Source organism: Gossypium hirsutum, chromosome A06 (assembly GCF_007990345.1).
Source record: "Gossypium hirsutum isolate 1008001.06 chromosome A06, Gossypium_hirsutum_v2.1, whole genome shotgun sequence".
In the NCBI taxonomy this organism is placed as follows: Eukaryota; Viridiplantae; Streptophyta; class Magnoliopsida; order Malvales; family Malvaceae; genus Gossypium; species Gossypium hirsutum.
In genome coordinates this window covers 63642046-63714134 of record NC_053429.1, presented here as the reverse complement: position 1 = coordinate 63714134, position 72089 = coordinate 63642046, and the positions used below count along the sequence as shown (strand labels likewise).

Genomic DNA, 72089 nt, shown 5'->3' with positions numbered 1-72089 from the left:
CCCTGTAGGGTGGCATTACCAAGATACCTTTTGGAGTAAAATTACCATTTTGCCCTTGTGACGAAGTGACTAACTTGGACTATGTGGTTGACAAATTTGATTGTGAATATATACTGGTATATGAATGACTTGACTGAGATTGTTTGATTCAAATATGGGCATGACATGCTACATACATGACATGTTGCATGGGTTGGGATTTTGTACGAAGGAAGATCTGATTTGTTAGGATCGCATGGTTGCTTGACAACTGTGGATCCACCGAAGGCTTAAGAGCCGTATATTCGTACTGATTTGATAAAGTCGCACGAGTCGCCCAAGACGACTGTGGACCAATCAATGGCTGAGTGCCGATCATATTTACTCGAGGCTGTGTACCGACTATATTACCGTTGCTGATGGCTATGTGCCTAACATGATACAGCTACCGATGGCTTAAAGCCTTCTGATTATGGCTTTGTGTTAACCTACATATGTCTCTATGCTAACCTGATTATGGCTGTTTGCCAAACGTATTTGCCTAAGATTATGTGCGAATATATGGTTATTGACGACTCTGTATCGATCACATTTACCTAGGGCTGTGTGCCAGTTATGTTACTCTAGTTGTTGGCTATGTGCCTAACATAATGCAGTTATCAATGGCTTTGTACCACGCATTCTGTTAAGTGGCTTTGCCACATTACCTGTTTCTGGTGGCTATGCCACAAATATCTGTTCTGGTGGCTCTGCCACAATATCTGTATCTGGTGACTCTGTCACAATATTTGATAACTGAGCAGCAATGCTGCAACTGTGGAGTGTAGGACTGGGTGGGTTGAGCAATTCCCCACATGGAGTGTAGGGCTGGTACGGGTTGAGTGTAGTGGTTGGTTATAGGCTAGATTGGGTTGGGATTGCATTCACATTCTGATTTTTGATTCTGTTACCTGATACTATTTCTGATTTTTTATTCTGTTACCTGATACTGATTCTGATTTTGATTCTGTTACCTGATATTTATTCTGATTCTGATTCTGTCACCTAATTCTGATTTTGATTTTGATTCTAGTTCTGATAATGTTTCTTATTCTGTAATGGGTTAAAGCCCATCTGGTACTGTCTGTTAAAATGGGCTAAGGCCCAATTGATACTGAAACTGTAAGTGGGGCTGGGCCCAACTTTTAATTCTTTTATATGACTGACTGTTCCTTTTATATAGTAGGGGATTTCACACTGAGTTTTCGTAAACTCCCCCCGTTTATTAACCTTTCAGGTAATTTCCAGCCTTAGACGGATCGGGGCTGCGAGGGGCTCGGAGGAAGCCACACACACTGTTTATGTTATAGTTTTGATTATTGCTTTTAAATGTTTTTATGTGGGTTGTAATAAAGCCGCTGTAATTTTCCGGATTTCAAATTTGGAATTTTATTTATTGTTCTTATAATTGCTAGTAATAGAACACGGTTTTCCAAAGCAACTACTGTTGTTCAAAACATCACGTAACCGCAATTGTTTTTAAATTAAGCTTCCGCAACTGCCACGATTTTTTACAAAGTTGTTAAGAATGTTATTCAGCTGAGGTTTTCTAGCAAGGTTTAAAAAGGGTACAAGTTTTTAATTATTAAGAAGGATTTTTAATGGAAACATGGTTTCCGAAAAACACTTCAATGTGACACGCCAGATTCGAGCCAAACTTCTAGGCTGGGTTTGGGGTGTTACATTTAGTGGTATCAGAGCCTGGGTTGCAACAACTCGGCTGTGGATTGGGTTTTCAAAGGTTGAATTTCAGAAAATTATTTTCAACCACGTGGTCAGTTTGAAGTATTTCTTTTAAAAAAGTGTGGCACACTGAGTCTCTGGCGCTGAATCCGTAAGTCTTCTGAATACTTTTGTATGTTTAGAAATTGAAATACTGTGGATTTTTTTAGATATTGGTCTGAATTTAAATTTGGTATTTTTTTTTATGTCGATGTGATGTTTGGATATAGAAACTGTATATATGTGTGATAAATATGTGGCTGCTTCTATGAATAAGTGTTGTATGTATGAGATGTTTCAAGTTCTAGTTGAAGTGTGATAGTGATAGCAGGATTAGAGTGCGCAGCGGTAGCGTAGTGGGGTAGATGTTACACGACTACCCTGTTAGATGGAAATTTCGGGGATAAAATTTCTTTAAGGGAGGTAGAGTTGTAACACCCTGAATTTGGGCCTAGAAGTTTTGGGCCTTGAGCATGGGAGCGGTTGAAGGCAGCTTATAATATTCTGTTGTGCGTGAAAATTTCGTTAATGAAGGCTTGTTTTAGTGGTTAAGTGTGCTGAGAAGTGTTGGAGAAGTCCTGGGTTCAAACCTGGACTCTAGCAAAAATTTTGGTTTAAGGTGAATCAACCCTGGGTGTAGTAGGTAGGCCTTAAGAATATTGTTGGAGAAATTGTGACACAAAAAGCCTTGTGGCTTAGTGGCAAATAGCGTGTGGAGCATTTAAGGGGAGGCATGGGTTCGAATCCCATGGCAAGCAAAGAGCATTTATTTTGCTAACAGGGGGCGGCAAGAGTTGGTGTTAAATTTAAACTCTGATGATGGAGGGATCCCACATCGGGAAGCTAACATAAGAGTGGATGCGAAGCTGGCTTTAAATATAGAGAACCATGAGGAAAGTAAAGGTACATTTCTTGGTTGATCCCTTTCGCTTTGTGGCGTGCTCGTTTGGGTTGGGCGTCGGCTAAGAGTGCTCGGAGCGTGGATTAACTCCAGTCTCCAATCAGGTGTGTATTTCTCACTACTCTAGCTGTAGGATGGCTACTTCGGGCCGCGATGGGCCGAAAAGGGCCATGTGGGCCCATGGGCCTATGAGCCCAATTGGATAAGTTGTTTGATTGTGTAGTAAATATTGGACTAGGCTAGGTGAATCTCATATCTATGGCTAGATTTGGGCTAAAAGGGCCACACGAGCGTGTCGGCCCATTTGGGCTGAGAATAGGCTTTTGGGCCATTCGTATTGTTATCCCTGTTTAGAATACTTTAGTTTACCAAATTACCAAAATGCCCCTGGTTTGTAAAATCACTAAAATACCCTTGGTTTATAAAATCACCAAAATACCCCTAGTTTGTAAAATTACCAAAATACCCTTGGTTTACAAAATTACCAAAATACTCCTGGTTTGTAAAATTACTAAAATACCTTTTGTTTATAAAATTACCAAAATACCCCTAGTTTGTAAAATTATGAAAATACCCCTAGTTTGTAAAATTACCAAAATACCCCTGATTTGTGAAATTACCAAAATACCCCTGATTTATGAAATTACTGAAATACCCTCGACCTGTAAAATTATTGAAATACCCTCGACTTGTAAAATTACCAAAGTACCCTTGATTGATAGAATTACTGTTTTACCCTCGATTTATAAAATTATCGAAATATCTCTGTATGGTAGAATTACCGAAATACCCCTATAGGGTAGAATTACCGAAATACCCCTGTAGGGTAGAATTACCGGAATACCCTTGTAGGGTAGAATTACCGGAATACCCCTGTAGGGTAGAATTACCGGAATACCCCTGTAGGGTAGAATTATCGCAATACCCCTGTAGGGTAGAATTACCGAAATACCCCTGTAGGGTAGAATTATCGGAATACCCCTGTAGGGTAGAATTACCGCAATACCCCTGTAGGGTAGAATTATCGAAATACCCCTGTAGGGTAGAATTATTGAAATACCCCTGTAGGGTAGAATTACCGAAATACCCCTGTAGGGTGGAATTACCGAAATACCCCTATAGGGAAAAATTATCGCAATACCCCTGTAGGGTAGAATTACCGAAATACCCCTATAGGGTAGAATTACTAAAATACCCCTGTAGGGTGGAATTACTGAGATACCTTGTGGGGTAAAATTACCATTTTGCCCCTAAAGTGTTAAATGACTGTTTTGCCCTTGTGGCCAAGTGAGTAACTTGGACTGTGTGGTTGACGAATTTGATTGTGAATATATGTTGGTATATGAATGACTTGACTAAGATTGTTTGATTCAAATATGGGCATGACATGCTGCATACATGACATGTTGCATGGGTTGGGATTTTGTACGGAGGAAGATCTGATCTGTTAGGATCGCATGGTTGCTTGATGACTGTGGATCCACCGAAGGCTTAAGAGCCGTATATTCGTACTGATTTGATAAGGTCGCACGGGTCGCCCAAGACGACTGCGAACCGATCAATGGCTGAGTGCCGGTCATATTTACCCGAGGCTGTGTACCGACTATATTACCGTTGTTGATGGCTATGTGCCTAACATGATACAGCTACCGATGGCTTAAAGCCTTCTGATTATGGCTTTGTGTCAACCTACATATGGCTCTGTGCCAACCTGATTATGGTTGTGTGCCAAACGTATTTGCCTAAGGCTTTGTGCAAATATATGGTTATTGACGACTCCGTGTCGATCACATTTACCTAGGGTTGTGTGCCGGTTATGTTACTCTAGTTGATGGCTATGTGCCTAACATAATGCAGTTATCGATGGCTTTGTGCCACGCATTCTGTTAAGTGGCTTTGCCACATTACCTGTTTCTGGTGGCTATGCCACAAATATCTATTCTGGTGGCTCTGCCACAATATCTGTATCTGGTGACTCTGTCACAATATCTGATAATTGAGCAACAATGCTGCAACTGTGGAGTGTAGGGTTGGGTGGGTTGAGCTATTCCCCACATGGAGTGTAGGGCTGGTACGGGTGGAGTGTAGCGGTTGGTTATAGGCTGGATTGGGTTGGGATTGCATTCACATTCTGATTTTTGATTCTGTTACCTGATACTATTTCTGATTTTTTATTCTGTTACCTGATACTGATTCTGATTTTGATTCTGTTACCTGATATTTATTCTGATTCTGATTCTGTCACCTAATTCTGATTCTGATTTTGATTCTAGTTCTGATAATGTTTCTTATTCTGTAATGGGTTAAAGCCCATCTGGTACTGTCTGTTAAAATGGGCTAAGGCCCAATTGATACTGAAACTGTAAGTAGGGCTGGGGCCAACTTTTAATTCTTTTATATGACTGACTGTTCCTTTTATATAGTAGGGGATTTCACACTGAGTTTTCGTAAACTCACCCCGTTTATTAACCTTTCAGGTAATTTCCAGCCTTAGACGGATCGGGGCTGCGAGGGGCTCGGAGGAAGCCACACACACTGTTTATGTTATAGTTTTGATTATTGCTTTTAAATGTTTTTATGTGGGTTGTAGTAAAGCCGTTGTAATTTTCTGGATTTCAAATTTGGAATTTTATTTATTGTTCTTATAATTGCTAGTATTAGAACACGGTTTTCCAAAGCAACTACTGTTGTTCAAAACATCACGTAACCGTAATTATTTTTAAATTAAGCTTCCGCAACTGCCAGGATTTTTTACAAAGTTGTTAAGAATGTTATTCAACTGAGGTTTTCTAACAAGGTTTAAAAAGGGTACAAGTTTTTAATTATTAAGAAGGGTTTTTAATGGAAACATGGTTTCCGAAAAACACTTCAATGTGACACGCCAGATTCAAGCCAAATTTCCAGGCTGGGTTTGGGGTGTTACAAAGAAAATCAAAAACTCTTTTATTTTTAAAACCCATTCCACAGCCGAGTTGTTGCAACCAGGCTTTGATACCATTAAATGTAACACCCCAAACCCGGCCCAGTTTTACAATCAAATCTGGCGTGTCACATTGAAGCGTTCCTAGAAAAAAACATGTTTTCTCTCAAATCTTTCTTAGTGTTTAAAGGATATCTTCATTGTACATTAAAGTGAATGAAAGTTGTGCAACAGGTAGGATGCCAGAAAAGAGGAGGTGAGTCTATTAGACTACTTAAGTACCTAGCTCTCCACGGCTCCAATCCTAGACATGCACACAACCATTGCCACACTTTAACTGAGTGATTGTTCATGGAAAACCGATTCGTTTAAAACCATTTTAAAAGTCATTAATTTTGAAAACATTTTCATTGCGGAAGCTTTGCCATGTTATCGCGATATTTTGAAATCAAGTAACCTTTTTAAAATGTGCCCTAAAGCTATTCAATTTCATACGATTAAATCAATATCATATCTAAGCGAACAAAACATACTAAAACAATTAAAAATAATTAAAGCGGCCTTATTACAACTTAAAACCCAAAACTATTAAAGTAAATAAAAACTGATCAAATTACAAGAAGAAAAACATGTGGCCACTCCGAATCCCTTCCAGCTCCAAGTCCACTATGGTTGGGGGTTACCTGCATGTATTGAAACAAGGGGTGAGTTTGGAAAACTCAGTGTGTAAAATAACCCAACCATAGTCCAGATCAGTTCAAACCACAAAAACAGATTAAGTTGGGCCTTAGCCCTATATTCATCCGCATACACCCCCGTACCAACTTTACACCATGTGGGGAGACTATTAGACCCACACATCCGCTACACCCCACAAATTTTCAGCGTGGCTGCCAGAATAGATATTGTGACAGAGTCACCAGATATAGATATTGTGCCAGAGCCACCAGAATAGATATTTGTGGCGGAGCCACCAGAAACAGATATTTGTGGCATAACCACCAGAACGCTTCCTCCATCAATATAACCTATATCCCATACAACGATATGCATGTCATGGCATACATCAAACGGAATCAGAATATCATGTATTTCAGTCAAAATTAACCCTAGGGGTATAATGGTAATTTTCATACTTAGGGGTATTTTAGTAAATTTACTATTTTAAGGTTTTCATGCATATTACAGCCATTAATGAATTAACAGAAACACTTACCGAGCGTTTTTACCGAATTGGGCCCGTTGGCCCATTAAGCCCAAATATATCGAAGTGCACGAAATTGCGCACTCTACAATCTTACCGCTTGAGATTACTAGGATTAACAAACAAACCATCTCACGAGTGCTCGCACGCTTGCAAGTCCACAAAATGCTGGCTCTTCGGTATTTCGGCTTTTCGGCTTTTGCCGATCTAGTCTATAAGTGGGTGTCGTTTACACACCTGATCTGTAACGATACGTTGGCGAGATCCACACATGAGTTGCCTACAATCGAGTTACTAAAACGTCAGTCTACATATAAAAAACAAACTACGTACTAGTCCCTTTACCATATTCGGCCAACATTGCCTTAGACCCTAAAGTTCTTACCCTTCAAGCCCTTCGTTGTACACCCCATTGTCTATGCTAGCGTATACAAAACCAAAAGAAAGAGGCAAAAATGCCCTTAGTCCCAACGTTAGCCACCCTTAAGGGGTTTCGGCTTTTACCTTAAATCATGAGTAACTAAAGAAGGATTCAAACGCTTACCTATATCGTTATGACACTACTCCCGATCTATTGTAGATCCAACCACCATACAAGAAGGGAAAATTATACTCAAGGATTCGACTTTCGAAGTACCTCGGTGCAGAAAAGTTTCAGTTTTGAAAGAAAGAATGAGAGGTTCGGCTTCAATAGAGTTTCGGCTAACCGATAAGCGTTTATGAGGGAAAAGAAGAAGAGAAATATGAAGGATTTAGGTTCAGCTAAGGGGTAATCGGCAATAGGTACTTGGTTTTGAGAGGAAACAGGGATAAAGAAGATGAGAGTCGACAAGAAAAGAAAAGAGAAAAGAAGAGGGGAGGAGATGAGAGAATTTGGTTTTTGAAGAAGAGAATTTGGGACAGGTGTAGGGTGCAGGTTTCGGCTTCTAGCAAAAGAAAGAAAAAGAGAAAACCCTAGGTACCCCACCCTATTTCAGCAGAATAGCAGAATGACCAACCTAGTCCCGAAAATGCAAAAAGAATTCGGTAGCCACAAGTCCAAATGCCGAAATTCCCAACACTAAATGACCTAGCCGAATTTGCCTGAACTAAAGACCCTTGGCCGGCCAACTCTTGCTCCTCAAGAGTCTAACATTCGGCCAACACCAAGTTCCTTGATCAGCTCCTAAATTTCCTCCCTTATCTCTCCCTTACCCAATCCCCTGAACAGCTCAAACTCTTCCTAACAGAGTTCTACCTATGTTCCAATACCTACATTTCCTGTTCACAAAAATAAATACCCTATTTAGCTTACCTTGGACTTGAACCTTGGCTCCCCCTAAACATCCACATCCCACTCCCCAAACACCTATGTCGCGTCACATGCCACTTTACCACAGATCTTCGTGTGTCTTATTTTACCACCTTTATTTTAAAAGCCCATAACGGCAGAACCCTCTCTCTCTAAAATTGAAAATTCAGAAATTGCCTCGGGTTAAATTACTCTTGGGCCTTCTAAAGGCCCACTGACATGCTCAGACCTACATCAAATAGTCAAAACATAGAAATTCTAAAATTCATTGAAAATCACAGAAATCTCGAAAATCCTAAAAATTAGGGCGTTACATGCAATTTAGCCCTAATTACTCAAAATCATCAAAAATTCCAATACTAAACATATTAATCCAAAACATATCATTCATAATTCATCATCTAACATCACAAAACTCAATTATTCATCAATGGCATCACTCAAAATATTCATCAAAATTAGAAATTCAAGCATGGGCTGTAACGCCCCCACGCCCGAGACCATCACCGGAGTCGAGCTTGAGGGGTTACCGAACATAATTTATCAATTTAAGAACTTCAAATCATTTGTTTCTACATTCACAGCTTTCTAGCTACTCGTGTCACAGTTACAAGAAAAATCATATCTCGAGTTACGAAACTCGAAATCAAGATCCGTAAATTTTACCTGAATCTAGACTCATATATCTATTTACTAATTTTTTTTCTAGAATTTTTTTATTGGGCCAATTAGTACAGTTTATTAATTAAAGTATCCCCTGTTTCAGGGTTCGACTGCTCTGACCTCTGTGTATTGCGAATTAGATATATCTCTATAAAAAATTTAAATGACTATGAGGTTTGTTTCTATTAAAACTAGACTCAATAAGGAATCTTTACATATAAATAACAACTTCTAATTATTTTATTAAAATTTATTATGAATTTTTAAAGTCAGAACAGGGGATCTAGAAATCACTCTGGCCCTGTTTCGTAAAAGTTTAAATATCTCATAAAATATAATTTATATTCCTATTTTGTTCAATCCATATGAAAATAGACTCATTAAGCTTAAATTTCATAACTTACTCATCATTTAGTTCTATTTATACTATTTTTAGTGATTTTTCAAATTCATGTCATTGCTGCAGCAATATTCTGTTTTAAGGCAAGTTTCATCTTTCCATAAATTTTTATGAACTAGATAACCAGTTAAACTTCCATGATATCAAACATGACCTAAATTAGCCATCACCATGACTTATCAATATCAAACATTTTCTCAACCAAACATGGCCATATCATAAAATTATTTACACAAAATAGGTATATTGCTATACATGCCATACTTAAGTAGTTGTACAAGCCATTTACTAAGATAAAAGTCCTTTGGATAGTGTGATCGAACTTTCGACCTGTCCCGATTCCTGAGCCGGCTTGTTCAAAACTACAGTGAATAAAAAGGAAGGAGTAAGCATAAATGCTTAGTAAGTTCATATGTAAATAATAAGTAACATAACAATACAAATATACCAAGCAACTTTAGCATGGTACCACCAAAACATATATCACGTCTTTAAACATCATTCATCATCTTACCACCTTATCGTTGTTGTATCTATTTTCAACCCGAGGGTTAAGAACATACCTGTCCAAAGTGTCCATTTCACAACACTTACCCAAAACGTCACTTATATCTTAAGTGCTCTTCCATTAAACTAGAAATTTCACCCGTTGAACACATCGGAATATAACTCGGATACATGGATAATTTGCACATAAGTGCCACATATGTAATCAAGAAATCATGTAACCCGCCCCTAAGTGAACTCGGAATCAACTCAACGAGCTCGGGCGTTCTCATCCATAAATGAACTCGGACTCAACTCAACGAGTTCGGATGCCTAGTTACATCTCACGAACTCGGACTCAACTCAACGAGTTCGGACATTTGCATCCATAAGTGAACTCAGACTCAACTCAACGAGTTCGGATGCTCAACCATCCTAGTGACATGTCACTTGTATCCTAATCTATTCCTAAGGTTCAAACGGGATTTTTTCCTCGATCTCACATCGCCGTCTTCCATGGAATATCGGAACCGATACTCGGTAGCAATTCATATTTATCAAGTAGTAAACATAATTTGCATATTACTCAACATTAACCACAAAGCATAATATTTCACGATTAAAAATCAGCATATCATATAATTAATATTAATAACTTAAAAATAACATTTATGCTACATTATTTACACATGAACTTACCTTGGTACCAAAATATAAAGATTTTACAATTTAGTCCACAATATTTTCTTTTCCTCGACACGACTTGAATCTCGTTTTTCTTGATCTATAATACCAAATTAATCTTATTTAATACATACATTTATCAAAACAGCATTTAATACGAACTTTAAAAAAATTACACTTTTGCCCCTAAACTTTTGCATAATTACACTTTTGCCCCTAGGCTCGGGAATTAAACTTTATTCCTTATTCTTATGTTTTATAACATGCTGATCACTTTTCCCTTCTATGGCAACATCAAATTCTCTCTCTAACATATACTTGTGACTATTAGGTATTTTTGCCGATTAAGCCCTTTTACTCGTTTTCACTAAAAACCGAGTAGCACAAGTTGTCTAACATAATTTAAAACCCCATATTCTATCATAAAACATCAAAATACACAAATTTCACCTATGGGTATTTTTCCAAATATAAACCCTAGGTTGAATTATTGCTAGCATAAGCTTAATAAGCTTCCGGGATTCCAAAAACGTAAAGAACATTAAAAACGGGGCTTGGAATCAGTTACTATGGAGCTTGGAAGCTTGGAACAAACCCTAGCTATGGAGAGCCCTTGAAATTTCGGCCTAATGAAGAAGATGGACAAAAATTGGCTTTTAATTTTGTTTTTAATTCATTTTAATAACTAAATGACCAAAATACCCTTACTACTAAACTTTCCAAAAATTCCTTCCATGTCCTAATTTTGTCCATGAACTTAAAATTGGTCAAATTGCTATATAAGACCTCCTCATTAATATTCCAAAACAATTTCATACTAAAAACTTCTAGAATGCAAGTTTTGCAACTTATTCGATTTAGTCCCTACTTTCAATTTAAGCACTTTAGGCATAGAATTTCATCACGAAATTTTCACACAATCATGCAATCATATCATAAACATCAAAATCATTGTAAAATAATTATTTCTATCTCAGATTTGTGGTCACGAAACCACTATTCCGATTAAGCCCTAATTCAGGATATTACATGGGCTTTGTACATTACACTGCAACGACCTCAAAAACGTAAAAATTATTAAAAACCGAGCTAGTTACATACCATAATCAAGCTAGTCTTTGGCTGAACCCTTAAAAGCTTTATTTTTCTTTCTTTATTTTTGTTATTCGGTCAAACCAAGAAGATGAACACTTAGGTTTTGATTTTATGTTTTATATTATTATAACTTATTAATTATTTTACATATATAACCTTTATATTAAAATTTTAAACTATTATAATTCATGGTTATAACCGTCCACCTTATGCTATCATGGTAATATTGCATTATAAATACCTCCATTTTTAAAGACAACAATAATTCGACCCTTACAAATTAAACCACCAAATTTTCATTTTACGCAATTAAGCCCTTTTATTAAATCGGGCACTCAAACAATAAAATTTTCGAATGAAATTTTCACACATAATAAACACAGAAAATAATTTTTAAATATTTTTCTAACTTGGATTCATGGTCCGAAAACCACCATTCCGAATAGGGTCTAAATCAGGCTATTACAACTCTCCTCTTAGGGATTTTCATCCCTGAAAATCTTACCAGTGAAGATTCAGATAAGTTCTTTCATTGCATCTTCTGGCTCCCATGTTGCCTCTTCAACTCCATGTTTATGCCACAGTACTTTCACGAACGAAATTTTCTTATTTCGCAATTCATTAACTTTGCGAGCCAGAATACAAATCAGTTCTTCCTCATATGTCATATCAGACTTCATCTCAATCTCTAACGGATTAATCACATGTGAGGGATCAGATCGAAATCTACGAAGCATCGACACATGGAATAATTTATGAATCTTTTCTAAATTAGGTGGTAACAACAGTCTATACGTAATCGGCCCGATACGTTCAATAATCTCATACAGTCCAATAAATCTTGAACCCTATTTGCCTTGTACTCTTTAGTGTTGTGGCATGTATATGTGGCTATATAGGTTGTGATACGCACTCGCCTCGGTTAAGAATTGAATCATAAAGTTTGCCTGATCGTTAATGTGACACCCCTAATTTGACCCTAGTCGAAAAGTGGTTTCGGGACCACAAAATCGAGTCATAAAAATAATTAGCCGTCATATTTTATGACTATTATATGTGAATACGAATGTGTGAAAGTTTTAAGCTTTGATTTAGTAAATTGCATGTGAATTTAGTCAATAGGGCTTATGTGTGACACTTTTGAAATGTGATAGGTCAAAACATAAGGATCTATTAGTGCATGAAATAAAAAGGGTGGACTTGCATGTCAATTTCCCCCCCTAATTAGTAGTGGCCAGCCATGAGCATGAGAGTGGACAAAATGTTATGGGGTGAAACATGTTGGAAACATGTTGTGTTAGTGTGTTATGGGAGAAAGAATATAATAAAAGTTAATGAAATAAATGAAAAAACATGTTTGAGGTGAAAATAACAAGGCCATTTTCTTCTTCTTCTTGCCGTGAGTTGAGAAAGAAAATAGAAACCTTTGAGCTTAGGGCATTCGGCAAAAGAAGGCTTCAAATAAGGTAAGGTTCATGTTATTTTCTTTGAAAAGTTGTGAATTTTGGTTGGTTTTGAAGCTTGCAACAAGACCCATGTGAAAATTTTTGTGTTCATGAAGCATGTAGCAATCGGTCATGAGCTTAATGGGGTATATTTTGTATGTTTGATGATTTTGGGAGGATAATTGATTCTAGTTGAGTATGAACAAACTAAATGTGCTTGATGGCTCAAATGAGCTTGGAAAGTTGGCCAATGTTGTTTAAGTTCATGAATTAGGGCATAATTTCATTCGGCCATGGAAATTGAGCATGGAAAAAAAAATCTGGTGTGGGATATATGAAGCTGAAAATTTAGTTTGAAGTGTGGTAATTGTGTTAAAGATGAACATTAAACCTTAAAGCATGATTTAGTTTAACCAAGGGAGAACTTGTATATTTGTAGGAGGGCATGTTTGAACGTGTATTGATAATTGATTTTGAAGGTTCGGCTTTATGCCTTGATAGTTGGTTTGAAGTATATGATGCCTTGGTATAAATATATGTGCATTCGGTTACCTTCATAACATGCATTTAAAGTGTCCTTTGGATGCAATTGCTTATGCACTTGAGGGGATATGAGTTAATTTTCTTTATGGCAAATTTGGATAAGAAGCTAACTAATAATATGCTAAGGTAGTCATGTGGATAATCGACTTTGTGAATATTATTAAAGGTGTAATTAGTTATATGCATAGGTCATCGGAAAAATTGACCACATAACTAGTATATGTATATAAGGCGACATGGTGATACCTAGGTAAATGTATTTGGGATGGTTTTTATGAAATACCGAATGTGTGCAGATGTATCGAGGTGTTGCCTTATGTATGAGTTTCATTGAGAAGATTTACCTTGTTGTTTTTAATGATATAACAAGGTGATTAAAATAGTTTAAATTTTGTTAATTAAGCTCAAGAGCATAGAGGGGCAATTTTGGATAAAGAGAAAGTAAACGAATAGCCGTGGATATCTAGTCGTCGACCACTTCCGAGGTAAGTTTTAAGTGATTAAACGTTGAGTAAATTCAATCATAATAGGACATAATGAGTTGATTTAATAAGATATGATGTGGCCATGATATGTCTTAAACTCAAATGGTAAGTTCATATGTGTTTGGACTTGGAAATTTAAGAGCAAATTGTAATAATTTGCTTTGGACAGCAGCAGTAACGTGATTTTAGAAAATCACTATAAATTGTTGGTGTGGAATTATAGGCTGAATAAAATATGTAATCAAAGCTTATTTAGTCTAGTTTCTTATAAAAGAGACCGTGGAAGCAAAGAAATTTCCTATAAAGATATATTTAAAGTTGTGTGGGACAGTGTCAGAATGACTCCGAAATCCCCTGTTCTGTTTTTAGAAAATAATTATAAATTGTACAAAAATGGTTATAAGATAAAATTTATATTCTTAGACTCCTTAATGAGTCTAGTTTCAAATGAAATCAAATACAACACATTTTGAATCCTGTAAAATGAGAAATTTGATTCGTAGTGAGGAGTGGTCCGATTAGTCAAACAGTGAAACAGGGGAAACTTTAAGAAAAATCTGGTATTTATTGGCCAAACCTAAAATTCTGGAAATTTTATGGATGGAAGATATATGAGTCTATATTCAGGAAAAATTAACGGCAAGTGATTTGGAGTTTTTTAGCTCCGGTTATAAATAATTTAGTGACCATTGCTCAGGAAAACAGCTCGTAGTGAATATGTGATTTTGTTGTAAACATGGATAAAACTTGTTTTAGTTGCTCATAAGCTATTGATTAAACCCATACTTGAATTCTAAATCGTGATATTGTAAGCTTATGAGTATTCGAACATGAAATGATAGTATGGCGTAAAATTAAATTATTCATTGGAAAGTGATGGATGTAGATTCGGCCAAGACCAAGTCTGTACATGATAGTATATGTGGTATGTGAAGTATATTTGAATAAATGTGAAAGTGTATATATGTGATAAGGCCGAATGGCCAATGTGATGAATGTGAAAGTGTATATATATGTGATAAGGCCTAATGGCCAATGTGATGAATGTGAAAGTGTATATATGTGATAAGGCCTAATGGCCGATGTGATGAATGTGAAAATGTATATATATGTGATAAGGCCTAATGGCCGATGTGATGAATGTGAAAGTGAATATATGTGATAAGGCCGAATGGCCAATGTGATGAATGTGAAAGTGTATATATATGTGATAAGGCCTAATGGCCGATGTGATGAATGTGAAAGTGTATATATGTGATAAGGCCTAATAGCCGATGTGATGAATGTGAAAGTGTATATATGTGATAAGGCCTAATGGCCGATGTGATGAATGTGAAAGTGTATATATGTGACAGGGCCGAGTGGCCAACGTGATGGATGTGAAAGTGTATAAATGTGATAAGTCCCGAAGGGCAATTGTGTCAGTACTATATCCGGGTTAAAACCCCGCAGGCTTTATGCGAGAATATTATCCTAATTAATGTCCGTAGGCTTCGTGCTCGTACTATATCTGAGCTTTAAAGACCCGACGGCTAAATGCTAGGATTCAAGTAAGACTTTGATATTGAGTATCTGCATTAAGTTACCATCAAATAAGTATTATGTATTCAAGATGTTCAGGTACGTATTACTTACTCATCGGTGGAGTGATTTCGAGGTGAATTATCAGTATCAAAGAGGTAGGTAAATGTGATTAATATTATAACTCCAAATGTGAGAATGATCTAATTGGTAATGGTATGTTTGTATAATAAAGTATGCGATGAAATATTCTTATGTATTAGTGCATATTCTGCCCAAAAGCCTTATGATCTGAGTATGGGTTGGGTTGAGCTAGATGTGCCAGTACAAGGTAAGGATTATGATTTGTAAGCTTACATATATGTGATAAGGAATATGTTGGTTCTTTATGTGCCTATGGTAATTTAGTACTTGTCATGTTGAAATACTTAAAAGTATGGATGTGATTATGAACAAGTGGAAAGGATTATTGAAAGTTGAAAATCGATGAAGAATGTGCTTTGGAAATATTTGACCATCTAGGTCATTATTATTCGAAAGTATATATGTGGCAGCTAAGTGTTGCGTTTAATGATATTATAGATCGAGCTGAAGCTCTAGATTAACTTCATCGAACAGTTGAAATGAATGACCAATAATAGTGATTGAGAACACTTTGTCTTGCTTAAAACTTACTAAGCATTAAATGCTTACTCCGTTCTTTGAATCTCTGTTTTATAGATTTTGGTTCGTCAGCTATCGGACTCGGGATTATTGAAGTCGAAGTCGCCCACACTATCAAAGCCCTTTTGGTACACTTTTGGTTGAACTCTGAAAATGGCATGTATGGGACTACCCTTTTGTTGTTGGTCATGTACCCTTCGGTTTTGTGTAAATTTGGATAGCCATGCGAAAATGGCTTAAATATACTTTGATCATAGCATTATAATCGTTTTGTATGTTGTCCGTCGAGAGGTATGGAAATGTTGGTAACGGTTAGCCATGGGAAGGGTTATTCTTGATCACTTTTGGAATATGTATGACAAACTCCAGTTGATCCATGGAGGATCATGAAATAGGTAAAGTTTACCTTAAAAAAAACAGATGCTGACAGCAGCAGTGATGTGGATGTGAAAAATCACTAAAAATAGTAGGAATGGAATTAAATAGTGAATAAATTATGTAAACGAACCTTGATGAATCTATTTTCATAGGAAAGTAACGAAACGATCATATGGACAGTATGTTAAGAGATATTCAGGTTCTTGTGAGACAGGGCCAGAACGGTTTCTGGATTCCCTGTTCCGACTTTGGAAATTCATTATAAATTAACCAGAGATAATTAGAAGTCATGCCATATATGCATAGATTCCTTTTTGAGTCTAGTTTCTATGGAAACAAACTACATCAGTATTGAATCCCTGTACAGGGAGATATCCAAGTCGTAATGCACAAAGGTCAGTGTAGTTGATCCCTGTAACAGGGGAGACTTTAACTAATAAACTGTACTAATTGGCCCGACCAAAAATTCTAGAAAAAAATATGTAGATGGAAATATGAGTCTAGTTTCAGGGAAAATCATGAAACTGATTTTCGAGTTGTGAAACTCAAGATATGATTTTTAAGGTGACAGCAATACAGTTAGCCTACTGTCTGGAAATTTTTAAAATGGACTGCGATAGTAAGCGAATTTAGTCTGTGAACCCCTCGTGTCCGACTCCGGCAACGGTCTCGGGTACGGGGTGTTACAGTTAAATTGAGTAAGCTTAAAATGGTTTGCAAATAGGCTTGAAATTGAAGAAGAAAGGTTCAAATGGAAATGGGCCAAAGTTGGCTAGGTAAACAGGAGTGTGGTTCGACTAAGGTTCAAGAATGAACTAACAAGATAATTGTATGCTAACCCAAAACTTATAAGAACACTTAGGAAAGAAAAGAATGGCAATGGAAATATAGGTGAATAGGATAATAATCGAGACCCTCTATCTATGCGAGATAGGAACCTTCGGTATAGTGAACACCACACATTGGAACAAAATGATAAGTTCGGAAACAAAGACAGATTGACGCTACAAGGGTTGCTTGATAAGTCAGGTCAGTTTTTGGAGAATGATGAGAGTTGAACACACTCACAATATAGCTTAAAGTTAATAAAATGTTCATTAACCTTTTACAAGAGAAAAATATCTCATATTTATAGCCTAAACAATGGGTAGCTGAATGGCTATATGGGATGCTGAATGGACGGCTAAATTAAGCTAGAAAGAGACTAGAAGTTTCCTTGTAGCTTCTTGGACATCCCTAGAATCTTCCTAGCTTAAAAAACATGAATGAACACCTTCTAGATGTTGATTGTTCAGCTGAACATTGATGGAGTTGTTGGGGAAGCTGAATAGTGTTGTCCATGTTCGGCCAAGGTGATTAAAATCAATTGAATGCTCCTTAAATGTGCTGCTTGGTTGAGCTAAAAGGACTTAGTTTTAATGAAAATTTTTGGGCACTCTAGCAGCCCTTTAAGTGTAAAAATATGGAACCGATCAGCCACAAGTGTGAATAGAACTTTTCAGAAAATGTGAACACAATAGATGCTGCTTGGGGGAGTTGGTCGGCCATCCTTGAGGAGAGAAAACAACACCATCTTTGGCCCTTGGTCTCCACGAAAGGGTGCATTTGTTGGCTGCCAAATCCATGCATGTTCCTAGACACATTAAATGGCAGCAAATTAATTGAATTAAAACACCATTAATTCGGCTAAGACAAATTAATTATGTAGCAGTTAATAAATTTTTCCTAAACTAGACATATTAAAATTATATCCTAAACTAGACACATTAAAACATATACTAATATAAGACATATTTAATACATTAAATTAAAATGTCTAGATTTAAGACACATTAAATTAATTAATTATTTTGAGCTGAAATTTAACTAATTAACTAACACAACTAATTAAGTTTATTCCAGCAACATAAATGCATTAAGTAAGTAAATTGAAACCAGCTCAATAAGCTAGCTTTGTGTCGAATTGAGCTCCTTTGAGCTGAAACGAACTAAGTCAGCTTGTAGAACGTTGCAAAATGAGCTTGTTGAGTTGGTCACTTGTTGATCAAACACTCATTCTTTCCAAGCTCAATCTATATAGCTTGAAATAGTCTCTTGGAACCTCTTTACTCGGCCTCGAGTGATTGGTCCCAACGGCAGCTCCAAGGGTTTGACAACTAGCTCCTTTGTCAAGCTCGCATCATTCAATGTTCTACAAGCTGGCTTAGTTTGTTTCAGCCCAAAGGAGCTCAATCCAACACAAAGTTAGCTTATTGAGCTGGTTTCAATTTATTTACTTAATGCATTTATGTTGCTGGAATGAACTTAATTAGTTATGTTAGTTGATTAGTTAAATTTCATCTCAAAATAATTAATTAATTTAATGTGTCTTAAATCTGGACATTTTAATTCAATGTATTAAATATGTCTTATATTAGTATATGTTTTAATGTGTCTAGTTTAGGACATAATTTTAATGTGTCTAGTTTAGAAAAAATTTATTAGCTGCTGCTAATTAATTTGTCTTAGCTGAATTAATGGTGTTTTAATTCAATTAATTTGTTGCCATTTAATGTGTCTAGGAACATGCATGGGATGGCATGGATTTGGTAGCCAACAAATGCACCCTTTCGTGGAAACCAAGGGCCAAAGATGGTGTTGTTTTCTCTCCTCAAGGATGGCCGACCAACTCCCCCAAGCAGCATCTATTGTGTTCACATTTGCTGAAAAGTTCTATTCACACTTGTGGCTGATCGTTCCATGTTTTCACACATAAAGGGCTGCTGGAGTGCCCAAAAATATTCATTAAAGCCAAGTCATTTTAACTCAACCAAGCAGCACATATAAAGAGCATTCAAGTAGATTTTAATCATATTAGCCGAACATGGACAACACTATTTAGCTTCCCTAACAAATCCATCAATGTTTAGCTGAACAATCAACATCTAGAAGGTGTCCATTCATGTTTTCCAAGCTAGGAAGATTCTAGGGACGTCAAAGAAGCTACAAGGAAACTTCCAGCCTCTTTCTAGCTTAATTTAGCCATTCATTCAGCATCCCATATAGCCATTCAGCTACCCATTGCTATAAATATGAGATATTTTTCTCTTGTAAAAGGTTCATGAACATTTTATAAACTTTAAGCTATATTGTGAGTGTGTTCAACTCTCATCATTCTCCAAAGACTGACCTGACTTATCAAGCAACCCTTGTGGCGTCAATCCGTCTTTGTTTCCGAACTTATCACTTTGTTCCAAAGTGTGGCATTCACTATACTGAAGGTTCCTATCTTGCATAGATAGAGGGTCTCGTCATTATCCTATTCACTTATCTTTCCATTGCCATTCTTTCCTTTCCTAAGTGTTCTTATAAGTTTTGGGTTAACATACAATTATTGTGTTAGTTCATTCTTAAACCTAAATCGAACCACATTCCTGTTTACCTAGCCAACTTTGGCTCATTTCCATTTGAACCTTTCTTCTTCAATTTTAAGCCTATTTGCAAACCGTTTTAAGCTTACTCAATTTAACGATCGGGCAAACTTTACAACTCAATTCTTAACCGAGGCAGGTGCGTATCATTTTAGTATCAGAGCTGGTTAAATTGAGGTAAGAATCAAAATTTTTTGATATTCCCGGGATTGTATTTTAGCCAAAAAAAATTTTTAAAAAAAGGAAAAGAATATATATTGAAGTGTTAAAATTCAAAAATAGTTAAAAAAAAGAATTACGAAATATTAAAAAAAAGATGAAGTTCAGTTACATCGATTTCTTTCTATCCGAAATCTTTTCAATCCTCCCTCATACCAAACGACCACACTTAAAACCGTCATTTTTGTTTGTTAGCCTACCCATTGTCCCAACATCAATCACTCACCCAACCCAACATCACTTTTGCAAACCGACTCACAACAGGATTCTGATTCGTCTAAGTAGTCATTGGAGAACTTTGAGAGGCGAACTTGAGCAGAAAAAAGGCAAGAGTGTGGTGAGACTATCCGAGAGAACAAAAGCCGAATTGTGTGAACTTTCTTTATGAGAGAAGTGTAAAGATTTTTTGAGTGATTAAAATTCCATGTCTAGAAGTCTGGAAAGGAATCAAATGGACAGATGTGGTTTGCAACCCATTCGCAACGTTGCGGGTGAAGGAGCGCCTGACTTAACTTTACAAGCCCTCATGCATGAAATAGAGAGGCTTTTTAGCGAAAGCTCAAGCCCATCGAGGATTGACTATTCTGAGTCGAGGCATGGGAACAATGTGCAAGAACCCTCGAGGTTGCAAGGCGACGACGTGGGCGACCTAATCAAAATCAGATGGAGCCTTATGAGTCAAGTGATCAAGAGAGCGACCACTCATCTGCTCAGAGTGTACGGAATCAAGGTCAACAAAACCAGGGTCATTCGAGAAAGAGATCGACCCGATGACAACCTCAAGAACATTAAAATGTCTATACCGCCATTCCAATGCAAAAATGATCCGGAAGCATATATGGAGTGGGAAAAAAATAGAGCTTGTTTTTTAGTGTCATAACTACTTGGAGAGTAAGAAAGTCAAGTTAGCTACAATAGAGTTTTCTGATTATGCAATCGTATGGTGGGATCAGCTCGTGACTAGTCGAAAGAGGAACAAGGAAAGGCCTATCTCGACTTGGGCCGAAATGAAGGTTGTTATGCGGAAACGCTTTGTTCCCTTATACTATCACTGAGATTTGTACCAACAGCTGTAAAATCTCACTCAAGGCAACTGAAGTGTCGAAGATTATTACAAAGAAATAGAGGTTGCTATGGTACGATCCGACATGGAGGAAGATCTTGAAGTGACGATGGCGAGATTTCTAGCGGGCTTGAATCGATACATCGCCAATATAGTGGAACTTTAGCACTATGTTGAATTGATGGACATGGTCCATATGGTAATAAAAGTCGAGAAATAATTCAAGTGGAAGGGAGCCAATTGAGCCTACCCATTCTCTTCTGCTAACAAGTGGAGTCAAAGGCCGAGCAAAACTCCCATTCCTTCCAAGGAACTTGTCATAGCCATTAAATCCAATCAACCAAGTGGTGAGGCAAGTAAGAACAAGAACGAACTTGCTTCCAATTGTTCTTGAGATATTAAGTGTTTCAAGTGTCAAGGGAGGGAACACATTGCTAGTCAATGTCCCAATTGCCGAGTGATGGTGGTTCGACCAAATGGTGAAATTGAGTCCGAAGATGAAAAGGAGAAAGGACCTAAAACCCCTACCGACAAAGAACTTGAGATGCCTATCGAAGGAGAGATAATCGTTGTAAAACAAAGTTTAAACATCCAAGGAGTTAAAGATAAACAACAATGAGAAAATATTTTTCACACTCGCTGCTATGTTTAAGGCAAAATGTGCAGCTTGATAATCGACAGAGGGAGTTGCACCAACGTTGTGAGTACCATGCTCATTGAAAGACTCGGCTTAGCCACAATGAAGCATCCAAATCCTTACAAATTGTAGTGGTTAAATAACGGTGGTGAACTCAAAGTAACCAAGCAAACGAAGGTGGCATTTCCGATAGGCAAGTACCAAGATGAGGTGATGTGCGATGTTGTGCCGATGCACGCGGGACACCTTCTGTTGGGTCATCCTTGGCAATTCGATCGACGAGTTGTCCATGATGTTTACATGAATAGATACTCATTCAAGCATCTTGGAAGGAACATCACTTTAGCCCCTCTTACACCGAAGCAAGTCTATGAAGACTAGCTCAAGATGAAGCAATCTATAGAAAAGTCAAAAGAAAAAGAGCAAGAAAAAATGAAAGAAAAAGAGCAAGAAAAGAAAGTGGAAAGAAAAAGGGGGAAATGTGAGAAAAGTGATTTAAAAATGCGAGTAATGAAAGAAAAAGAGAACGAGAGTGAGAATGAAAAAATGAGTGTCTTTGAGAAGAAGCGAGAAATCCGAAAGTTATTTTTGGCGAGACAACCCATTCTTGTACTTATGTACAAAGAATGCCTTTTGGATACTAACGAAATTGAAGACTCTTTGCCATCTCCCATTGTATCTTTGTTACAGGAATTTGAAGATATATTTCCGGAGGAAGTGTCGAGCGGTTTGCCTCCCATACGAGGCATCGAGTACCAAATTGACTTTGTACCTGGTGCAACTATTCCAAATCGACCGGCCTATCAGAGTAACCCCGAAGAAACAAAAGAGTTGCAAAAATAACTATCCGAGTTAATGAAAAAAGGCTATATCTGAGAAAGTCTACGTCTTTGTGTGGTTCCTATCTTACTAGTACCTAAAAAGGATGGTTCATGGCGAATGTGCATTGACTGTCGCGCCATCAATAAGATCACCATCAAATATAGACATCTCATTCCCCACCTCGATAACATGCTCGACGAACTCAACGGAGCCCAAATCTTTTCAAAGATTGACTTAAAGAGTGGCTACCACCAAATTCGTATGCAGGAGGGAGATGAATGAATACTGCATTCAAGACTAAGTATGGTTTGTACGAATGGTGGGTAATGCCATTCGGTCTTACGAATGCACCTAGCACTTTTATGCATTTAATGAATCATGTATTGTGTGCTTTATTAGAAAATTTTGTGTAGTCTACTTTGATGATATTTTTATCTATAGCAAGTCATTAGAAGATCACATCCAGCATTTGTGAGTTGTGCTAAAAGTTTTGCGAGAAGAGGTACTTTACGCTAACTTTAAAAAATGTTCTTTTTGTACTGATAAGGTTGTGTTTCTAGGTTTTGTAGTAAGTGCCCGTGGTTTAGAAGTTGACCAAGAGAAGGTCAAAGTGATCAATGATTGGATGCGCCCAACGAACATCAGTCAAGTGCGAAGTTTTCATAGGTTGGCAAGTTTTTATTGAAGGTTTGTGCCTAATTTTAGTACTTTAGCCGCCCCTTTGACAGGTATTATCAGGAAAAACTGACCCTTTAATTGGACTAATGATCAAGAAAATGTATTTAATAAGATCAAGGAATGTCTAATTAATGCTCCGTTATTGTCTTTACCTAACTTTAACAAGACGTTCGAGGTTGAACGGGATGCCTCAGGAATTAGCATTGGAGCTGTTTTGACGTAAGATGGACAGCCTGTAGCATATTTTAGTGAGAAACTCAACGGGGCCACGTTGAATTATCCAACATACGACAAGGAAATGTATGCCTTGATTCGGGCCTTAGAAACTTGGCAACATTATCTCTGGCCGAAGGAATTTGTCATTCATACGGATCATAAGTGTAACACCCCAAACCCGGCCTAGATGTTATGGCCGAACCTGGCGTGTCACATCGGAGTGTTTTTCAAAGATTGCTCTTATTGACGAAAAACCCGTTTGGAAATTTAAAACCTCTTTGTTAGAACTCGAATCATTCTAAAATCTGTTATTCATTTTAAATTATCATCACCTTTAAAACATTGTTTGTTGCGGAAGCATTTCATAATGTTGCAAAAACATAGTGTTTTGAAAACATTTTTTGTTTTGGAAAACTGCATTCTACTCTAAGCAGATATAAAACATAATAATCAAAGTCCCAAATTAAAAGCTAGAAAATTTAGAGACACCTTATTACAAAATTAAAAACCCAAAAGTGAAATCTAAATTAAATAAAGTCAAATGCAAGACACGGTAGTCGTGTGGCCATCTTCAAGTCCCTCGCAGCACCAAATCGTCTAAGGCTGGGGATTACCTGTACAGTTAAAAAGAAATGATGAGTTTACGAAAACTCAGTGTGTAATCCCATAACAGACAACAGAAATCAGAATATGCAAAACAGTCTGGGCTTTAGCCCTATACAGTATCAGTATAGTCTAGGCCTTTTAGCCCTATACAGTAATAGTGTGGGCCTAAGCCCTATACAGTATCAGTATAGTGCAATGCAATTATGCATCCCACCCAAATCCAGTCAGCACACCACCCGTACCAACCAACACACTCAGTGGGGATATAAATCGACCCATCCAACCAGCACTCCAATATCGCAGCAAAGCTGCCAGTAATAATAATGCAGCATAGCTATCAGAAACAGTAAATGTGGCAAAGCCACCAGTATCAGTAATTGTGGCATAGCCACTAGTAACAGTGAATGTGACATAGTCACCAGTACAGTACTTCCTCCATATCAAAATCCCAACCCCATGCAGTATGTCAAGTCATAAATATTATGTGTATGCAAAGTCATACTCAGTACAATCATATATGTAAATCATAAGTACATCAGTCATACGGAACATAAGGGCATAATCGTCATTTTACCATACAGGGGTATTACGGTCATTTTACCCTACAGGGGCATTATGGTCATTTTACCCTATAGGGGTATTATGATCATTTTACCTATTTTGGGGTTACAGCTCAAAAAACGACCTCTCTGAAGGTCTACAGTCGCTTCGAGCGACACAGATAACCTAAATGATTATAACGGTGTGAATGGGCCCAAGTAGGCCCACACGCTCATGTGGCCCATCTAGCCCAAATTTAGTTACGGCTATGTGACCTACATAGCCCAGCCCAATATTTATCACTTACCGTGGATTTAATCTGTGCGAGGCCCACGAGCCTATTTTGCCCACACGACCCATTTTGACCCAACGTGGCCCATAATGGCCCAAGTCCACGGAAACGCTCGTGGTAGCCTTTACAATCTATCACCCATGATTTGTGGGCTCAGTTTACCCCACAGCGATCGCACGCTCGTGAGGCCTCAAATGCCAAAGTTTCGGCACTTTGGTTTTTCGGCTCTTGCCGATTTACAGTAAGGAAGGGTGTGGTTACACACCTGTATACAAACTTGAGCTAAGATCCACAAGCTCCGAACCCTTGATTGGCTAAAAATCGGTTTGTTTGCCTTAGGTCACTAACTATAACTTCCCACATGTCCCTTGTTGATTAACTGAATCACAAATGCAATCCATCCATTGTTATTGACTATAATCATGATTAAACAGATAATAGTCTAACAAAAGAACATTAAAACCCTTCTCCAAAAAGAAAGTACCATTTGGTTCAACACTTACAAACATTACAGTTGTCCAAGATTTGATGAAAAGAGGAGTTGGCCTACACCCCTTCACAAGCTTAAACCAAACGTATTAGAAATAGCAGAGACAACACGAACTGGGGATATCCCTATTCGAGTAATGAAAAAACAAGAAGGTGTTAACAAAATAAGACCCTATCGAAGGGAAAAGCAAGATGAGCGTCGGTAAAGAGAAAAAGAGAAGAACCCGATATAGAAGAAACACTTACCAGTAATATGCGGCCAACAAAAAAAATTGACTAAGAGAAAATGAAGAACAAAGTACTCAGTCAAGAGGAGAATTGACTGAAGAAAGAAGAACGAAAAATAAATTAAAGAAAGAAATATGGGGAATTCGGCTATGAGAAAATTTGAAAGAAAACAAGGTAGAGTCCTAACACTATTTGGCCAAAGTAAGAAAAGGTAGAAAAGATAACTCACAATTGAGTGATTCGGTAGGGATTGAAACAGAAAGAAAGAGACATGGGCAAAACAACACAAGGCTTCGGTATTTTGAAAATTAAAGGTTTCGGCACATTTGTTGAATAGTTGCAGAACAATAGAATCTCAGTGAAACGAAAAGAAAAGGCACGAATGGTTACTTGCAATTTCAACACTAGAGAGAAAAAAGAGAAAAGGAGATTGGGAACTCAGAAATTCAAAAATAAATAAAATGGCCAAAAGTGAAAGAGAACCCACCTAGCCGAATTCCTATGTTTTTCCCCTTACCAAAATGGCACTAAGTCAAAACCGAATAGGCACCTATAGACTCCCTGTAACACCCCGAACCCGAGACCGTCGTCGGAGTCGAACACGAGGTGTTAACAGACTTCAAACCACTTATTTGACATTTCCCAGACAAGCTGCCAATCTGCGTACTAGTCGCTTTAAAAATCATATCTTGAGTTCTGAAACTCGAAATCTAGTTCTGTAAATTTTCCCTGGAACTAGACTCATATACCTATATGGTAGAATTTTTGTAGAATTTTTGGTCGGGCCAATTAGTACAGTTTATTAGTCAAAGTCTCCCATGTTACAGGGATCGACTACACTGACCTTTGCGCATTACGACTTGGATATCTCCCTGCACAGAGCTTAAATACTGATGCCGTTTGTTTCTATAGAAACTAGACTCAGAGAGGAATCTGTACATATATGGAATGACTTCTAATTATCTCTGTTTAATTTATAATGAATTTCCAAAGTCGGAACAGGGAATCCAGAAACCGTTCTGGCCCTGTCTCATGAGAACCTTAATATCTCTTAACATACTGTCCATATGATTGTTTCGTTACTTCTATATGAAAATAGACTCATCGATCTTTGATTACATAATTTATTCATTAATTAATTCCACTCCTACTATTTTTAGTGATTTTTCAATCTCACGTCACTGCTGCTGCCAGAATCTGTTACGAAAGCAACTATGCCTATTTCGTGATTTCTCCTTGATCTAACTAGTAATTCATCATACATATCACAAATTATGATCATGACTAGCCATGCCAAAGGCTAATCATTGTCAAACATCTCCCTACTACACTATTGCCATATCATGAATTTTAACACCAAAAATAATCAACCATGACATATGGCATAAAAAAAAGTCGAATTACCAAGACTTACGACCTAACGTTATAAAACCAAACCCAACCGAACATTTATGCCATTTTCGCATGGCTAAAAGTTTACATACCAAAGTTTAAACACAACATAATAGCCTATACATGCCGAAATGTTCTCCTAAGCCGACTAAGAAGAAAGTACCAAAACTTGCTAGCCGGTGTGATGACTTCGATGACGGCCCGATCACGCAAAAAGAGACGAGTCTAAGAAACCTAAAATAGGTGACAAGGAAACACCGAGTGAGTATATAACTCAGTAAGTCATAAGCAATGCACTACCATCCATTAATAACATTATCACAAGAGGAAACAAAATGGAACGAGGCTAGTTACTCCATCCATACCGAACCATACCATAGTTCCTTAGACCTATCGGTTCAATCTCATACCAAGTCATGCATTCACATTCCATATACTAATCAATAGGATATTTGAGGCATTTTCATACATCATTTTATTTTCGTTACAATCATACAACTAAACGACCTTTCACCTATTCCACGATAAATCTTATGTACGTGACTTCAATTATAATTGTCACATAGGTTCAAACTTACCAAGCTCAACTCCAAATATAAACATAGCGCCTATTGGCCATGAACTCAAGGTACTTACCCGATCCGCTGTCCGTGATCAACTCAATAATGTCGCACACTTAGTGTCCATAGTGATTCAAAAATATATATTAAGTCCGCACACTCAGTGCTATATAATCAACTCGCACACTTAGTGCTATATAATCAAACTCGCACACTTAGTGCTGTACAATTTAAACCCGCACACTTAGTGCCAATCTCATGATCATAAATGTTTATACCCGCACACTTAGTGCCGAGATCAACAACTCAATACATCTCACCTCTTTTCTTTTCATTCAACACTTTCATCACCACATGCATACATGTATATAAATTTATCATTCCATTCGGCATAATTACATAGACATTATGTCTATTTAGATCAATACAAAATATATGCTTGGTGACTTACCTTATGTTGGGTAAAATAATTCCAAGTCGGCTACTCGATGACCTTCGATTTTCCCTTGTTGGACGCCTCTCCTTTAGAGTCTTAAGCTTAGCCTAGTTACATGCATGGCCGAATCTCTTCAACCTTTCTTCTTCCTTCCTCCTTCAAATTTTCGGCCAAGGTGTTAAAGGATGAACACCCTTTCTTTTTTTCTTTTCTTTTCTTTGTCTAGTTACGGCAAATTGAGGGGGGGGGATGGATGAGACAACTTTGTTTTCATCACCCCTCCCTTTTCATTATTTAATTACTAACCCTTTATTTATTCTTTCTAACATAACACACTAAGCCAACATGTTCCCAACATGTTTCCACCCATAGCATGGCCGGCCACTAGCTCAAATTTTGGGTAATTTGACATGCAAACCCATCATTTTCATAACATGCATTAATAGGCCACTTCACATTTGCCTAGCACATTTCTAAATTTTCTCACATAAGTCCTATTTAACAAAATTCACTTACAATTAACAAAATTCAAACATGAAATTTTCACACATGCATATATACATATAATAAGCATCAAATATGATGGCTAATTATTATTATGACTCGGTTTTGTGGTCCCGAAACCACTTCCCGACTAGGGTCAATTTTGGGCTGTCACACTCCCAAATTTGGCCAATTCCACCCCTTGTCAAACTCCATGATTTTCTCCACCAAAATCTCCTCCATATCCATAACAACCATCATCCAAACCCTTGATTCTCTCTCTTTGACCAAGTCCACAACCCCGTCAGCGGAATTTCAATCCAACTCTACCTCTCTCACCTCATGGAAATAAAATAAATACATATTGTATGCCATGGGATTCAAACCCAAGTTCTCCCAGTTACCAAGTCACGCCACTTACAACCAAGCCACAAGGCTTTTTGTGACAAAAACCCTTCACATTTAAATATAAGGCCTAAATGCTAACATCCAGATTCACTTAAGAGCAAAAACTAAAACTTTTGCAAAAGCCCAAGCTTGAACCCAGGCTTCTCAAACACTCTCAAACACACCTAAATCACTTAGCCAATAAATCAACCATGAAATTTGTGCCACTTTCTTTCTTAACTAAAATATTTATGAGTAGTCTCCTAACCGCTCCCATGCTCAAGGCCCAATACTTCTAGGCCCAATTTCGGGGTGTTACAATAAGACCTTGAAGCACCTTAGAGGACAAACAAAGCTAAACAAGCACCATGCCAAGTGGGTGGAATATTTGGAGTCATTTCCTTACATGATAAAATATAAGAAAGGTAAAGAAAACATTGCCGCCGGTGCATTATCACGAAGGTATGCACTTGTCAATCAATTGGATTCTAAACTACTTGGTTTTGAATTTCTGAAAGATCTTTATCAAACTGATATTGATTTTGGTGAGGCATATAAGTGTTGTATGCAAGGTGCTTATGAAAAGTATTATCAACACGAAGGCTATCTATTTCGTGAAGGTAAGCTTTGTATACCCAACAGGTCCGTAAGAGACGTACTTGTTAATGAAGCTCGCAGTGGAGGACTTATGGGCCACTTTGGAGTTGCTAAAACATTGGCCATATTGTAAGAACACTTTTATTGGCCAAGGATGAAACACAACGTAATGAAGAAGTGTGATCAATGTAATGCTTGTAAGAAAGTAAAGTCGCAGATCAAACCGTATGGTCTATAGACACCGTTGCCCATACCAGATGCACCGTGGATAAACATTTCTATGGACTTCGTTCTAGGCCTCCTAGAACCAAACATGGAAAATATTCGATCTTTGTGGTTGTAGACCGTTTTTCAAAAATGGCTCATTTTATACCTTGTCATAAGACTGATGATGCTACTAACATTGCCAATTTGTTTTTCAAGGAAGTCGTTAGGTTACATGGGATACCCCGCACTATCATCTCCAATCGAGATTCAAAATTTCTTAACCATTTTTGAAGGACGTTGTGGGGCAAGTTAGGCACCAAATTACTATTTTCGACAACATGCCACCCCTAAACTGATGGCCAAACAGAGGTAGTTAACCGAGTCTTGTCGACTTTATTATGGGCCATTACTTAGAAAAATTTGAAGTCGTGGGAGGAATGTTTGCCACATGTAGAGTTCGCTTACAATCGAATAGTTAATTCAGCCACAAAGCGTTCTCCTTTTGAGGTAGTATACGATTTCAACCCTTTAACCCCTCTTGATTTAGTTCCATTGCCCTCTAACCAGCTAGTGCACGTAGATGGCAAAAGAAAAGCCGATTTTGTTAAACAACTTCACAAGAAAGTCAAAGACAATATCGAGATGAGAACTGAACAATATGTTCGAGGAGCGAACAAGGGGCTCAAATGAGTCGTGTTCGAACTCGGAGACTGGGTTTGGATCCAAATGCCCGAATAAAGGTTTCCCGAGTAATGAATGTCAAAACTCCTACCAAGGGGTGACGGTCCATTTTAAGTGTTGGAGCGGATCAATGATAACTTCTACAAATTGGATTTACCCAGTGAGTATGGAGTTAGCACTAGTTTTAAAGTTGTTGATCTTTTCTCTTTTGATGTAGGTCAAGATTTGGGGACAAATTGCCTCGAAGAGGGGGGAATGATGCGAGCTTGGCCAAGGAGCTAGTTGCCAAACCCTTGGAGCTGCCGTTGGGACCAATCACTCAAGCCCGAGCAAAAAGGTTCCAATAGACTATTTCAAGCTACATAGATTGAGCTTAGAAAGAAAGAGTGTTTGATCAACAAGTGACCAACTCAACAAGCTCATTTTGCAACGTTCTACAAGCTGACTTAGTTTATTTTAGCTCAAAGGAGCTCAATTCGACACAAAGCTAGCTTTAAATAAATTGAAACCAGCTCAATGAGCCAGCTTTGTGTCGAATTGAGCTCCTTTGAGGTGAAACGAACTAAGTCAGCTTGTAGAACGTTGCAAAATGAGCTTGTTGAGTTCATCACTTGTTGATCAAACACTCTTTCTTTCCAAGCTTGATCTATGTAACTTGAAATAGTCTCTTGGAACCTCTTTGCTCAGGCTCTGTTGATTGGTCCCAACGGCAGCTCCAAGGGTTCGGCAACTAGCTCCTTGGCCAATCTCGCATCAGGTTGGTTTGGTATAGTATGGTGAATTACTAAACTAGGTGATTAGGTACTTTTCTAAGTTTGCGAACAAATATCTTTTGGTACAAATAGAATGTTATGAAAGTAAACACTTATGGATTGTTTTGGTTTGTTAATGAATTAAGTTGATATATTTGGTTTATAAATATGGTATATATTGGTTGGTTTGTTTTTGGCAATTTGATGCTTTGTGAATTGGTATGGATATGGCCAAGTGAAAGTATGTTTTGAATGACCAATTTAGTATGTTTAAATTGTGGTTAATTAGGAAATGTTTTCGTATAAAGATAAGCTAGTTGATGAATGGTTAAGTGTGATCATGTTTAGGTATGTTTTATGTATGTGTTTGAGGTGCTAATATGGTATATTGGTTGTATGGATTATTAGCCTATTGTATGGATCTTTTTATGCAGGTTTTGAGTATGTTTAGAAGTCTTTATCATGTGTGCAAATGCCTAAGTTTATACTTGTGAAGAGTGAAAGAAATGCCTTGATTTTAGTCATTTCCTTATCCACACGGCCAAAGACACGGGCATATATCTTAGCCGTGTGTGACACACGGCCATATGACACGACCGTGCGTCCCCTGTAGGTTTCAAAGGGTGGCAAGTCAAGCAGTTACATGGCCTAGCACACAACCTGGAACATGGGCGTGTAAGGCCATTTCAAAAGTTACACGGCCTAGCACACGAGCGTGTGGCTTGGCCGTGTGACCTAAGTTAGAGAGTTACACGGGTACGGACACGGGCTAAGACATGGTCGTGTGTCCCTACTTCGAATGTCCACACGGCTTGAGACACGGGCGTGTGTATCAGCCATGTGATCCCTGCAGTATGAAATTTTCTAACTTTTTCCTTAGTGTTTCAAATGTTCTTGAATTAGTCCCGAATCATTTTTAAAGTGTTTCTAAGGCATCGAGGGCTCGAATAAGGGACGATATGTATGTGTTTGAATGAGCTATAATATGATATATGAAATTTTTGAAAATGAATGATTTAAGTTGCGTATTTACAGTAATGATCTGTAACACTATTTCAGCGACAAGTACGGGTTGGGGGTGCTACAGTACCCTTAGCAGAATTTTTTTAGGTACATTATTATTGTTATTATTATTGAATTGTAATAGGATTATTATTAAAAATAATTTAATAATAAATAATAAATATTTTAATCATATTTTAATATAATTATTATTAAATATAATTTAATAAAAATAATATATTGTTTAATAATATTTTAATATAATTATTTTAATATTAAATTATATTAAAATATTTAAAATATTTTATTTTTATACTCTCTAAGTCCAAGTTTTAAAGGACTAATGTAGAAATTAAATTTTTTTTTTGTTATTCAATGTTGTAGGGAATAGCCATTCACCAAAGAATAACTATTACAAGAAGACGAGTAATAGGGAAGTAATGGTCATTCCATTAAATAGGTATTAGGTTCAACCAAACAAAAGAAATGATTTACCATCCAATGAATAAGCAGGAAGGATATTCCATTCCCCAAACCAAACATGGTGTGAGTCTTGAATTCTTCTTGAAGATTATTTATACTAAGGAACAAGTTTGTGGATGTTTATGGTCATTAGGAGTCTAATCTAGCCATTGTAAGCATTTAATTTGAGCTTAATAAATGTTTTTGCAACATATGTCTTAAGACATGTAGTCGTTATATAGTTGTTAGGAGGTTTCGTCTTGAGACATACATATCATGTTTTGAGGCATGATTGTTAACTTTGGATTGACTTGACTGTCAAAGTGTCTTATAAACATTTTAAACATTTTAGAATACTTTGGTATTGACTCAAAGATATATGGATAAATTAAAACATTTAAAATTTATTTTTTAGTATATTGCAATTCTTTGAAAATGTTTGATAGAGTTTCCAACCATATTTTCATCAAATTTATCTTAAATGTTCAAATGCTTGGAACATCAAAGACAAAGTTACACGCTCAGATCTAGATAGGCGAGCTTTTGTGCTCGAGTCTGCTTTGCCAGCGTTAGATGCAAATATAATATTAAATAACTTTTTATTCTATTCTATTCTATTCTATTTTTATTTTTATTTAAATTTAAATTTAAATTTTTTAATTAAAAATGTCATGTGTCACGTTATGATTCGCTAAATGAATTTTTTAAGGGAATAATGGTTTGACCATTTTCTATAATCACATCGTAGTTTAGATTTCACTTTCGACTAAAAATATTTAGGTAAATATACCTTTTGGTACCTATGTTTGACTTTTATGTTCATTTTGGTACCTATAATTTAGATTCTACTTTTCGACTAAAAATATATTTTTTGTTTAAATTGGTACTTATATTTTCATATTTTCCAATTCATTTGACAAATTCAATATTTATCATGTGTTGATGATAATTTGAAAATTATAAAAAAATCTAGAAATTTTAAAATTTAAAATTCAAAAATATTTTATAATGTTTCATAAAAATCATAATATTTTATAAAAAAAGTATATTTTTATAAAAATAAAATGTTTTTAATTAATTTAAAAAAATTAAATCAAAATCATGAAGAAAATTTATATAATTTTTATAAAAAACATTTTTATATAAAAATAAAACTATAATTTTTTACATAAAATATATATTAATCTTTTTAAATTTTCTAATATTTTTTAATTTTGGATGATGTCAAAATGATGTCATCATCACGCGCCAAATACTCATTAGATTGCATAAAAGAATTTATATCGTTGTCTTAATGTTATTTTGTATAATGGAAGCAAAACATAAAAACCAATTTGAACAACAAAAAATCTATAATTTATGCTATTTATGAATTCTTTTACTAAGTTAGTCTCACTTATGAATCGGATCCCAACTCAATTAAGGAATTATCAAAAATACTATCTTATTTGCAAAGTAAGTTATATAATTATGTGGATGTTTTTGTCTTTTAATATTTTATAAATCAATAAAAAATTATTTATTATGAAATTTGAACTAAGGACACCAAACATATAAAACTTTTTCACTTACCATTTAAACCAAAACTATTTCTAATTTCTATATGAAACTTTAGTAAGTATATTTCTCATAAAAATTTCTATAAATTTGTGTATATTTATATTGTTAATAAAACCCCTAGTATCAGATGTTAGACCGAGTACCAACTTGGTTAGGAAATGATTAATATGGACATTTTTTTTTCTCTTTTCATACTTTTGTATAGTTTTTGAATAAAATAATTAAAATTAACTTATTTAAGGATTGAATCCATGTGTAATGAATTTATAAACAAATTCTTTACCATTACACCAATAATAAGTCTTGAGTAAATTTAAATAAGATTAACATTTAACATAAAATATTTTACTCACAATTTAATCTAATTTTTTATTTTAATATCGTATATATTTCATGTGTTACTAATTAATTAGTTTCAAACCATACTTTTCATTAGTTTTTGTATATTATTTTTAAACACACACCTATGTTCTAAATATGTGGTTTTTATACGCATCTTTGTTGTTATTATTATTAATTCCAAACCTTACGTTTCGTTATTTATTGTATGTTATTTTGAAACACATACATATGTACTAAATATGTTGTTTCCACACGCATACGCATGTGATAGAATTTTTAATATTAATAATATTTTTAATTGAGTTGGTGTCACAAATTAACTCGACACCAACTCATGATTTATGACTAAACAATGATAAACAATTGTATTCATATAGTGTTCTTAATCTGATGCATTTTTATATTTAAATTTTGTTTTACTCATACTTTAATATTTTTTTTATTTTAATATCGTACATATTTAATGTGTTATTATTAATTAGTTTCATACCATACTTTTCATTATTTATTGTATGTTGTTTTTAAATATATATTTGTGTTTAAAATACGTAATTTTCATACGTATACGTGTGTGATGAGATTTTAGTATTTATAAAACCTCTTATTGAGTTGATGCCACATATCAATTACGTCTCAACTCAGTTAGAAAATTACTAAAATAATCATTCTATTTGCGAAGCAAGTTATATAATTATGAAGGTGTTTTTATTTTTTTTCCATATTTTTATAAATTAATAAAGAAGTTTTCATAATGAGATTTGGACTAAAATTACCATGCATATAATTACAAGTTTTAATTTTTATGTTAAACTTTAATAAATATATTTGTTATATAAATTTTTTTACTATGAATGTTTCATAAATATAATATGTAATGAAATGAATATAAAGGGGAATATGAGTACTAAAGTATATTTATATATATAAAAAGTTTTACAACCTAAATGAAAAAAAGCTTAGTAATAAAAAAACCATTTAAAAATAATTTAATAGTTAATTGAGCCCTCAATTAAAAATATTTAATTGAGTCCTGATTTAAGCATTTGATTGAGTTTCTAATTAAATTTAAGCAATCAAGTAAATTTTTATAATTTTAAACTATTAATTTCGTTTTGTGGTACATTAAAGTTGTGCCATGTGTTAATATATGGTCATTTTTATTATATTTATTTAAAAAATTACAAAAATATACTAAAAATTCCAAAATATAAAAATTTATATATTTTTTTATTTTTTAAAACAGCTTTTTAAAAATTTATAAAATATAACAAAATATTAAAAATAATAGAAAAAATTTTAAAAAATTAGAAATTTTAAAATTATAAAAATGGAAAAACTTACAAAATGTTTTTATAAAAATTTCCTTTAAAAATTTTCCGACCTACTCTCGTGTCTCTCAACACATCCCCGTCGCCAAACAAGTTTCTCACCGCCGCTGTCTCTGCTACTCAAGGCGTACTAGAAAATTAAATGAGGTAAAATTTTTAAACCCTAATTTTAGCTTCATTGATTTCTACTATATATGCTTGATCTTCAAGCTTAAATATTGTTATTGAGTTCTGTTGGCCGCCGTCGCCACGAGATAGTGGTCGGGACATCACTATTTGAAACCTAGTTTTGGGTATTTTATTTGCCTTGTCGCTCATATAGATTTTGATTGCTTTATGTGGGAATAAAAATGGTGGTTTTTATAATAAAAAAACCAATTCTATTTGCATGTTTACGAGTTATGGCCTTTTGATTTCCTCTGGTTTTTCATGGTTAGTTTTTAGACAATGAGGTTTCAAAGTAAAGAACCAAGCTTATAAGTTGAGAATATAGTGGATGATGATGGTGATGTAGTGGAGGATTTTAATTAGAAAGAGTCTGAATCTGGGACTAACAGAGCCATCGAAGAACGTTGTATGTAATCGGGAAGGCGTCATCGGTAAGCTCAAAGATATCCACAGCCACCTTTTTATAATTATAATTTTTATAAAATTTTTAAATTATGTTTTATTTTCAAATGATTTTTCTATTATTTTTAATATTTTTATTTTTATGATGTTTAAAAAATCTATTCTAAAAAGTAAAAAATTCTAAATTTTTATATTTTGAATTTTTCAAAGATTTTTTAAACAAATATAAACAGAAATTATCTTCCATGCGGTAAAACACTAGCATGCAACGTTAAGAGCGTCAAAACATGAGCTTAAAATTGATTGAGGATTTAATTGAATATTTAAACTTGACTGAGGGTTCAATTGAATATTGTTTTTGATTGAGGGACCAATTTGATTATTAAATTATTTTTAAGGGAATTTTTTATATAATAACTCGAAGATAAAGGAAAGTTAATTTTACATTTAAGCCTAAAATTGGCTTTTGTGTTCCGTTATCCGTCTCCTCCTCTCTTCCCAAAGTATATTACATAAAATATTATGAATTAAAGCAAATCCCCCCCTCATCCCAATCCTCACCAAACCCTACAACGAAAACCCTAATTCAGATTTTGCTTTAATTCTGATTTGCTGGTCCGTAATTCTATTCAAAAGAAAGACCCCCTATATATTGCATTTCCCCAACGTATTACGTTTTAATTTTGAAGAGAAATTGAGAAGGGAATGGAAGGTATGCCACACCCAATACCGAGAACGGTGGAAGAGGTCTTCAACGACTTCAAGGGCAGACGCTCTGGCTTGATTAAGGCTCTCACAACTGGTTCGTTTGCCTCTAGCTTTTTCCTTTTTTAAAAAAGAAAAGAAAAAACAGGTTTCGGAAATCACAAAGAAATTCAATTAATTTGTTGGGGTTTTCTATGGCAGATGTTGACAAGTTCTACCAACAGTGTGATCCTGGTGGGTTTACTTTCGCTCTTTTTATATTTTTTTCATTAATGTGTATTTGAGCTGCTTGTCCTCTTTAATGCTACAGTCAGAATAACTTATCAGGTCTTCATTATGGTTTCGTCCATCATGGCTTAAGATTTGCTTTTCATTATAGCCATGTAATAGTGTCTTTTAATGAATATACCTTAGCTTGACTTAAGACGGGAAATGAAATGTTTCAATCTCTTAATTTACAGGTGAAGATTACACTTTGCCTTCATTATGCTGCTTTTCATACTCTCCTTGATTACACTTATGATATCTCGGACGTAATTCTTCCCTCTTAATTTCAATTCCAAGGAGCAGTTTGGATTCTGATTCTATTTGTCAAATCACAACTGGAATGTGATGTTAATAGCTATTCGGTTGAAGTGAATATTTATTTTCCTACTTGATTATATTTATATTTTACTAGAAATTTTTGAGTCTATCATTTAATATTTCTATCCTGGTGCGTTCTTCATGACTTAAGACTTGATAACGTGTTATATGTTTGTTATAATTGACTTCAGCTAGCTTATATCTTTCAAAATTCTGGGTTTTAGTTTCTTTCCTGAACGTGTAAAATTTATTTTCAGAGAAGGAGAACTTATGCCTATATGGACTTCCAAATGAAACCTGGGAAGTTAACTTGCCTGTCGAGGAGGTGCCTCCTGAGCTTCCAGAGCCAGCATTGGGCATAAACTTTGCTAGAGATGGAATGCAGGAGAAGGACTGGCTATCATTGGTTGCAGTTCACAGTGATTCGTGGTTGCTTGCTGTTGCTTTCTATTTTGGTGCACGATTTGGGTTTGGAAAGAATGAGAGGTATGTTTGCTTTTTCTCTGTCAACTATCACACGTTTGAGTTTCAATTTTCACTGCTCTCTTGCTGCATTGTCATGGGTTATTTTTTCAATTTATGCTGACTGCATTGTGCTCTCTGTCTACCATAATCAAATATTAGTTCTATTTTCTTGTGTTGGCTTTTGCTGGATCTTAAATTTCTGGTTTAGAATAGGTTCTCTTGAAATGAGTACTAAAAATTTATTTTGAAAGTTTCCATATTGGTCAACCATTCAAAGCACTAATTTTAAGGATGACAAAATGATTGCGGAAATCTATCTTTAATTTTCTTTTCTTTTTTGTTTTGAATTTAGTAATAGATGAATTTGGAGATATTCTGGTTCTTTCCTTCATTTTGCTGATAATTTTCTGCCTTACCTGAGGAAGTGACTTTTTCTTTTTCGCTTTGTGTAAATACATCTTGCTAAGTTTGAGAACACAGTTTGGGCCTTGAGAGGGGATTTTGGATGCCAAAAGGCTAAATTAGATGTTTTCCATTTCACTACATGAATATTATTATGCAGTGCTGTCAAGGTCTGCTCCTTAATGCCAGACAATAAAGCGCCTCACACCTTTTGGGTTAGGCACATTGATCAGGCAGGCACTTAGTGCGTATAAGCATACTTACTTTAACATCAGTTTCACCTTAGTAGTAAGAAAACTCTCACACTTCCAAATATTTAATCATTCAACAACAAACAAGGGATCATCAGAAAATCATGCATTTCTGCCAACCAAAAAAAAAAAAAAAAACTCTACATGTATTGTATGATAAATTGGACAACTGTTGAGAATTTATCAATTATATGCCTTAAGCTTATTTCCATATATCTACACAAACACAACAAAAAACCATGCTGATGTACATATTGCGCCTTTACTAAGCCAAGCACAATGTTGTCAAGGGCGCAAGGCACATTATAGGCGCTAGCCTGAGTAGAGGAAAGTGCAGTATGTATGAGCTTTTGCAAGTCGGTGTGTATATATAATATAAATCTTATGATATATCTAAAAAAAATGCAATAATTTAATTGGTCAATATGCATTATTTCCTTATGGTCGTTATTTGTTGTTGAATGCTCAAATGCTGAGAAGTATGGAGTATGGTATGATCCGTTTCTTACTGGTAAAGGTATGTGATACGGGGTTGCGCGCGGACCAAGATCGAGTTGCCAAGTCACGAGAAACTCCTACGAAAACCCTAAACAATTAGATCTGAAACGAAACAGAAAATTAAAAGATTAGATTTTTAAATTTTCAGATCTGAAATAAAATCCCCAAAACAGTAAAGAATTAAATAGGGAATAGAAATAAGTGTTAATAAGGAATCTTGAAACCCTAGAAGAGATTGCGATTCTGCCCAATTGAACACCCAGATAGTTTTCCCCAAATTTTGGCAATCTAATTTCTCCCAAAAAGAGTATGGATGAATCGGCAAGAACCCTAGAAATTGGGGATTTTTGGGCTAATTCCTTAAGATAGAAAAAGGCTGAAAACACAATAAGAACAGAAAATAAATTAGATAAAGATTCGGCACAAGCAGAAATAAAGAAAGAATTGACAGTAAGAAATTAAAAGATAAGTCCTAAGAAGCCTTGAAATCTCGAAAGATCTTACAACTCCCTTCAAACGGCTCTAATCTCCTCTCCAAAGAATATCAATGGCAAGAAGAAGGTTGAAGATGGCTCCCACAATCAAAAAGATTGTTAAAACAACTTCTAAAGAAAACTCAAGAGAAAATCCTTAAAGAACTCAAAGAGAATTTTCACTCAAATCAAATTTGAAATTTTCAATGTAATTGGGGTGGCTGGCCAAGCCATATAAATAGGCCTTTCAATGTTTTCCTAATTTAATTAGAACACTAAAACTAAAACTAAAAAAAAACTCCTAATTATTTTAATATGGAAATTCGGCCAAGGGTCTTTTATTTGGGACTCTTGGACTGAATATAAAAATTTAAACTAAGTAAAATAAATAAATAAATAAATAAAAATAAAACTTTACAACTTGGGCCACTTTGACAATTTGGCCTGATTTTCAACTAAGTATGGGTGAATTTCTTGATTGGGCTTGGAATCTTCTTATTGGGCCTTGCCCTCAAGAATTTGGGCTTGTGATCCATCTCCTACCGAAATTGAATCGTTGATGCTCGTAATGGAGATCCAATGCGCTTTGACTGCAAGATTTGGTGTCTTGGACCAAGATTCCCAATATTTGAAATTTTGATTTTCCCTTTCTTTTGTGTACGCATCTAAGGCTTTACTAACAAACTCCTGGATGGTCCCATTTAGTTTGGAACGCATTTGTCGGGCCTTTGATCTCGTATCAGTATGTCAAATGGAAACAACGAAAAACAAAAGAAATTGAAGGGAAATTCAATCAGGTGGGCTTTTTCTATGCTTATTGACTTACAAAAAAGTGTGGCTAGGTGGACTAGGTGTGCGCCTGATCAAATGGGCCTTGCCTGGAGGGCTCTGATGTGTTTTTGTTGAATAATTCTAAGGCGCAAGGCATAGGCATGCCTAGGCACACGCCTTGACAGCACTTGGTGTGTACCTTTTTTTTTTTGCCTTGCACCTCTGGTAATATAAGGATTCTAACACCTAAAGTGCATCTTGTGCCCTTGACAACACTATTATTATGTAATACTATCTAAAGTCTATCATAAAGCTTCGACGTTTTCCTATTAAAGAGAAGTTGCTTACATGCATATGCGTATGTTTATAGCTAAGTGATGCTCAAACGTAGCTCTAGATGAAGGTGCCATGCCCTGCATCCATAGCTCAATAAATGTTCATAGGCACGTGAATATACATTGTTTAGGCTCGTCATTTGGTTGGTGCTTTTTCTTTTTGTAATAGAGAAGTGGAAGGCAAAGATTACAAATGAACTGAAAATAAGGGATACATGGATTCGTGTTGGAGATTTGGAATTTGAATTTTGAAGAAGCAAAAATAGTCCTCATTCTTGCAGTGGTCTTGGTTTTTTGTCTTATTTTGCAGGAAAAGACTCTTCCAGATGATAAATGACCTTCCGACCATATTTGAAGTTGTCACAGGAAATGTCAAGCAACTGAAAGACCAATCTGCGAATCACAATGGCAGCAGCAAAAGCAAATCAAGTGCTAAGGTGGTATTTATTCTTTTGTGTTTATATTCCTTTTATATGCACCTCTCTTATTTAATGTCAAATTGATAACCTTGCTGTTTGCAGTCTCGCCAATCTGAACCCCAGGGTAAGATGGTAAAGATGTCTCCACCATCTAAGGATGAGGATGAGAGTGGGGAAGAAGATGAGGAAGATGATGAACAGGGTGCCACTTGTGGTGCATGTGGGGATAGCTACGGCACTGATGAATTCTGGATTTGCTGCGATATCTGTGAGAGATGGTTCCATGGAAAATGCGTGAAGATTACACCTGCAAAGGCTGAACATATCAAGCAGTATAAGTGCCCAAGTTGCAGTAGCAAGCGGGCTAGGGTTTGAAAGTAGGTCCAGAAATTGGACTTACATTCTGTTGAAACGAAGCAGGCATGGTTCATAGAATTGTAGTTACATTTGGAAGTAAAACAGAGTAGCCCGTTTTAGTTGATGAATGAATGTCGATGACTGCAGATGGGATTTTTAAGTTTTGCTACTCTTGCATTTACTCTGCTTAATTTCGTTGGGAATTGTGTTTTAAACTCATGCTGGCAGCTAGAAATATAATATATATATATATGTTGCAGTTTTTTTGGTTTCATCTGTATGCTTAATTTTTGTAACTCTTTTTTGTTGTTTTGGGGATTTTGCATTTAGTGATGATGTCTTGGGGAGGGTCAAAGATTGAAATTTACGAACTATATGGTGGTTGGATTTTGTTTTTTGTTTTGTTTTTTGAAAGTTATTCATTCAAGCTAGATTTGGATTAAGACTTTCTTTTTTAAAGTTCGATTTGGATTAAGTTTGATGATTAGTTTTTCTAAGCAAAACATAATATAAAAGATCAATGTGGTGGCAAAGGATGGATCATGTGGCAGTTTATATTATGACTAGATTTCTTTTTGACTGTTGCATCCAAGTAAATTATATTTTTTATAATTAAAAGCAAATAATATAATATATATAATATTAATGTAAGTAATATTTAAAATCCATAATATTTTATAAATAAAAAAATTGGAAATTGTAATAAACATTTTATTATTAGATTATTATCCATTAAGATTAAGATTAAGATGTTTGATGTATTTTAGGATTTTAATATAAATTAGAAATAGAATTATATTTTAGTTGTACGTTTTATGTCTATAAATATAAACTTCTGAAAAGTATTGTACATATCCCTATTGATTAATAAAATATGTATTTTTTTCTTCTCTCAATTTCTTTATTTTGTACTCTCCTATTTATTTCATCACTATTTTCTTTTAGTTTTTCTCCTTATCCTAATCCAAACAAAATTATAAAAAAAAATTCAAAATCAACTAAAGGATTTTGAATCAACGCCCAAATTTCAAAACTTATAACTCTTATCGTTGATCTACTTTGGAATTTTAGATTTTATATGAGAAGAGAATTTATAAAAGCTATTAAATTTCTGTTGGATGTAATAATAATAATAATAGGCATTGCTAAAGGGAATCAAAATTGCATCCCTTGGAGTTTTAGCTCCCGTCTTCAACCATTCAACTAAAGAAAGAGTTTGTGATACGAGTTAAACTAGAAAAGCAGAAATTATAGAAATAGAGAGAAAGAAACAAGAGAAAGAAAGAGAGAAACTTTTGAGGAAGAGAAAAACGTGTATATTATACTACATGTCCTCCTTCCTTACAGCAAGGTAATATATAAAGGGAAAATAAAACAAACAAAATAAAAAACTGTATCTGTTACTACTTAAAATCAAAACACATCACTTTCATTAAAACCAAAACACTCCATTTTACTCCTTACCAATGCGCATTATTTTATTTACTTCAAATTTTTAGCTCATAACAACATTCCCTCCCTGAAAAATCATTGTCCTTAAGGATCGAAGTGAGGAAATATGTTCTTGATTTGCTTTAAGGACTCCCAATAGCATCTTCAGGAAATGAGTCTGCCCACTCCACTAGGACTTCAGTAACTGCGCTGTTGCCTATTTTAACCATTCTTCAATCCATCACACGAACTGGCTCTTTGGACCAGATTCCATCAACATAAATGATAGGTAAAGTTTCCTGGACTGGAGCTGATCCCACATGCTTCTTAAGCTAGGACACATGAAAGGTGGGGTGCACTTGAGAGTCAGGAGGCATTTGTAGTTTATAAGCTACCTTACCAACTCGGACTTCTACTAGGAATGACCCAAAATACCTGGGGGACAGTTTCTAATTGAGTAGGTGTTAGAATTGAGTGACCCGAATCCTTATTTAAATAAAGTACAATGGTAAAATAATATAAAAGTAAAATCCATATAGAACTACACTTCTTTTAAATAAGGTTTTTTAAAACTTATTAAACTCTATCTATTTGATATTGATTAGAATAAGGTATTTCAATCTTACTACACTCCTATTAGAATATGGTTTTACAAGCCTATAAATAGACTTAGTTTACTCCTATTGTAATCATTCGAATTTGACATAGTAAATTTTCTTCTCCTCTGCCCGTGGCTTTTTTCCCGAAAGGGTTTCCGCGTAAAAATCTGTGTGTTCTTTATTTTTATTTCTCTTTTCTTTGTGATATATTGTCATTATCGACATTCTATTTTTCAAAAATCGGTATAAAAGCTTCCAGGTTGTTCATCTCGATCTCGATAATGGTGTCTTTAAAGTTTGAAATTCTGTTGTTGGATCGCAACACCATATTTGCGCTGTGTCAAATTAAAATGCAAGCAATTCTTGCGCAGACGGATCTAGAAGATGCCCTACTAGGGATAGATAAGATGCCTTCGAAATTAACAGATGAAAAGAAGAAGAGTAAGGATCAAAAGGCATTAACACAATTACATCTGTATTTATCTAACGAAATTTTGCAGGATGTTATGAAGGAGAAGATCGCCGCTGCATTATGGAAGAGGCTGGAACAATTATGTATGTTGAAAACTCTAACCAGCAAGTTGTATATAAAGCAGTGTCTTTATGCTCATCGTTTGGAGGAAGGTGCGTCTGTGCACGAACGCTTAACATTGTTTGAAGAAATTCTCTTAAACTTGGAGGCCATGGATGTAACACCCCTATCCCGTATCCGTCGCCAGAATAGGTGAAGGGGCATTACCAAACTTGAAACTCATATCAGAACAGTAAATTTTTTTTTTGAGAACATTCCTTTAGATAAATACTAAAGACAGTCAGGGATACAAATTTAAACTTCTATAAGTACACATTCAAAAGATGCCATTTTCGCATGGCTTATATACATTAACCAAAATATTCTTCGGCCACTGGTCTATTCTATACATGCCATAAAATAATTCAAAACATAACAGTAACAAGCAGTGGATAGTGATAGTGTGACTAGTTACTGACGATCCCCGAGTCTGTAGCTTCCAAATGAGATCTATAAAATAGAGGAAACAAAGTAAACGGAGTAAGCATTACAATGCTTAGTAAGTTTTAAGCAATGTCAATAGATAACAATCAAATTATAACATAGTTATTCGTATTTTTATTTCACTCTTCCTTCGGGCATACCATCCCTTTACCGAATATGCACATCTCATCATATACAATAGGCAGATAAACTTTCACATAAAAGTGAGCTCATGTGACATAGATATATTGTATAATTTCACATAACCTCTCACACTGATCCGATGTCACATAATCATAGGAATAGTCTCATAGATTGCTCACGTATGCATCACATAACTACCTTATGATTTAGTTCAAATCAAGCTCACATATAAACTTGGAGTACATACCTGTTTAACCTTTCGCATTGAATATATTTATAAGCAATTCTTATTGCGAAGTCTTATAGCTTTAAACTCTACTCGGATTATCGGCGAGACCTTTAGCTCAGATGAAATCTCCACACGAGTCAGCGGGTCTTAACCCAGACATAGTCACCACATATGGTCATCTGGTCTTTAATCTCGGGTTTACATCATAGAGTTTCATGCATATTTATTCACATGTTACAACATTCACATCGACTATCATAATTGTAATTTATTTACCTTATCAAATATCTAATAAAACACACCTTCCGCCGTTTGTCATTTGGCCACAATATATATATATACACATCTCATACATATCTCACATTAGCCATTTGGCTTTACCACATATCCATCTCATACACGTTTCGCATTCGCCATTTGGCTTTACCTCATATCCATCTCATACACGTTTCGCATTAGCCATTCGGCTTTACCTCATATCCATCTCATACACATTTCGCATTAGCCATTCGGCTTTACCACATATATACACTTCCACGTTCATCACATTGGCCATTCTGCCTTATCACATATATGCATGTTCACATTCATCACATTGGCCATTCGGCCTTATCACACATATGCATGTTCACATTCATCACATTGGCCATTCGGCCTTATCACACATATGCATGTTCACATTCATCACATTCAATCCTAAATCAAAATATAAATTTTCATGTATTCACATCACAATTATCCAAATATACTTCACATACCACATATACTTTCATGTATACACTTTGTCTTGGCTAAATCTACATCTATCATTTTCCAATGAATAATTCAATTTCAAGCCATACTATCATTTCATATTCGAATACTTATAAACTTACAATTTCACAAATTTTAATATCAAAGATCCATCTAACACTCATATATCATTTTATAATATCACAATTTAGAATTCACGTATGAGTTTAATCAATAGCTTATGAGCAACTAAAACAAGTTTTATCCATGTTTACAACATAACCACAATTTCTCTACAAGCTATTTTCCTGAGCAACAGTCGTTAAATTATTTGTAACTAGGGCTACGGAATTCCAAATTATGTGCCGTTAATTTTCCATGAAAATAGACTCGTATATCCTCTATCCAAAAAATTTTAATAATTTTTGGTTTGGCCAATCAATACCAGATTTTTCTTAAAGTTTCCCCTATTTTACTTCTTGACTACTCTGACTACTCTTCACTAAGAATTTAATTTCTCATTGTACAGAATTCAAAATATCTTTTCGTTTATTTTTTTTGAAACTAGACTCATTAAGGAGTTTAAACATATAATTTTATCTTATAATCATTTTTGTGCGATTTATAATGATTTTCCAAATACTGAACAGGGGATTTCGGAGCCGTTCTGACTCTGTCTCACACAACTTTGAAAATCTCATTATCGGAAACCCCTTTACTTACACGATTTCTTTTATACGAAACTAGACGCGTCAAGCTTTAATTACATAATTTATTCAGCCTTTAAATCAACTCCCACAATTTATGGTAATTTTTCCAAAACACGCTACTGCTGCTGTCCCTAGCAGATTTATACAATTTACCCTGTAAAGTTCTCATTCACATATTTAAAACATAATATCATATATGCCGTCATTTAGAAAAGTCATTGACCTTAACGTATATACATAATTCATATTCATCCCGTTTTAAAACTTAAAACTTACAAAGGAATCAAACTCAATTACTTAAGAACTTACTTTATTTATTTGAGCAACTGCGGATAGGCTACTCGACGGCTTTCTCCTTCCCCTTATCTGATTTAGATCCTCTTTGCTCATGAGCTTAATTAAAACAAATGAATTTGTTTCATTACTTATTCAACATTACTTCTTTAATAGTCACAGTTGATAATCGTATAACTTCAGTGCATAATGTGTTTATGAAATATACCATGACTAACTTTTATGTTTATTTCACTAATACCTAATTCACATGCACAAACAAGAATTCACATTACTTGCCATTGTAAATGGAACCTAGATAGCCAATTACCATGGCCGAACATACAGCCACTTATATAAATAACACAAAGTGATACAAATTTATTTTTACCATTACAAATCGTAAAAAAAAATGACCAATGCATACGACATCAACAATATATATACATACCAAATACCTATATTGCATACTTATCAATATGAACTTAAAGCCCTATCCTAATATTCATGTACATATTATCCACCATTTCCAAACCAATTCATCAATGCAATCATACCATTACAAATCAACTTAGAATAACCATATCTAATAATCAAATACCTATAGCATTGCATATTTCTCACATAACAAGTACAACTAAATTCATTTTTAATATATATATATATCTAAACACTTAACTACAAGATTTAATCACCATTATCAAATCATAAAACAGCTTATAACCATCATCTATATTTACTTCACATAAACCGAAATAACCATTACATCATCTTTAATACACTTAGCATTTTACCCATTTAATCAAGCCAAATCTCAAGACCATTCCATCACACAAATTATACCATAAGTCATACTTACAATTTAAGTTAATACATGACCGAAAATCACCATCATTAACATCATTACCAAACCAAAACCAAAACACATCTATCATCCGTATACCAAGCTTACCAAAACAAACTACTATGAGTTTCAAGCTTATTGACCGAATCTTAAACCTCAAAATTCTAAGTTTAATCCATGTGATAAGTAGAGTTTGAACTAATCATCTCAAACATGCATAGATTTTCAAGAATCATTCAATACATACCTCATTCTAGCCATCTTCTAAGCCAAAAATTAAAGCAACCAAACTTTCTTCTCCCTCCCTTTAGGCTACGGCAATGGAGGACAAGGATGAACCAACTTTTTGGTTTCTCCTCCCACTAACTATTATCTAATATCTCTTTTTTCTTTTATTAATTCATTTGTAATATAATATCTTAAATCACAATACATATTATATATATAACACCATATCATGACCGGCCACCATCTCAAAAGTGGGTAATTTGACATGCAAGCCCACATTTTTGAATACATGCTCTATTAGATCACTTTATATATTTACCTAACCTATTTTACCAATGTTTCACATAAGTCCCGTTTCAAAATTTCACATACATAAGGAAAAATTAATGCTTGAAATTTTTACACATGCATTTACTCACATCATGAACATAGAATATAACTTTCAATTATTTATAAAACTCAGTTTCGTGGTCCCGAAACCACTTTTCGACTAGGGTCTACTTAGGACTGTCACAATGGAGGTTTAGCATGATAAGGAAGATCTAGGGTTGATTCTACTTTGTTTGTTGCCCCCATCTTATTAACCTTTAGAGACACGATTTTATATAGCCGAGGGTCTCTCACAATTGATGAGGTTTATGATTCTTTGACCTCGTATGATAAGATGAAGCATCTTGTGGTTAAACCTGACTCTAAGGGAAATAGTCTCATTGTTCGTGGGAGACAAGAATGGAATGCTGATGATGATCGTGGAAGGACACAGGAATAAAATCCTCATGGTAAATCTAAGGGTGGATCGAATTCTTCAAAAAAGGTAAAACTTGTAACTTCTGTAAGCTACAGAACAAGATCAAAAGGGAGGTTGCGAATCAAAAGGGAAAACAACTAGAAAATTCCAGTGAAGCTGATGTTGTAGAATACTACAATGATGGTGATCTTCTAGTCACTTCTGTCAACAATTCTAAAGTGAGCGAGGAGTGGATCCTTGATTCGGGCTGCACCTTCCAAATGAGTCCCAATCAAGATTGGTTTACAACTTATGAAACAGTGTCTGAAGGTGTTGTTTTGATGGAAAATAATGCTTCGCGTAAAATTACAGGTGTTGGAACGATTAAAGTTAGGATGTTTGATGGAGTTGTCAAAACACTTAGTGACGTGTGACATGTTCCAGAATTGAAGAGAAATTTAATTTCGCTAAGTACTCTTGATTCAAAATGTTACAGATACACAGCTGAAAGTGGGGTTTTGAAGATTTCCAAAGGTTCCCTCGTGATGAAAGGGCAGAGAAAGACTGCCAAGTTATATGTTTTGCAAGGTTCTACTGTTACTGGTGATGCAGCTGTAGCTTCCTCTTCCTTATCAGATGATGATATTACTAAATTTTGGCATATGCGCCTAGGGCATATGAGTGAGAATGACATGAAAAAATTGAGCAAAAAAGGACTTCTTGATTGGCAAGGAATTTGCAAACTAAAGTTCTGTGAGTACTGCGTTTCTAGGAAGCAAAAGAGAGTTCGATTCACTAGAGGAATCCATAACACGAGGGAATATTGGAGTATATTCATTCTGATCTATAGGGGCCATCCATAGTGCCTTCAAAAGGTGGAGCTAATTATATGCTAACTTTTATTGATGATTTTTCTAGAAAAGTTTAGGCGTTCTTCCTGCAGCATAAAAACAGTGTGTTTTCTGCATTTAAGTCTTGGAAAACTATGATTAAAAAATAGACGGGAAAACAAATAAAATACCTCCGCATAGACAATGGCTTAGAGTTCTATTCTGATGAGTTTAATAAACTGTGCAAGTCAGAAGGGATCGTGAGACACTTGACAGTTTGTTATACTCTACAGCAAAACGACGTTGTAGAACAAATGAACAAACGATCATGGAGAAGGTTTGATGTATGTTGTCAAAATCCAACTTACCAATGTCATTTTAGGCCGAAGCAGCCTCTACTGCATGTTTTTTGATCAACCGATCTCCATCCGTTTCTATTGAGAAAAAGGACTACACAAGAGGTATGGTCTGGTAATCCTGTTGACTATTCTGATTAAAAGATTTTTAGGTGTCCTGCATATGCTCATGTTGATAATGAAAAATTGGAACCGAGATCCATTAAATGTGTTTTTCTTGGTTATAAAACTGGTGTAAAAGGGTATAAGTTATGGTGTCTTGAAAATAGAAAAGTTGTGATTAGCAGAGATGTTTTTGATGAAACTGCTATACTACCTAACTTATCTCTTAAAGAGTTTTCCAATAAAGAAAATCAAAAGCAGGTGGAGCATCAGATTAATACAGAATCTACATCAAAGTCAACTCTTCAAGCCAGTACAAAAAGTCAAAATAGAGTTGCTTTTTCACCACAATACTCTATTGCCAAAAATCAGAACTAGAAGAGAAATTAAACCTCCAAAGAAGTATGCCGAAGCTCATCTAGTTGCTTATGGTTTAAATGTGGCTGAAGATATAGATGCAAACCAAGAGCCATCTAATTATTTTGAGGCGGTTAGCTGTGAAGACTCAGAAAAATGGATGTTGGCTATGCAAGAGATGGAATCTATAACAGCCCATTTTTCAGTGAAATAGGAACAGTGGTTTCGGGACCACAAATCCGACCCAAAATATATTTTATTTTTATTTTATCATATGGCCCGTAATATGTTAGAAATGACGTGTGAAAATTTTGATATGAAAATTTTATCGATTAAGTGCTTAATTACGAGAAGGACTAAATTGCATAAAATGCGAAAGTTGAATTCTAGTAGCTATAAGGATCAAATAGCTATGGAATTGAAAAATTAAGATTCTTATATAGTAATTAGACCATTAAGAAAAGTATGTAGATTTTTCTTAGTGACTCATCCATGGAATTATGGAAAAAGGGTAAAGACTAAATTGGAAATACCAAAATACTTGATTAATTAAAAGATGAAAAGAAATAAATCAGTCATCTTATTTTCATCATCTTCAACTTAAAATACATGGAAACCCTAAGAGAGAGAAAATAAACTTTCAAGGCCTAATTGGGAAACACATGGAGACCCTAGGAGTGAGAAAAGAAACTTTCAAGGCCTAATTGGGTAAGTTCTCTTATCCCGTTTTTAGTAATTTTGGTATTTTTAAAACCGGAATAGCTTAATATCTCTATTTGAGGGATTAATTGAAAATTTTATCAAGGTATGAAAATGGGTCACGGATGTATTATGCTGGAAATTTGAAATTTATGGTAGAAAATGAAAGATTATTGATAGATAAACAACTTCTACAAAGTGATTGTTGATGAAATCATGATTTAGAGACTAAAATGAAAAGCTATAAAATTTGATGAAAAATTATGAAATTTTATGAATACATGTGCTGAAAAATTTGTAATGGGGCTTTGGTTAGGCTTGGAATAGGGAGTAATTGTAATAGCCCAGTTTAGACCCTAGTCGAAATAGTGGTTTTGGGACCACAAATCCGAGTCAAAAAAATTTTTAAATATTATTTTCCATGCTTATAATATGTGAATTGATATCTGTGAAAATTTCGTATGAAAATTTTATCGTTTGCGTGCCCAAATTGTGAAAAAAGACCTAATCGCGTAAATTGAAAAAGTGGCTTTCTATATTGTAAAGGTGTCTATTTTCCATGACTTTCTAAAGAAAAGGTCCTTATGTTGTTATTAACCCATTGATAATGTTAATGGACATTAATGGTCATCCATTAATTGAATTTATATGTTTATAAACAAGGTTAAATTTGTAAATATGTTAATTAAGTCATATTAAATAAAGAAAAGCTAAAAAAGAATCATTTTATTTCTTCCATTCATTACCGAATATTAAGAGAAAAAGAAGAAGGAAAGTTTGTTCTAGGGTTCAGCTATGTTCAAGCTTGATTAAGGTATCAGTTTTGTTCAGTTTTTGATAATTTCTACGTTTTTGTGATCGTTACTTTGTATTCTATCAAGCCCATGTCTCAATTTCTGAATTTTATGATGATTTTGAATTATGCCATTAATGCTTTTGTGAGTTTTGTGATGATAGTTGATGAAAAATAAAAGATATGTGTTAGATTTCTATGTTTTGTATTGAGATTTTTGATGAATTTAAGTATTTTGGGCTAAATTGTGAAAATGAGAAATTGAGAGGTTAAAATGTGAAATAAATGAAATATATGGGCTAATATGAACTATATGAATATTCGACTAGGCATGTATGTGAGGAAATTGTGCATATTTTGTGATTTTATGAAATAGAGACTAAAGTGTTAAAATGTGAAAATGTAAGGGCTAATGTGTAAAATTCCCTAAATACGTGTATATGGATTGAATTGAATGATTTTTTTAATAAAAGAGTTAAATTTGAATGTGTTTAGATCAAGAGCCAAAGAAAACGAAATTAGATCGGGGAAAGTCGAAAGTCGTTGAATAGTCGTTCATTTTCGTTCATTTTCGTACGAGGTAAGTGTATATACAAATAAATGTGTTTGAATTGATTTATTTATGTTTCTATGATACAGAATTGTGATGAATGGTTATAGAAGTTGAATATGTGAACTTGAGAAAGTTTCGATAATGCGACGACGTCCGAAAACCCTGTACGAACCATAGGAATAGTTAGGATACATATGTCATGACATAGGATTTCGATATGTGTTATCGTGTAAGACCACGTCTGGGACGTTGGCATTGACTTGTGATTTACGTGTAAGACCATGTCTAGGACATCGGCATTGTAACACCCCAAACCTGGCCCGGACGTTATGGCCGGATCTGGCGTGTCACATTGAAGTGTTTTAGCGAAAACCTTTTTTCTTTGATAGCCCTTGAAAAAAATATGAAACCTTATTAAACTCTCTTTTCAATCACAAAAACCTGTTTATAACATATGATTTTATGAAAACCTATGAAAACCTGTCATTTTGAAATTTAGTTGTGGAAACGTAGTATATAAAAAACTAAGGTTTAGAAAATCCATGTTCAACTTCTCGTAATTAAAACGCATAAAATAATAATCCAAATAATAAAAAAAGGAAGCCTTATTACATTCCAGTCCGAAAAGTACTTAATAAAATAAAGAACTTATATGCTTTTAAAAGAGAAACAAGTCCAAGTTGTCTTGCTAGCTAGTCACCCAGAGTCCCTCCAAACATCAAACCTTCTACTGAGCATCACCTGAAAATAAAATAAAAGAGGGGGTGAGTTTTTGCAAACTCAGTGTGCACAACCCTCGACGAGTAACAATCATTCAATATTCACCATACATCAAACATGCAATGCAATGCAGTGCAATCCCATCCCAATAATCTATTCGCTACACACCAGCTCCGTCCCTCGATACACATTATGTGGGGATATAAATATCGACCCACCCAACTGGTACATATCCATGGTAGCCCGGTTGCGTAACTACCTTCATTTATACATTGGGCTTAAAAGCCGTCGGTGGATCCACGATTGTCAAGCAACCATGCGATCCTCATTTACTTCCTCCGTTCCATATTTCCCAACCCATATGCAACCTAAGCAGAATATCATATGTATGCAGCAGATATGCATGTCATATCCACAAAACCTACATCCAACACATAAGGGGTATTTTGGTCATCTTCGCCCTTAGGGGCATTTCGGTAATTTTCCCATTATTACGGTTTTCACTTACCTTGGCCCGTTAACAAATCCCGAGAGCTAAGATGAACGAATACTATGGACCAGGTAGGATTCCAGAGAAGAGGAGGTGAGTCATTAAGACCGCTTAAGTACCAAGCTCTCTCTAGATCCAATCCTAGACATGCATATACCCGTTGCCACACCTTAACCCTATGACTTGTCCACGGTCTCAACAATTTAATTAAGTTTTATGTAATCATCATATACTAAGCCCAAAACCTCTACATACATGCATATGGCCCACTAGGCCCAATCTCATTTATATGGCCCATCCGACCCAATTCAAGTTCATGTGGCCCATCAGACCCAATTCACATTCATATGGCCCATTAGGCCCAATCTCATTTATATGGCTCATCTGGCCCAAATCACATTATGTTCATGCTCACACACAAATTTTCTATCACATAGCATCACTTATAAAATTTTGGCCTATTATGGGCCCAACAGCCCATCGGGCCCATTTAACCCATTCCGACCCATTTGGCCTATTCAAAACCTAAGTCCATGGAATCACCCATGGGCCTCAGGCAACCTATCAGTTTCCCCTTACGAGTTTTCGTGCACTCGCAAGACTACCGTAGCCAAAGTTTCGGCTTTTCGGCATTTCAGTGTTTGCCGATCTACTTGTGTGTGTAGCATAAGTACACACCTGGTAAGCAAGCGTGCTATGATTCCCTTAGTTACCAACCTACAATCAATATCACCTTCAATTAATCGTATGCTTAATACATATTTTACCCAAAAATCGAAACCTCACCTTAACCTTACCTTGAACACCAATCCCTAATAGCTTTTCCTTGATCACGTACTCCCTAGATCTGCATTAATCTTACTTATTAAAACCAAATACTAGGGGACTAGCATCCAACATAATTCATCCCCTTATCTCACTTAAGACCATTCGGCCAACCTTAGCCAATAAGAGAGAAATACTTACCAAAACCGGAAAACACCTAAGGAGCAATTCGGTAGAGAGCTAAAATCCGAGATCCGATACTAATTCCCTACCAAAGTTGATTAAAAAGAGTAAGGGAGGGGAGTAATCGGTATTAACAGAACTAGCTGAAAAAAAGATAAGGTACTTACACCAAAAAAAGTAATCGGCCCAACGGAGATTCGACTTTTCAGCTTCCAAACTAATATGGTGAATAAGGTTTATTTGGCACAAATTAAAGAAGAAGGGTAGAAGAAGGAATCGGCTAACCCAAAATGTAAATCAAAAGAGATCTGAGGAGAGAAAGAATGGCAAAAGAATCAGCTATCAAAGATGGAAAAGCAAATCGACACTAAAAAAATGAAGAACTTGGCATTAGCCTAAGATCCCAAACTCAACACATATTTATAGTCTCTAGCCAAATTGCTTGACCCTCAATTCCCAATTCAGCTCCATCACTTCCCCCTTCTCATCTCCTCATTTTTCTCCCTGATAACTCCCCAATCTATTTCCTAAATTTTGTCTTCTGAATACTCCTCTTAGAGTCCATCTTCACGCCATTTCCAACCTTCTAGAAGGCCAAAATTAAACTCCTAAAAATACTAAGCTGGGATTCGAACCCCGGATCTTCTTGCTATCCACTAATGCCACCTCCCTACACCCTAAGTGGCATCACTTAGCCACTCCTCCACAAGGCTTTGGATGCCTTTTTCCCCTGTCTTTATTTAAAAGCCCAACTACTCCCAACCCTGATTCTTTTAATAATTAAATTAAAATTCCTCCACCACAAAACTCGAACCCAGAACTTCTCCAACAAACCTCGACACTTCAAATTCCTTAAACCCTTAAAGCCAACATGCCATTTTTCATTTTCTTGCTTACTTAAAAATTTTATGAGACCTAAAACCCATTTCATCTAGGCCCAAAATTTGGGGCGTTATAGGCATCGTATATGATTTCATGTAAGACTCTGTCTGGGACAGTGGCATCGATATTTGACTACATGTAAGACCACGTCTAGGACGTTGGCATTGTACGAGCTTTCTGAGCTATCCGTGTATCCTTATTTGATTCCATACGGTTCAACGGGCATTCTGAGAAACAAATAAGTATGTGAATCCAATTCAAGTACGTTCAAAAGGTATATCATGTTTGAGAATGAAAGGTAGTATATGTACAATTGCGGACATATGATATATGTAAGTAAATTATGATCAAATGAACTATATGAGACATATGGATATATGAGTGTATTTTGTGAATTGGTTTAGAATTGTGTTATGTGATAAGTTTATTTGTATTTGGCTTACTAAGCTTTTGAAAGCTTACTTTGTGTGTATTTGCATTGTTTTATAGATATCAAAGCTACTGGAGGCTCTGGGATCGTTGAGGATCGTCACCACACTATCAAACGTTATTTTGGTACCTTTTGAAAATGTATATATCGAAGTATCGCATGTATAGGCTAGAAGTCTTTGAATATGTTTTGAGATGTATATATATATTATGCCATGAGATATGGCTTGATTTTGAATGCAATTATGGTGTGATTTTTGGTAAGTTTCATGGTTGGTTAGGTGGTTGATATGATGATGAAATGGTATGTTTTAGATTGGTTTGAAATGTGATATGAACATATGTCTTTGGAATGAATTTGGCATGTAAATTTGGTATGTTTTGGTATGAGTGATGAGTATTATTTGGTTGAGAATATTATGGTTTGAATGATGCATATTTTGGAGTTGAAATTGGTTGAAAATATGGTATATATGATGCTTGAATTTGGCTTGTAGGTATGACCCAATATGGGTGGCAAATTGGCCTTGCAAATGACCTATATTTGCCTACACAATTGAGCACACGGGCGTGTGTCTTGACCATGTCCTTCAATGTTTCTTTTCAAAGCAAGTTAGACTCGAGCACGGTCTAGACACACGGGCGTATCTCGTGGCCGTGTGAGACATATAGCCTTGGTACATGGGAATGTGTGGCTATTTTGAAGGGTACACGAGCTAGACACACGAGCCCAAGTTAGTTTCGACCACGACCAAGGCTATAACACCCCTTACTCGTATCCAAGGATGGAAAAGGGTACGAGACATTACCAAACTTAACCATACACATAGACGAAAACCGGGCCATAAAATTTCATTTAATTCAAAACTTTTTGAACACATGCACGACTCATATTTAAAGACATATAGCGTGGCATAAATGAGCACTTACACATCCATAATCATGCAATAACATGTCATTCACTTTAAACATATTTGCTTACCATCCTATATGTAATATACATTCTTACATTAACTAGAACTAGACATGCTAAATCTTATTCTCATTTTATACCATCATAATGTAGTTACCAATTTGTCCATTAAACATCCATATTCAAGGCAACATTACTCATTTCCCTTTAATTCATGATCCACTGGCCTGCATTTAACTTACCTGATGTATTACCAATCATGCATAACAAACAAAGCTAACTATATCATCAAAACATATGACATGGCATGATTAATTAAATTTAAAAACCATAATGGATAAGGACCACATCTCATGATCATATACAATAACTCAATGCAGACTGATACGTATGGTCAAAGTCATAATAATAATACATATCACAAACCAACTTCCTATACATGACACTCACTTGATATTTCTAATATTTGAATTAATTCTCCCAACAATAATAGTTTGATAGTGTGATTTTGCCTCCGACGATCTACAACCCCGAGCCGACCTACAAATTCTAAAGAAATGGAGAGGATGGGTAAGCTTTACGCTTTTATGTCCATATGAAATTAATAAGCAATTACTAACATACTTTTCAAGATAAAACACTATAATTGTACAATTACACATGTTCAGGTTAAGCTGTTTTATCAAGTTACAGTTACTAAATCATTCATATATGGAGCTAAAAAACTCCAAATTTAGTTTCGTTAATTTTACATAAAACTAGACTCATATATATTTCTCCCATAAAATTTACAGAATTTTTGGTTTAGCCAATTAGTACAGTTTATTCATTAAAGTTTCCCCTATTTTGCTGTTCAATAGTTCTAAACTCTCTTCAATAAAAATTCCTTATCTCATATTTCGAAACTCATATGATATTCCTATCCATTCCTAATGAAAGTAGACTCATTTAGGATTCTATTAATATAAATTATAACTCATAATTATTTTTTTTACAATTTTTAACAATTTTTCCAAGTCAGAACAGGGGATCTCGAATTCATTCTAACACTATCTCATAAAAATAATAATATCACATGATATAGAACTCTTTTTCTCCCCATTTTTATTTTATATGAAAATATACTCATTAATATTTAATTCCATAATTTTTTGAAATTTAATTCAACTTACACAATTTTCGGTGAATTTTCAAATTCACGCAACTGCTGCTGTCCAACACTATTTTACTACTAAAATTCACTCTTACATAATTTCACTTAATCCATTTTGTCTTATCGAAGTTCACTCAAATATCGAGCACATTGCTCATAATTTTCATAAACATATACCTGCACTTATTCATCATATAATCATGTTCACATATATTTTTACTTAATCGGTTTTCCCGTTGAACTTTTTGGAATAATAACTGATACTCAGTTGCTTGCACATATTTTCACACTTGTAGACAAGGCTATCTAGTACGCATAGTAGCTTGCACTTAGTACTACACATGTGACCAATTATCCGGTAGATGTAGTAGCCTGCACATAGTACTACACATGTGACCTAACCATCTGATACATGTAGAAGCTTGCACTTAGTACTACACACGTGATCGAAGTTATCGGGTAAGCATAGTAGCTTGCACTTAGTACTACACATGTGACCAATTATCCGGTACACGTAGTAGCTTGCACTTAGTACTACACACGTGACCTCACAATAGATCATTAGTATCGTTTCTTTTCCGAAGGCTCAACCAGGAAATTCCTCACTTTCCAACGTGTTACAAAATTATTCATAGTCCTTTTTCAATTTGCAATTTATAACAAATAATCATTCTATAGGCAGCCACATTTCATATGATAACAAAATATAATAAAATAAAAAAATCGATAAATTATTTACGTACAAACTTGTCGAAATCTCATCAAGTACAACCGTGTAGCAATTCATACAACCCGTGTAATAGTAATTTGCCATTCAATTCATGCAACAATAATTTGCCATTCAATTTCACATGACACAACAAGCATCACATTTTCCATATCATACACACCATCCATCAACTTCTCCTAAACATATTAAATCATACAATTTATGCCATAACAATAGAAAATTAAAATTCAAGTATGGTATTGCATTATTATTAACACACGAACTTACCTCGTATACGAAAATGACCATTTTTACTATTTTGTCCACAACTTGGTATTTTGCCTATTTTAGCTCGAATTTTAATTTTCCTTGACCTATCATTACAAATATAGCCTAATTAGGACTCAAATTATTCTAATTGATCCAAAATCATATTTTTGGAAAATTACAATTTTGCCCCTAAACTTTGTCAAAATTACATTTTTGCCCCTAGGCTCGTAAATTAAACTTCATCCTATTTTCTTATGTTTTATGACATGCTGATCATTTTTCCCTTCTATGGAAACATCAAATTCACACTCTAACATGTACTTATGAACATTAGGTATTTTTACCGATTATGTCGTTTTACTCGTTTTCACGTAAAATCGCTTAGTAAAAGTTGTTTAACACAATTTCAAGCTTCATATTATACCATAAAACATCAAAATAAACAAATTTCACGTATGGGTATTTTTCCAATTATAAACCCTAGGTTAAATTATTGCTAGTATAAGCTTAACCAAGTTACCGGGATTTGAAAAATGTAAAGAACTTTAAAAACGGGCCTAAGGAGCACTTACAATCGAGCTTGGGAGTTGAACAAGCCTTAACCATGGCTGCTGCTAGTAGAAACGGTTGAATGAAGAAGATGATAGCTAATTTGGCTTATTTCCTTTTTTAATTCTTTTAATTATTAGTTTACCAAAATACCCCTAACTTAAAAATATTTATTACACCCATTTCATGTCTATTTTTGTCCAGCAATTAGCCAATGGTCTAATCACCATTTAAGGACCCTCAATTTAAAATTTCATAACAATTGGACACCTCTAGTATATAGAACTCAACTTTTTTCACTTTTTTACGATTTAGTCCTTTTGACTAAATTAAGTGACCGAGTGTCAAAATTTTCAAACGAAATTTTCACAAAATTATTCCGTGAAATCGTAGACCATAAAAATATAATAAAAAATAAAATTTTCATCGTCAGATTTGTGGTCCCAAAACCACTGTTCCGACTAGGCCCAAAATCAGGGTCTTACAACTCTCTCCCCTTTAGGGATTTTCGTCCCGGAAAATCTTACTAAAAAAGTGGTCTTCACTTAGATTCCTCAATCTCATACTCGATACCAAAGTATCTTTGCTCAGGCGGTGCCTCCGATACATCTCTTTAATTTTTCATATGATTTGAAAGCTTACGGACTCAACTCCCAAGTGTTCTTAAAATTTCAAAGGCTTCTCAGTTTCCCATGATATTGTGACATAAAACCCGGATCTCAATTTGGTTTATGGAGGCTAGAATTCCAAGAAATCTAACAATCAAAGGGACTTGCACTCTTTTGAAATAATCATACAGATTTTCATCATCGATAAATCATAATCCAAAAACATCTGAATCAAATTATAGTACACGACATTACTCTCTGAATAAATAGACAAAATTTCACTGTGAGCTTCGTACAGTTCTTTCTGTATAAGCCTCGAAATAATAATACCATGAATCAGATCCAAATCTAAAATTCAACATCAGAAGTCGATCCTCACTGTACTTTTTTAGTTTACTACTCACTATCACATTTTTCTTATTTTCTTGAAACTCATCACCCTTCATACCACAGTGCATTACTGAAAATTAGGAAATCTTTACTCAATGCAGACTAGTCCAGTTCAGACGCTTTGGTTAGCAATATTTTCATCTGTCCAAACCTTGCTAACATGTAATAAACTTTTCAGCTTTCGCAAGATGAAAACTTTATCATTCTTAGTAGTTTTAACTCATATCAAAATTTTCTAAGAGATATACACTTCTCGTTCAGACTATTTTCCTTTTACATGTAAAGAAATGAAATTCTATTATCAAATTTGGGAAAAATGATCCTGACATAATTGTCATATGAAATCTTTCAAATAAATAATTCACACAGATTAAACACTCGAGCCGATTTAAACACCGTTGAATGACATTTCAAGTAATCCTTTCTATTAGTTATTAAACAATTCATCATGCAGTCCTTTACTATTCATTCCTTACGCTAATCAAAACCATCTCAATTGCATTAGCTCAAGTAACCAAAATATCTCAATTGAAGATATTAACTATAATTGACTTACTTGAGAGAAGTAATCCACCATACCGATTGAAACTCGCGCTTTTATCACTTATGCCTTTACTGTTGTCAAATCTTGACACGAAAATTTGAGAAATTCCAATACTAAAATCACCACATTACCAAGATCAAATCGGAAGTATAGTCATGCTTGTGATGATTATCACGAGCTGAAGAACTCACTTTGAACATAAGTCATAATTGACAAATTATGGAATAAAGATAACAAGAAAACCTAATAAAGAAATCCAAGATACGATACCATGCCGAAAAATTGAAAACCAAACTCATAGGAAAATATGGAAGATCTGGAAAATTCCTCAGAGAAAAGAACTCCAGAAGAAAACATCATTTAATCCCACTGGAATCAAATATAACAAGAACAATGTATCTTCCCATACATATATATCAAATGAAGCATCAAGTAGAAGAAACAATATCATAATATCATACATATCCTCTCATCAATTCTTATCAGATGAAATGTAATAAAATGCCCGAGGAAATACAGCAATAAAAATTATAAACCAGTCAGACTACCAATGCTTCTATCAACATCAAGATTAGAAAACATTCCCATATAACAAGAATTTCTTCAAAAGATCAACAGCCATAGAAATTTTTCTGAGAACGGATAAATACATAGAACATCTTAGAAGAAACTATTAAATCTGTTCAACCGTAACTGTCACACTCAGATATTACACATTTCAAATATCATTTCCCACAACTAGTTCTGTCATCACAAATTTCATGTTAGACCTTTCACTAAAGAAGACCAGTTCTAAATAAATTCTGATTTACACTTTTCTTGACCTTGTACCTGAGTAATTCAATTTACCAAAGTAAATTCATTCTCTAACTGGGACAGTGCATAGCTCCAATAATCTTTATGTTAACCTGATACTTTTCTAGCTCTGACTTTACTTATCAACTCATTTTTAATCTCTAATCATACTTATAATTATTCTATCATTGAACTCTTTGGTTTTTCAACTGAGAACTTATTCAGTACAAATCTCATGAAATTCCATTATAAGCACCACTTCGATAAGGGGGAGGGGTTGTAGGGCCTCTGATTCGACTTTCTTATACATATACATATGACACAACGTTCATCATCATAGCAACATCATCAAAATCATGTCATTCATTTCAGGCAACACAACATTCATGTTGGTTTACACCAATTTTCCAATTATCCCATTCAACTTGTCAGGTAAGCCAAGTGCACTACATCATATGAGCATTAAGCAAATATAGATATTTATCACAACATCAACTTTCATATAACGTGTTATCACATATATATCATAAAATTTTATTCATACTTTTCTGAACCGAGACTTATCATAATCATAATCTTACTCAAATACCTTCAATCACCTTGAACATGGTCGGTGCAGCTCAGTTGGAGAGTAGCTTTGTCTAAATAAGACGGTGCTCTTACGCGTCGGGAGACATCACACTATCACAGATCCGTGGCATGTATAACTAGACTTTTACACATGCTAGGTTAGTACGAGAACCGACTAAACCATAGCTCTGATACCACCAAATGTAACACCCCTTACCCGTATCCAAGGTTGGAACAGGGTATGAGACATTACCAGACTTAACCATACACATAGACGAAAACTGGGCCATAAAATTTCATTTAATTCAAAACTTTTTGAACACATGCATGATTCATATTTAAAGACATATAACGTGGCATAAATGAGCACTTACACATCCATAATCATGCAATAACATGTCATTCACTTTAAACATATTTGCTTACCATCCTGTATGTAATATACATTCTTATATTAACTAGAATTAGACATGCTAAATCTTATTCCCATTTTATTCCATTAAACATCCATATTCAAGGAAACTTTACTCATTTCCATTTAATTCATGATCCACTGGCCTGCATTTAACTTGCCTGATGTATTACCAATCATGCATAACAAACAACGCTAACTATATCATCACATCAAAACATAGGACATGGCATGATTAATTAAACTTATAAACCATAATGGATAAGGACCACATCTCATGATCATATACGATAACTCAATGCAGACTAATACGTATGGTCAAAGTCATAATAATACATAACACAAACCAACTTCCTATACATGCCATTCACTTGATATTTCTAATATTTGAATTAATTCTCCCAAAAATGATAGTTTAACAGTGTAATTTTGCCTCCTACGATCTCCAACCCCGAGTCGACCTACAAATACTAAAGAAATGGAGAGGATGGATAATCTTTACACTTAGTAAGTCCATATGAAATTAATAAGCAATTACTAACATACTTTTCAAGATAAAACACTATAATTGTACAATTACACATGTTAAGGTTAAGCTATTTTATCGAGTTACATTTACTAAATCACTCATATCTGGAGCTACAAAACTCCAAATCTAGTTTTGTTAATTTTCCTTAAAACTAGACTCATATAAATTTCTCCCATAAAATTTAAAGAATTTTTGGTTCATCCAATTAGTACATTTTATTCATTAAAGTTTCCCCTATTTCATTGTCTAATAGTTCTGACCTCTCTTCACTAAAAATTCATTATCTCATATTTTGGGACTCGGATGATGTTATTGTCCATTCATACTAAAATTAGACTCATTGGTAATTATATTCATATAAATTATAACTCATAATTATTTTTTTACAATTTTTAACGATTTTTCCAAGTCAGAACAGGGGATCTCTAATTCATTCTGACACTATCTCAGAAAAATTAGAATATCACATGATATAGAACTCTTTTGCTCCCTCTATTTCTTTTATATGAAAATAGACTCATTAATATTTAATTCCATAATTTTTTTGAAATTTAATTCAACTTACACACTTTTTAGTGAATTTTCAAAGTCACGCAACTACTGCTGTCCAACACTGTTTTACTACTAAAATTCACTCTTACATAATTTCATTTAATCCATTTTGTCTTATCGAAGTTCACTCAAATATCGAGCACATTGCTCATAATTTCATAAATATATACCTGCACTTATTCATCATATAATCATGTTCACATGTATTTTTACTTAATCGATTTTCCCGTTCAACTCTTCAGAATAATAACTGATACTCAGTTGCCTGCACATATTTTCACACTTGTAGACAAGGCTATCTGGTACGCATAGTAGCCTGCACTTAGTACTACACATGTGACCAATTATCCGGTACACGTAGTAGCCTGCACTTAGTACTACACACGTGACCTAACCATCTGATACAGGTAGTAGTTTGCACTTAGTACTACACACGTGATCAAAGTTATCGGGTACGCATAGTAGCCTGCACTTAGTGCTACACATGCGACCAATTATCCGGTACACGTAGTAGCCTGCACTTAGTACTACACACGTGACCTAACCATTTGATACACGTAGTAGCTTGCACTTAGTACTACACACGTGATCGAAGTTATCAGGTATGCATAGTAGCCTGCACTTAGTACTACACATGCGACCAATTATCCGGTACACGTAGTAGCTTGCACTTAGTACTACACACGTGACCTCACAATAGATCATTTATATCATTTCTATTCTGAAGGCTCAATCGAGAAATTCCTCACTTTCCAACATGTTACAAATTTATTCATAGTCTTTTTTCAATTTGCAATTTATAACAAATAATCATTCTATAGGCAGTCACATTTCATATGATAACAAAATATAATAAAATAAAAAGAATCGATAAATTATTTACGTAGAAACTTGTTGAAATCTCATCAAGTACATCCGTGTAGCAATTCATACAACCCGTGTAATAGTAATTTAACATTCAATTCATGCAACAATAATTTGCCATTCAATTTCACATGACATAACAAGCACCACATTTTCCATATCATACACACCATCCATCAACTTCTCCTAAACATATTAAATCATACAATTTATGCCATAACAATAGAAAATTACAATTCAAGTATGGTATTGCATTATTATTAACACATGAACTTACCTCGTATACGAAAATGGCCATTTTTACGATTTTGTCCACAACTTGGTATTTTGCCTATTTTAGCCTGAATTTTAATTTTCCTTGATCTATCATTACAAATATAACCTAATTAGGACTCAAATTATTCTAATTGATCCAAAATCATATTTTTGAAAAATTACAATTTTGCCCCTAAACTTTGTCAAAATTACATTTTTCCCCTAGGCTCGTAAATTAAACTTCATCCTATTTTCTTATGTTCTATGACATGCTAATCATTTTTCCCTTCTATAGCAACATAAAATTCACACTCTAACATTTACTTATGAACATTAGGTATTTTTACCGATTATGTCATTTTACTCGTTTTCACGTAAAATCGCTTAGTAAAAGTTGTTTAACACAATTTCAAGCTTCATATTATACCATAAAACATCAAAATAAACAAATTTCACGTAGGGGTATTTTTCCAATTATAAACCCTAGGTTAAATTATTGCTAGAATAAGCTTAACCAAGTTACCGGGATTTGAAAAATGTAAAGAACTTTAAAAACGGGGCTAAGGATCACTTACAATCGAGCTTGGGAGTTTGAAAAAGCCTTAACCATGGCTGCTACTGGTAGAAACGGTTGAATGAAGAAGATGATAGCTAATTTGGCTTATTTCCCTTTTTAATTCTTTTAATTATTAGTTTACCAAAATACCCCTAACTTAAAAATATTTATTACACCCAATTCATGTCTATTTTTGTCCAGTAATTAACCAATGGTCTAATCACCATTTAAGGACCCTCAATTTAAAATTTCAAAATAATTGGACACCTCTAGTATATAGAACTCAACTTTTTTCACTTTTTTACGATTTAGTCCTTTTGACTAAATTAAGTGACCGAGTGTCAAAATTTTGAAACGAAATTTTCAAAAAATTATTCCATGAAATCATAGACCATAAAAATATAATAAAAAATAAAATTTTCATCGTCGGATTTGTGGTCCCGAAACCACTGTTCCAACTAGGCCCAAAATCAGGGTGTTACAAAGGCACACGGGCTTGTCTCCGGATGTGTGTATAAGTCTGTATGTATGCCCTGCTTTCAGACAGTCTATGACACGGGCATGTCTAGTAACCATGTGAGACACACGGCTTGTTCACACGGGCGTGTGTCCCTTAAAATGTTAAAAATTTTCTAAGTTCTTGAAATGTTTATATGTTACCGATTTAGTCCCAAATGTGTGATTAAAGCTTTGTATGCTTGATTTGATTAAATATGGAATGTAAATGATTGTTATTGACTGAAATATGAGGGCTATCTGATAAGGGTTTGTTTTGAACTGAGTTACGAGTCCTGTAATGCCTCTTAACCCTAGTTCAGTGATGGATACAAGTTAGGGGTGTTACATTTTATTGGTATCAGAGCTACAGTTTAGTCAATTCTAGGACTAACATAGCATATGTGAGTCTAACTATACATACGATATATACGAACTGTGATAGTGTATGAATCCTGACAAACAAAATGTGTTTTTTGTATACTAATTGATCCCGAGCGGGCCGTAGTTGATGATGTCAAAAGTAATGCGCTTGCTCCTACTCAAGGGACAGTGCCGTCTGATTCTAGACCCGTTACTAGTAGCCATAAGGGAGAGGCTACGCAAGCCATCTTCCAAATGATGAATGAGTGGTTCACTCAATATATTAGAACCAATCCGGTTGTGCCACAACCTTCACCCCCGCCTAATCCTTCACAAGTCCCAGTTGTGCCACAAGTTGTAGATCTGTCTGAATAAGCCTCCAGTTGATAAAATTAGAAAATATAGGGCTGAAGAGTTCCATGCTACTACTAATGATGATGCTGAGAGTGCTGAATTCTGGTTAGAGAATACGATACGAGTGTTCGATGAAATGTTATGTACTCCGGACGAATGCCTTAAATGTGCCGTTTCACTTCTGAGAGATACGGCGTATCATTGGTAGAATACATTGATATCTGTGGTTCCGGGGGAAAAAGTAACCTGGGATTTCTTTCAAGTCGAATTCTGAAAGAAATACATAAGTGAAAGATTCATCGATCAGAAACGCAAAGAGTTTCTTAAGTTAAAACAAGGCCGCATGTCTGTTACAGAGTATGAGCGAAAATTTGTGAGATTAAGCCAATATGCATGAGATGTGTCTCAACTAAAGTAATAATGTGCAAGAGATTCGAAGATGGTTTGAATGAAGACATCAAGTTGTTAGTCGGGATTCTGGAAATAAAAGAATTTGTAGTACTTGTTGAACGAGCGTGTAAAGCTAAAGAACTTGAGAAAGAGAAAAGAAAAGTCGAGTCAGAAGCTAGAGAAGTGTAAAAAAGATCATCGAGCAAGTCATTTCATTCGACAACGAAGAAATTCTGAGATGATTATAGTCGTTCAAAGGCTAATGTGGGACATTCGACTAGATATTGTACTAGATCGCATTCGAGTTTTAGAGCTCTAGTTACTTCTATTGCAAGTGTTGAAAATGTTTGATCCGATCGACCCGAGTGTAGACACTATGGTAAAAGACATCCAGGAGGTTGTAGATTGAATGACTGAGCTTGCTTTAGATGTGGATCTTGAGATCACTTTATCCGTGAATGTCCTGAGTCTGTAGAGCAAGAGATTGTGCAAAATTCGAGGCCAAGTGGCAGTACAGCTCGAGGTAAACCGCCCAGAAATATGGGTAATGTGAGTGGCAACCAGAGGGGAACTAAAGATACGACTGTTAGATTTAAGGCTCATGCACCTGCTAGAGCCTATGCTATCCGAGCTCGTGAGGAAGCTTCGTCTCTCGATGTTATAACTAGTACTTTTACACTTTACGATACTTCTGTGATTGCATTGATAGATCCCGGATCAACGCATTCTTATATATGCATGAACTTAGTGAGCGGTAAGACTTTGCCTGTAGAGTCTATTGAATTTGTAATTAGAGTATCAAACCCCTTAGGCCGGTGTATTTTGGTTGACGAAGTGTGTAAGAATTGTCCGTTCATGATTCGAGATTCATGTTTTTCGGCTAATTTAATGTTACTACCATTTGGCGAATTTGATACAATTCTGGGTATGGATTGGTTAACTTTGCACGATACTATTGTAAACTGCAAACGAAAGACTATTGATTTGCGATGTCAGAATGATGAGATTATTAGGATTGAGTCTAATAATCTTTTAATCAAACTCATTATTCATGACATAATAATCATCAAGAGCCGAATATGTGATCACTTAGTAAGCTTAAATTCATGTGAACTGAAGTGTCAAAAAATGTCTATGAAATATTTACTCACTATCTTCTATCTTTAACTCAATTTCCTAGCTCCCAATCGGCACACTAGGACCATCTTAATTCATTTCTCATCTTGTTAACATAAACATGGCAAAGCTAATTCCCATAAACAATTATCATCAATTCATTCATTCTTTAGGGACAAAGCCGAATGTTCAATAAGCAAATAAGGCACACAAAGCATGACTTCTTCAATTAAACCTACCATTCTCTATTTCATTGATTTTAACATCAATTTTACTTAGCAACTTCTCACTTTACAATTCGGCAACCATGAAAGCTTCTTTTTAAGCATATTTACTAAATTCTCAATTATCCAAATCTTAACAAAATCTAGCTAAAGGCCGAATATAAATACTTTGCCCCATACCCACGAATTCACCTATTCTAAGCTCAATTTGCCAATTAAGTAAATAACACTAATGTTGAGCATTATTTGACAATTTGTCTTAAGTAGTCGACTAAATTCATGTTCCTAATTCATAATTTCAAGTATTTCATTCACAGGTTACACAAATTATGCTCAAAACCTCAAATTTAAACCACTACTATGCATATCTAACAAGTTTAAATCTCACTTATCCACCTTTACTCATAAGAGCATAAAACAACCACCATTTCTTACCATCCATATCATGGCCAAATGCCGAAATCACCATAGAATTCAAAATTTCAAAATGGGCTAAGTCAAATACTTAGCTATCAACCACACTTAAAAAAAACTTCAAAGGAAATAACATGAAATTTTTACCTTAATCAAGCAAAAATCAAAGAGTGACCGAAAGCCTAGCTTTCCCTCCTATATTCGGAAAATGAAGAACAAAAGATGAACTAAGCCTTGTTCTTTTCACCTTTCACTATTTTATTTATTTTATTTTAACACCAATAACATATATAATTATAATTATATTATAATAAAAATATATGTATAAAATACATACATTTCAATGATTATTCCACATGGCCGGCCACTATAAAAAAAATGTCAATTTGACATGCAAGTCCTTGTGTTTTAAAGTCACATAATACAAGGCCATTTCAATTGATTTCACATTAATTTGCAAAAATTAAAGCATTTAAAAATTCACACAGGCATAAACACATATTTTAGATATAAAATATTATATTCAAATATTTCGGTGACTCAGTTTAGCGGTCCCGAAACCACTTCCCAACTAGGGTCAAAATAGGGCTGTCACAGATGGAGGAAGCATTCTGGTGGCTATGCCACAATTATCTGTTTCTGGTGGCTAAACCAAAAATATCTATTTTTGGTGGCTACGCCACAAATATCTATATCTGGTTACTCTGTCACAATATCTGTTCTAGCAGCCATGCCGCAAATTCTATGTTGTGTAGCGGATGGGTGGGTCGAGTTGTCTCCCCACATGGTGTAAGGTTGGTACGGGGGTGTATACGGATAGATATGGGTTGGGTTTTCTGCATACATGATATATCTGTTCTGTATCTGTTATGGGCCTATGGGCTCCATTCTAAATTTTGTATAGGGCTAAGGCCCAACTTAATCTGTTTCTGTGGTTTGATTTGATTTGGACTATGGTTGGGTTATTTTACACACTGAGTTTTCCAAACTCACCCCTTAATTTCATCCATGCAGGAAATCCCCAACCATAGTGGACTTGGAGCCGTAAGGGATTCGGAGTGGCCACATGTTCTGCAAATTCGGTTTTCTTCATGTGTTTTGATCAGCACTTACTTACTTTAATTGTTTCGGGTTTTAAGTTGTAACAAGGCCGCTTTAATTATTTTTAACTTTTTTTAGTATGTTTTGTTAGCTTAGATATGATATTGTTTTAATTGTTTAAAATTGAATAACTCTAGGGCGCGTTTTAAAAAGGTTACTTGATTTCAAAATATGGCGATAACAAGGCAAAGCTTCCGCAACTAAAACGTTTTTAAAATTAATAACCTTTTTAAATGGTTTTAAACGAATCGGTTTTCCCCGAACAACCACTCAGTTAAAGTGTGGCAATGGTTGTGTGCATGTCTAGGATTGGATCCGTGGAGAGCTGGGTACTTAAGTAGTCTAATTGACTCACCTCCTCTTTTCTGGCATCCTACCTGGTGCACAGCTTCCATTCACTTTAATCTATAACGAGGATATTCTTTAAACACTAAGAAAGACTTTAGATAAAACATGACTTTTCTAGTAACGCTTCAATATGACACGCCAGATTCGGTCGTAACGTCTGGGCTGGGTTTGGGGTGTTACAGTACAACCATGGACTTTGAGATAACAATGCCTTGTCAAGTCATAGCTGAAACATACTTGCTCGAATTCTCAAGGTTAGTCGCATAACTCAATAATAACAATATTAATAACAATAATTGCATAATAATAAAATACTACTCAACTTACATACTTACATTCTCAATATCATCATATCATCAACTTAACTTATTCTCATCAAACTATGCTAGTCAATACTTTCTTGTTATCATACAAAGCCATAATACAAAATATGGTCTTACGTATAAATTATACAAGTTCTCTTTCCAATATCGAATTATTATCAAACATTAATCATTATATCTGAAACTCAATACTAAAGTATTTATGGCCAAAATATCATTTTATCATTCAAATATGCATAAATAAATGCTTATTAAACATATGAACTTACCTCGATACTAAAACGACCATTTTACCAACTTTCCCGATTTTCAGTTTTTCTCCCATTTTAGGTCCAAATCTTATTTTCCAGGATATTTCACTTATTTAATTAATGTACTATTCAAAAAATTCCCTAACTCAAAATTTGGAAAAATTACAATTTTGCCTCTAAACTTTTACAGAATTACAATTTTGCCCCTAGGCTCGGAAATTAAAATTTATCTATTTTTCTTATGTTTAATGACACACTAAACATTTTTCTTTCTATGGAAACATCAAATTCCCACTCTATCTTGTACTTATGAACATTAGGTATTTTTACCGATTATGTCGTTTTACTCGTTTTCACTTAAAATCGCTTAGCAAAAGTTGTTTAACATAATTTCAAGCTTCATATTCAACCATAAAACATCAAAATAAACACATTTAACTTATGGGTATTTTTCCAAATATGAACCCTAGCATGAATTATTGCTAGAATAAGTTAAATCAAGTTACTGGACTCTAAAAACGTAAAGAACATTAAAAACAAGGCTAGAACGGACTTACTATTGATCTTGGAAAGCTTGGAAACCTTAACCATGGCTTCCACCATGCTATATTCGGCCTCCATGAAGAAGATGGACCAATTTTGGCTTTATTTTCCCTTTTAATTCTTTTAATTACTAAATAACCAAAATGCCCTTAAAGGCTTTTCTTTCAAATTTGTCCTATTCTTGCCCATTTTTGTCCAAACATAAATATAATGGTCTAATTAATAAATAAGGACCTCCACTTTAAGAACCCATTTCAATTAAATCCCCTTTATTATATAGAACACACATTTTTCTAATTTTACAATATAGTCCTAATTATCAAATTAGGCACTTATACATAAAATTTCTTCATGAATTATTCACACAGTTATTCAATCAATGAATAAACCTTAAAACTTAATCGGAATAAATTTTTTTGACCTCAGATTCGTGGTTTCGCAACCACCATTTTGTTCGGGCCCTATTTCAGGATGTTATAAGATAAACTTAATGCAATCACATAAACATAAATCAATAATTTGAAAACATTAATATGTAGTTTTCCTTAACTATCAAACATTAATACGCTAGTATCAGTGGTGCCGAGAGAGAGAGTCACCTGGGAGTCTTTCAGATCGAGTTCAAGAAGAAATATATAAGACAACAGTTTCTGGATCAAAAACATAAAGAGTTTCTAGAACAGAAACAAGCCCGTATGACCATAACAGAGTACGAGAGAGAATTTGTATGGTTGAGTAAATATGCTCGAGAGTATGTTTCTACCGAAGAGATTACGTGCAAGCGGTTTT

At 34.8% G+C, this 72089-nt stretch overlaps 1 protein-coding gene across 3 annotated transcripts; it reads left to right on the top strand.

The window, feature by feature from the left end:
- Positions 1-35819: 35819 nt before the first annotated feature.
- LOC107890412 (PHD finger protein ALFIN-LIKE 7) lies at positions 35820-41913 on the top strand. Of its 3 annotated transcripts, none has more exons than XM_041115921.1 (6): positions 35820-35955; positions 36246-37180; positions 37285-37317; positions 37926-38154; positions 41174-41300; positions 41385-41913. In XM_041115921.1, exons 2-6 carry the CDS (start codon positions 37084-37086, stop codon positions 41655-41657), a joined length of 759 nt encoding a protein of 252 aa, XP_040971855.1. In that variant the 5' UTR covers positions 35820-35955; positions 36246-37083; the 3' UTR covers positions 41658-41913. The 3 variants fall into 3 exon arrangements, with proteins under 3 accessions (XP_040971855.1, XP_016670320.1, XP_040971856.1); XM_016814831.2 differs by having other exon boundaries at positions 35831-35955; positions 37068-37180; XM_041115922.1 differs by lacking the exon at positions 35820-35955 and having other exon boundaries at positions 36399-36407; positions 37068-37180.
- The last annotated feature ends 30176 nt before the right edge of the window (positions 41914-72089 follow it).

Bases quoted from the DNA above. Each gene is read 5' to 3' on its own strand.
- LOC107890412 (XM_016814831.2), top strand. The intron at 37,318-37,925 runs GTGGGTTTACTT...ATTTATTTTCAG, and splicing joins CTACCAACAGTGTGATCCTG to AGAAGGAGAACTTATGCCTA. The intron at 41,301-41,384 runs GTGGTATTTATT...TGCTGTTTGCAG, and splicing joins AAAGCAAATCAAGTGCTAAG to TCTCGCCAATCTGAACCCCA.